Raw genomic sequence first — 72089 nt, 5'->3', positions numbered from 1 at the left:
AAGAATATGGTGATGGTATTAAAAGTTAAAAATTGGTGAACAATATATAGATTAATTGAAAGAAAATAAATAATCATGAAGGATGAAAATACTATCGATGTGTCACTTTACATGACACATTAATTTCATTAATTTCTCAACATGAATTTAAATAGTTTTTTTTTTCTCATCTTCTCTCCCTCTAATTCTTAATTTAATATACTATTAAACTCTTTTTTACTCTGTATAATTTATTAATTAGAATATCATTAACAACAAATACTCCCTTAGTGTATTAAAATTAAAAAACATTGATACAAATTTGTGTTTTATGTGCTACAACTATTTTGTTTAGCACTCCAGTCAATGCATTCAAATATTTATGTTGTTGTACAACCAAACATTTTTTAAAATTTTTTTTCATATATTAATATTGTATAAAACTAGTTTTACCATATTTTATATATAATTTTTTTATTGCATATATAAATCACAAGTTTACATATGTGTAAAATTTATGTAATAACAAATTTATATATATGTAAAAAAAATTAAGATACGTGTAAAAATTAATTTTCATAATTGTAATCGTGCGTGTGTGTGTGTGTATATATAAAGTGATAAAACTATACTCAAATAACATTAACATTCATAAAGTTTTATAAAAAACGTTTGTTATTAAGAGTTCTTTCAAATTCTTAAATAATTTAAGAATTCTGTAATGATATTCATCTTTTATATATATATCTTTGTCGTCCATAAAAATTTAACCAATGGAATGACTTAGCAAATGAATACGTTTTGTGCCCAATGTGCAATCTATGGCCTGAGTCGAGTAATCACATATTTGGTAATTGTCCTTTTGATCCTTGGGATATGGAGCAAAATTATTACTTGGTTGGGTATCGCATTGTCGTTGGCTTGGCTCGACTCAGCTCATTTCGTGTCATCTAAAAAAGATCTAGTGGGATCGATCATTTTTATTACTTGGTGGATTACTTGGAGGATGAGAAATAACACTGTCTTCCAATCAAATGAAATCAACGATCGACTTTTCAATGATATTGTTCATCTTTTTTTATTTATGTTTTATACTCGCTCTAGTAAATGTTGTGTTACTTGAATAGAGTGGATGATGAATCCTCTAATGTATTTGTAAATGTGTTGATGTAATTGTCCCGTCTAGCTTATTGCTGGTCGTGGATTGTTCTAATATAAATATTGGCGTCTTTCCAAAAAAAAATTGAAAAATGAACACGGTATCCATATCTTTAGCATGCACTCTAGTTCATGTATGCTTTCAATTTGGTTGCCTACTTTCTTTTTTTGTTAACACATACATATGTGGTTGATTATTATACGTTTAGGAATATGTGTGACCAAATTTAGTTGAAAAATAAAAATAACATTAAATGCTATTTTGTATGATTTTTTAATTTTTTTTCACTTTGCATAAATCTCATATTTAAATATTAATTGTTTCATTGTATTTTTACCTTATGGTCACTTGTCCATAACAATATGTGGTTTATCTGATTTCGTTAGTTAACAAAGAATCGACAGGGTCTCTTGAGTTTCCCGTTGTTGGGTTTTCATAACTACGATTTCAAAAAAAAAGTTCACCAAAATTGTAGACAAATTAAAAACATTTTGCCACTCATCATGTTGTATAGATAAAAGAGAATACGTACTTATAACATGTAGAATAAATAAAATTTGGCCTTCCCAAAAGAAAACATACTTAAAACATGTAGAATATGCTAATTAGTTAGACTATCTTAATATAAAAGAAACCAATTAAAAGAGTGAGGTATCGAGACTTTTCAAATTCAGAGAATGCGGTAGCTTAAATACAAGACTTTTGACGTTCTAAAAAAAATAGAGGCCATGTTATATGAATATGCGTACTCTTAATTTATTCATAGTTGATATTACAAAAGAGAAGATGATAAAGAAAATAAAAATTCAAGGAGACTCAGAGAAAAAAACAGTTTAAAATAATATCGTTATAATAAATTGCTAGACGAACTACGGAACTAGGACTACAAACATCTAGAACCACATAACATACTCTGTATTCTATTTATAAGTTATAACTGGCCTACAAAATCTAAACATCGTATAACTAATTTTGCTGATTATTTAAAAAACAAATAACAATAACTGAGTTTGACAATGGCATGTTTACATGTTTGCAGTCGTGGCAGTCATAGACTGGTCAACGACAATGGAACACAGCTGTTAAATTCATCTCTTCGAATCTTTTCTTCTAATTTAAGAAATTTCAAGAATCCATAAAGAAAAAGTTTTTGTTTTGCCTTTTTTCCCCCATTTAATGTATATATGAATATATTTGTAGCCAGCAATTTAGACAAATGTTTACGTTACATTTAGTATTCGTAGTGCTTCTTGGTTGTTGATCTAAAGGGACTAAAGACACCTTTAGTTCACACAATTTTATATGCTTTACTCACCTTTTAAATTATTAACTTCACTTTCTTTTTATACAGTATATATAGTAGGAGTGACAAAAAGTAATAATAATAATAATAATAATAATAATAATAATAATAATAATAATAATACCTGAACCCAATGATAATCCCGAAATTTAAAAGCCATCACTCAATTTCATATCCACTCGAACATTAGTTTTAAAAACTTTTGTAAGTTTTGATGGGTATAAAATTGTTGATACCTATCGGATTACCGTAACTTGTTTATTCAAATATATATTAATATATAATACCATTTTAATAGTTTATAAATATTCCATGTAATTTGTAATAAAAACTCATTGCAAACATGTCACAAATTTTGTTTTGTGTAAATGCTTAGATGATTTTGCATACCTACACTCCATAAAATAGGATGAACAAACAATCATAAGTTAAAATGCACTATTTATCGGATCATGCATTACACCTTTTAAACAATATCTATTTTTTTTCTTTAGAAATATTGCAATCAATAATTCTATTGGCTTGAAAGGAGCAGATTAGATAGTATTTGCTAGAGTTACATCTCTTTGAGGACATGGTCCACGGCAAGACTTCATGAAGACGTAGGATTAAGGTTAAAAACTTTTAGAGAATGCCACTTTTGTATCTTAGCTTTAGCGTATGGACATAGACTCTTCTACATTTTAGGGGATTTTGTTTGTGCTTGTTCTTTTGTTGGTATGTCCATTTGGATTCTATGCGTTCATGGTATTTGACTACGCCACTTTAGCACTATATGTTTTATTATTGGTACATGTGTATTTGTATGTTGCATGCTTTGGAGCTGATGGTCTATTTGAAAGCAGCATCTCTATCCTTATAGATAGAGGTAAGATATGCCTAAATCACAACTTTCCCAAACCCTACTAATAGCCATTGCTATTGATGAGATTCACTGAGCACGTTTGTTGTTTGTTGTTATTGTAGTTTTATACTCTTAATAAGGAGAATTAAAATCTTAATTTTGCGTAATAATCTTTTTTGAATATAATAAATCGTGTAAAAGTTATTAGAGTTTATAGCATTAATATTGAAAGTATATTTTTATAAAGAAAATACAAAAAGACAGATTTTACTAGATTACCCATGCCTTTCATTAGAAGCTTATATTTTTAAACTTTTATTATATCATCACTCTAATTAACCATTAAAATATATATGATGATGATAACCATCGTATTTTACAAATTAAGGAGTCGCTTGAACTAAGTATATATCAAACATATATACTCCCTAAAATGCATACGATCTATCATAAATTTTATAATGAAAGTTCTATATTGAAAATATTTTAATTGAACATTTAGTTATGTAATTTGATTTTATTCAAATCAAGGCTTTTAATATTTAAAATATATTTTATTTGTCTGTGTGACTTTAATACTTACTAACTTTCATCATCGAATTAACATATGTAATGTTTCTGTCCCACTTGAAGCACCAAACTGCCTCCTTCCATATTAAAATGAATAAACGTTTTATATCATAATAGTCCTTTTTTTAAAGTTGCCCATAACAAGGCTTTAATCATATTAATTATCAATTTTATGGTGGTATTTGATATGTATATTTCTTTTGCCTGGTGGGGTCAATCATAATCAACATATACCACTCTAAATGTTGGTACATACAATGTGGCACTAAATACCACAGGATTCTTAAATACATTATTCCATTTGTTTCATATGTACTTTTTTTGTTTGCAGTTTTGTATTTATCCTTACATAGATATCTACTATTCTTTTCTCTAAGTATTATTACAAAGACTGATAAATGATATACTTACATGTGTGTTTGCAGAACTCGATTTCTTGTTTGTGTTTATGGTTTAGAACTATGATTTTGGTTTGGAAGCGACTTACCTTGAGTCCTTTAGACCGCCTGGTTAAAAGACAATCTTTGCAACAAGTTTAAGAAATATACTATGTCCACATCATATTTGAAGCTAAAAATTAAACTAGTAATTTCATATAATCATATGAATTATATGGAACAAATGCAATAATATCCAAGTTTTAAATCTACTTCAATAAAATCGTTCAACCGTTTTTGTTTTAACTATAAAAATCATTACAATTTTAAAATAAAATCGTTTCATTTTTTTATCAATTCCATTTATGATTGTTTAAACTTGATAACCACTAGAAAATGGATAAAGTGGCTAGAATATATGGTCAATAAACTTTGTTATTAATAAATGAAATATTTTCATTATAAAATTGATCTAAATTGATAATAAGCTTTAAAACCACATATAAGTAATAATAAGAGAAATATGCATTTTGTCTCCCTGGTTTATGGAACGATTCTACATGTTTGACACAGAAAATGATTTTGTGAACTTTGGACCATCGTGATATTTGGGCGGGTCTTTCTGACTCCTTGCCGTCAGTTGACCGTGAGTTGACTGACCAAAAATCTGTGAAATTACCTTTTTACCCTTGAGTCTATAATTAAACCTAAAACTAAATATCCCTGTTTCGTGTAGTGGGTGGGGTTCGAACCCCGGACCCCCGGTTTAACAACAAACCAGTTGGACTGAGCTACCATTTAATAAAACTACACAATATCTAATATATATTAAGCACATGAAAATAGTAGTTTCTTGTATATACAGAATGTGTTGTATATGTGTATATATACCGTGTATATTGTATGTATGTATGTATGTTGTATATATACTCTGTATATATATTGTATGTATGTTGTATATATTGTGTATATATATGTATATATACTGTGTATATTGTGTGTATGATGTATATATATATATGTATATATATATTGTATGAATGTTGTATATATTGTGTGTATGTATGTATTCTGTATATATATATATACTCTGTATATATATATATATTGTATGTATGATGTATATATTGTGTATATATATGTATATATACTGTCGTTTAACAAACTTTTAGTTAAAAAACGACGAAACGGTTCGTTTTTTAACAAACTTTTGGTCTAAAAACAACGGAACGGCTCGTTTTTTAACAAACATTTTGTTAAAAAACGACGAAATGAGTCGTTTTTTTAACAAACTTTTTGTTAAAAAACGACGAAACGGGTCGTTTTTTAACAAAATTTTTGTAAAAAAACGACGAAACGGGTCGTTTTTTAACAAACTTGATGTTAAAAACGACGAAACGGGTCGTTTTTTTAACAAACTTTTTGTTAAAAACGACGAAACGGGTCGTTTTTTAACAAACTTTTTGTTTAAAAACGACGAAACGGCTCGTTTTTTAACAAACTTTTAGTTAAAAAACGACGAAACGGCTCGTTTTTTAACAAACTTTTGGTCTAAAAACGACGGAACGGCTCGACGAAATGAGTCGTTTTTTTAACAAACTTTTTGTTAAAAAACGACGAAACAGGTTGTTTTTTAACAAAATTTTTGTAAAAAAACGACAAAACGGGTCGTTTTTTAACAAACTTTTTGTTAAAAACGACGAAACGGATCGTTTTTTAACAAACTTTTTGTTAAAAACGACGAAACGGGTCGTTTTTTAACAAACTTTTGGTTTAAAAACGACGAAACGGCTCGTTTTTTAACAAACTTTTTGTTAAAAAACGACGAAACGGCTCGTTTTTTAACAAACTTTTGGTTTAAAAACGACGAAACGGCTCGTTTTTTAACAAACTTTGGTTAAAACGACAAAACGGGTCGTTTTTTAACAAATTTTTTGTTTAAAAACGACGAAACGGCTCGTAATTTAACAAACTTTTGGTTTAAAAACGACGAAACGGCTCGTTTTTAACAACCACCCGAACCCAACCACCCGAACCCAACCCGAACACAATTAACACAAATTTTTTTTATATATATATATAACACGAACACAAAATACATATATCAAAACACCCGAATTATAAACTTCGGGATTTCACATACATAACATACCTAATAGTAAAATTAATTATTCACCCGAATTATAAGCTTCGGGATTTTATAAGGGTAGCATCGGGAGACGCGACCCAAAATTCCACGTACGATGGATGTTAATTTGGTTGTGGCCGGCTAAGTCGACCACAAACCAACCCGTGATCTCTCGGATACGGAACTCAATCCGGAGATTGAGTTCGATTGGGACTCCAAATAGAGCCCTATTGAAGTTGACGTTCAATATTAGAACCATCTTGTAGCGTGAGCTGGAACGGTGGTGAGCCGGAAACACAGTGGAGGAGCGACGGGTCTTGAGGATGGCTTGGATGAAGATGTGAAGTGTTGTGTCGAGGAAGATGGAAGATGGCGACGGTGGTGGTGATATATATATATGAAGGAGTGTTGAGGAAGAAGAAGAAGTTGATGTGGGTAAGGAAGAAAGGAAAAGAAGGGGAAGGTGGGTAGGGTAGTAGTCTTACGGTGAAAGGAGGGGAAGAAAAAATACCCGGTGGTCGGACTGCCATTTTTAGCGTCAACCTGGTTTTCCAAGCTTTCAAAAAAAATTAAAAACAGAATGGCACATTTTTATTGCCAAGTTTTCATTTGTAAAAGGACCAAAACACCCTCCATCTTAACAGCCTTTAACGAAAATATTTAACTTTTGGGTACAGATTGACCCGCCCAAATATCACAATGGTCCAAAGTTCACAAAATCATTTTCAGTGTCAAACCTGTAGAATCGTTCCATAAACCAGGGAGACAAATTGCAGATTTCTCTAATAATAATGATGATGATAAAATGGGTGGCTCGTAATCTCCACAAGGTCTTTGTTTGGTCATGACTCATCATGAAACGGGACATTCCCTCAACTCGGAAGAATCAATCTTTTATTATCTTATTAAACATTTAATAAAGTTTTAAATTGAAGTTACTAGTTAATTAGTGGCAATCAAATCATGATTAAAGAACCTCTATAGATTCAAGGGACGTTTCGATCTTTAAACTAATCAATAAATGGGTGGTGAATAACGTGAATTTTCCCTATAATGGATACCATTCTTTTCATTTGATGAGAACGTTCATTTGTTTATATGTTTGTTTGCCTCCAACTCACCGACGAATAGGATCTTTTCCCCTTTGTCTCGTGCTTTGTATTTGTTGGGCTGTTTGGTAGCCTCTTAACAGTCATTAAAAGGCTACCTCTTAATGACTCATAACCTCTTAATGGTTAAAAGGTAGCCTTAAATCTGAATGGTTAGGAGCTACCTCTTAATGGTTACCTCTTAATCATTCAGACTTAAGACCGGTTAAGAGGCTATGAGCCATTAAAAGGTAGTCTCTTAATGACTGTTAAGAGGCTACCAAACAGCCATACATCTATAATAATACAAAAGCATAAAATTATCAATTTTTATTGTCACATGCATACATACTAATACTATAGACTATATAGTGCTAGCTAGGCACGATCATCTGGAGACATTAATCCCTTGGTGGATTCATTTGACCCACAAGATTAACAATGAAACACGTATATGACTTTTTGAAGGAACCGAGTCTACAACGGCATGGTGTTGCTATAATATGCTGATCTAGTGTCAAGACTTAAGTAGTCTGGAGAAGAGTGTTCTTTTTAGGTTTCGTATAATCTAATTCACCTGGACAACTTTCTAAGTTGTGTGTATCTCACTTTCAAATTAAAGTATTTTATATGTACACAATCATAATCTGATAATGAAAAGTATCAAATTCTACCAAGCAAGGTGTTTTTTTTAAAGATTTCAACTTTCATGATCCTAATGTCTTAAAATAGAATTAACTCGAATGGATAGAGTTCTTGTTGATCTCAATTAGCACTGCTGATTGGTAAAAAGTTACTCATGCTAATTAATCATGACAAAGAGCAGTTTCCAAACAATTTTTGATCAGCTATGCAATCCAGTGTATTGTCTAATGGCACATGAACTTTGCATAGAAAAATTTTCTGGACGTACGTCACTCACTAACCGGGAGCAAGAGCTTCATTTTGGAATCTGCCCCTTCAATCCCGCCTTGGGGTCTTGTTCCTTGTAACCCGGGTATAATAGTTTCGAATAAACATATACTATACAACTCCTAACTTGTATTGATGTATTCACTTTCATCTTAAATATATCAAATTATACTAAGATTATATTTGATGACACACTAAAATCACCTATATTTCCCCATCATTTTATTGCAACCCTTGGTTCACTTGAACTAATCACAATCACATGAACAAATTGTTTCGGTCAAAAATTAACAAAGTAATTTTGTGATCAAATTCGTATGTGAGATAGAGCGCTTGATCAAGAATAGAGTGAACACAATGATTTGATTTCGAGGGGAAAAAACCCTTAATCGTGAGGATCTCCGGCACAAAAAAACCCTGGACGGTGAAAACTATCACTGTCTATTTTTTAATAACAAAAAAGGTGATTACAAGTGGTGGAGCTGATAATCGATCGTATACTAAGTGTTACAATGAGTGTTGATAGCTAAGTAAGTGAAGTGTGTGTGCTTAATCGATCATATCAGCTCGTTTAAATAGTCAAAAGAGTACAACTGAAATTCCGAGAAATCTGGAATAAACCCTAGACTAAGTCTCCCATGATCCGTTGCTGCCCACGTTTGAGTTGACGAAGCCTCAATAATATCAGTTGCAAACCCACGTTCTTATTAGCATATTAAACACGTGATCTTATCTGCAAAACAAACAAAAATAATAAAGGACAACTGGATTAGTCAAATATAATCCTCAGAATATTTGTATCGGCAGGATAGGTCGAAATCCTTGAATCAAGTTCAATCCTGAGGATAAAAAATATGCTCCCAACAATTGCCCCCAATTTTTACAGTTAGCGCGTGACAGGCTGCAAAATTTAAATTTCAAAAATGAAAATATCTTCTGCGACATGAAAGGGCGGCACGCGAATTGAGGAAAACCTATAACCGTCCTTCTAGGTTATTATTAACCCATACCCAAGTTTCTAAATCACAATACTCTCTTCTTCGCTTGATATCCAGGTTAGTTTCTCTCTCCCTCATCTTCTAAATTTTCTGAAGCTTCTTGTTTAATTCGAACAATAATGAGAAAGAACCCCTCGATCGCTCAGCCCTTACTCTTTCGCAACTTCTGAGGATTTCATCGATCAGTGTTACATCCTTACTACTGACGAGGATCAGTGTCTCTTCAACGATCTCGATATTAGATTTCTCAAAAATTCCGGCTTGTTACCCGCTAAGGCCGTCATCAGACCATACGACCCCAAAGCCAAAGCTGACTTTTCGTCCAAAACCTGGGTTTGTTTTTTCTATTACCCTTTTCAATCGGCCTTTCGTATCCATTTTCCCCGCTAATTAAGGAGTTTTTGATATCACTAGCTTATCCTACTCCAAATTTATGCAATAGTGTGGAGAGTCTTATCTACAATATACCGCTTGAATAGAACCCATGAACTGTCCCTAGGTATTCCTGAGATAGCCATGGCCAACAACCTTCGTATACACGGGTCTCACCGTTATTGCCTCCAATCCAAAACCAGCCGCCTCTACATGGTCCTCAAAGTGTCTGCTAACGACTACGATTGGAAGAAGAAATTCTTCTTTGTACGCCGTGACTCGATCCCCGACGGAGTGAACTTGCCTGTTGAATGGGTTCACAAGGGTAGGAAATCCTTAGGATAGAATTTCTTTTTACAATAGTTTGTGTTAATATATCTTCTCTTTTGCAGTTGTTTTTGAGGATTTGGTAAGGTATAGGAAAGATACGAATTGAAGGCTTAAGGCTTTGTTAAAAATTTCGGCATAAGAAAGGGAATTTCGGTTTGAAGGAGAAATAGGAGAAACCAGCACAACTGCCGCGAGGTCTTCTGAAAGTATGTCTTCTGGTAAGTATCTTGGGTATTTCATAGAATCCTTAGGATTTCGCTTTCTCGAGAAAACTTGATAAATTATTGCACAGATATGCCGAAACCAAAATCATCCTTCAGCTTGATCGAACTGGACAACTTCATTGAGGACAGGACTGTGGTAAATGTTACGCCCTACTATTATTATATTTAATAATAACAAAATACAGCGGAAAACGGTCCCAAACAAAAGCTTTAAACACAACCATAATGAAAACATCCATTACTTTGTTTGAGGTGACAACATAAGTTTGTCATTTCTTTTATTTAAAACCCCATTTTATATTCAATGAATTCTGACATTTTTAAACATCTATTCATACTCTCAAAACATTAACATAATTTACCACCTTATGTTGACCCAAAATAATTTCCAAGACCTTGAACACGAACTTCTCTACCGCGTAAAGATTTGACAAGACTCAATGAAAGATTTATATGAATCATGTTGATTCTTCACGTTTGTTGCTCAAAAGCTTCTAAAGATATTAATATGATATTCACGTAAAACAGGAGCATTCCAAGACTCTCTCCCCAAAGCCGAGGATTCCAACTACTCGCCAAAAGAGTGTTGCCCAGAAGAAAAGAAAGGCCACCACCTCATGTTATGAAAGATTTATATGAAAGATTTATATGAATCATGTTGATTCTTCACGTAAAACAGGAGCATTCCAAGACTCTCTCCCCAAAGCCGAGGATTCCAACTACTCGCCAAAAGAGTGTTGCCCAGAAGAAAAGAAAGGCCACCACCTCAGCCGAGACTGAACCCTTTGCTGACATGAGCAATGCTGAAGCCGGAGAGAAATTACAAGCTCTAGCCAGTCTTCTTGGAACAGTAAGTATCCTTATTTGTCCTGAGAATAATAATCTGCAGAAAACTTATGTTAACCTGAGGATAACAGAGAACCGAAAATTACCACCAAAGACTCCAAGATGCTGAATTGGCTCTGAGAGAGGCTGAGGGCAAGATTGTCGATCTTCAACATACAGCAGACATAGGGATCAAGCTTCACAAAAAGAAGGAGAAAGAAATTGTGGATCTTAAAGCTTCATTTGAGTTGGAGAAAGACGAGTTTATTGAAGAGGCCAAGAAGTTTGCGGCTACAAGTATCCTGGAGTCAATGCTCAAGATGTCAGAGGAGGTGCAAGTAAAGGGCTATGTGATGGATTCCTGGAATTCCGCAGCTTGGAGAAAGAAGCTGAAGATGTTGAGGGGTGAGAAGGTTGAAGAAGTTGAGGTTGCAGGTACTTCTGAGGTGATGAAGAAGACAGGTGCTAGTGAGGTGATGAAGGAGACGAGGGCTAGTGAGGTGGCGGAAGCAGAAAAGAAGGAGGATGATCAGGGTGATGGTGGCAAGGTTTGAACCAGGTTTCCAGGTTATTTTGATGTGTTTCCGGTGGTGGTTTGTTTGAACAATTTCTGTTTTGGTTATGTATGAACAATATAATATGCCTAGGATAATGGTTTGGGTGGAGGGATCCTGGTTCAAGACGAAGCCCAAACTATGTTTTATTTCATGTTTTAAACAATCATATGGTTCATGTGGATGAGCTCTTGTTTTGAGTGAAACCTGAATCATCTTATCCTGCACTTAAATATTAGTATAACAACTTTTTATGACTTATGTTGGTATTTTATCCCCGTTTCTATATTTAAATCTTTAGAGAAAAAATTGAGTTTATTAAGAATGAAATTCGTTAATAACAGTTTAGGTTTAATTTAATAAACCAACACCAAATCATAAAATCCATCTTATAAGTAAGACAAATAGTATAGAATATTCACAAATAGGAAGTCATACCAGAATCATATAGCAACTAACTTTGATAATGTCAAGACCATTTAATCCTCATAATAAGATCTTTAACATTATCCTGAAAATAAATTCAGAAATTCTGGCGACTAGGCCCAAATAAACTGGCGACAAGGCCCTTAGGAGAGGTGAAAACCCCTTAAACCTTAGGAATAAACTGGCGACCAGGCCCTTAGAAAAGGTGAAAACCCCTTATACCTTAGTAATAAACTAGCGATCAGGCCCTTAGAAGAGGTGAAAACCCCTTAAACCTTAGGAAAGGTACGTCTACCATTAACTCGAGATTCAAACCAATAGCTGAGGATAGCAAGGTAACAAGTCACTATATTTCATGTGCTGGCCCCGCCTCTCGAACTGTGGCTGAATAAACATGCGCTACAGGCGATCTTAAGAAGAGGTGAAAACCCCTTAAACCTTAGAAGGCATCGAATAATACCTCAACTGACGGCAAGGCCCGAAGAAACTGGCGACAAGGCCCTTAGAAGAGGTAAAAACCCCTTAAGCCTTAGGAATAAACTGGCGACAAGGCCCTTATTAACTTCATTCCATGTGGGAATACCACATATCTTCAGGCTACAAAACAGTCAAATCTAGGTGAGGGGTGGCTAACACCCCTCCGATGCTTAAGTCAGTATCATGATAAAAGAATAATAATATTGAAAATGAATAAAAATATAAATTCGAATACATACCTTAGTTATTTAACATCACTGTCAAATTTCTCAGGATAGCAATTATCCTCGGGATAGAAGTCTTACATAAAATATTTTTGAGGTGGATAGCGTTCCAAGCCCTTGGTAATAAGTCACCATCCAAAGTAGAGAATCTGTATGCCCCCTTTCCTGCTTCTGACTCAATCAAGTAAGGACCTTCCCACTTTGGTGCGAGCTTTCCATCCGCAGGATTTGTAGTATTATGAGAAGCTTTTCGGAGAACCAAATCCCCTTCTTGAAATCTACGAACTCTGATATTCTTATTGTAGGACTTTGCTATCTTTTGCTGATAAGAGGCCATTCTGATCTTTGCTAAATCCCTGAGTTCTTCTACTGCATCTAGTTTTTCAAGTAGACTTTGAGTATTATCTTCAGGATTCTGATGACTACTCTAGCTGTAGGGATAACTACTTCAGCTCCAAATACCAATGAGAAAGGAGTCTGACCCGTAGCATTCTTTGAAGTGGTCCTATCTGCCCAAAGAACAAAAGGTAGTTCCTCGGCCCACTTTCCTTTCTTAGACCCCAACTTTTTCTTCAGGTTATTGATAGTGATTTTGTTGCTTGACTTGGCCTGACCATTAGCCTGAGGATGGATAGGTGTAGAGGTGATCATCTTGATTCCCCAACTGGCATAGAAGTTAGTTGTTCTCTTGCCAATTAATTGTGAGCCATTGTCACACACTATCTCTGGTGGGACTCCAAATCTTGTCAGGATATTGCGCTTGATGAATGAGATAACCTCTTTCTCTTTGACTTGAACAAAAGCCTCCGCTTCAATCCACTTTAAGAAATAATCTGTCATAGCAAGCATAAAGTCTTTTCCTCCTGGAGCTCTGGGTAGCTTTCCGACAATATCCATTCCCCACTTCATGAAAGGCCAAGGGGATATAACAGGATACAAGGGTTCTGCTGGCTGGTGCAAATTGTTGCTATGTCTTTGGCATGCATCACATTTCTGAGAATAATTCATAGCATCCTTCTTCATCGTTGGCCAAAAGTATCTTGTCCTCAGGATTTTGGAGAATAGTGCTCTGCCCCCAGTGTGATTCCCACAATCTCTTTCAAGAATATCCTGAAGAACTTCTTAAGCTTCTGCCTTCTCCAAGCACCTAAGATATGGTCCTGCAAGAGATTACCTATATAGTATATCATTCATTATAGTATATGGGATTACCTTTGTGCGAAAAGCTCTCGGGTTTTCATCATCGGGGATAATTCCATCCTGAATATATCTCCTGGTCGGGATAATCCAAGAATTTTCATTATCCTCAGGATTCTTGACTCCCATATTTTCGTCATTGTCTGATATTTTCTTGACACCTTGCTCTCCTATTGTTGGGTTCAGGATATGTATGATAGGAATCTTGACACCTTCCGGCATCCTGAAGGATGAAGCTAAATACGCTAGGGCATCTGCTTCAACATTCTCTTCTCTAGGTACCTATGAAATATCAAATATTTCGAAACACTTTGTTAGTTTTTTTACTAGCTCTAAATATTTCATCAATTTTTCTCCTCTAACAGTATATGAACCATTAAAATGATTATTAATAATAATGAATCAACATGTACTTGAATAAATCTGATTTTCATTTTGATTGCTAGTTGTAATCCTGCTATCAAAGCTTCATATTCTGCCTCATTATTTGTGGCTTGAAATCCGCAGGACATGGATTGAGGTATAATGTTCCCCTGTGGCGATTTCAGCAGGATCCCGAGACCTGTTCCTCTAATGTTTGAAGCACCATTAGTGTATAGAGTCCACTTATCTTTGGTTTCTTCAAGTTGTTGGACTTCCAAGTCTGCCTCTTCTTTAAGTTCCCTGGTGAAATCAGCCACAAAGTCTGCTAATGTCTGGGATTTGATGGCAGTCTTAGGTTCATATGCTATATCATATGCACTCAGCTTTACAGCCCATTTTTCCATCCTACCTGACATTTCTGGTTTTTTCAAAACAGACTTGATAGGGTAATTAGTTTTAACACAAATAGGGTGAGTTTCAAAATAGTGTCTAAGTTTAGTAGATGCCATAATAAGTGCTAAAATTAATTTCTCAAAATAAGAATACCTGGTTTCAGCATCCAAAAGACTTTTACTTACATAATAGATGGGATGTTGTTGACCTTCGTGATCCTTGGCTAAAACTGCACTTACAGCATTATTTGATACAGCTAGATATAGAGATATAGGTTCACCTTCGTCGGGTTTTATCAGTAGAGGAGCAGAAGAAAGATAAGCTTTTAAGGATATTAAAGCTTCCTCATGCTTACTGGTCCATTCGAACTTCTTGTTTTTCCTCAGGATATCATAAAATTCTTTGCACTTTTCTGAGGATTTGGATATGGATCTGTTGAGTGCCGCTATCCTTCCAGTTAGCCTTTGAACATCCTTGACTGATGCTGGGGATTTCAGATTCAGGATAGCTTGTATCTGCTCTGGACTCACATCTATCCCCCTTTTGGTGACCATGTATTCCAAGAATTTGCTAGTCTTCACTTCGAAATGGCACTTTGAAGGATTCAGCTTCATGTTATATTTGTCGAGGATATCAAATGCGGTCTTGAGATCCTGGAGGTGGTCCTCAGCTTTCTTGGACTTCACCACAATATCATCATTATAAACTTCCATCGTGTCCCCCAGTTGCTCTTTGAACATCATGTTATCTAACCTTTGATGGGTTGCACCTGCATTTCTAAGTCCAAAGAGCATAACAATATAACAACAAATACCTGTGGGAGTCATGAAGGCTGTGTCTTCTTGATCTGAGGGCTCCATTTGGATTTGTTGAAATCCTGAGGATGCATCCATAAATGTCAGCATTTCATGGCCAGCTGTAGCGTCTACCATTGAATCTATGTGTGGTAGAGGGAATGGATCCTTAGGGCAGGCCTTATTCAAGTCTGTGAAATCTACACAAACTCTCCATTTGCCATTCTTTTTCTATACAACCACCACATTTGCTAACCATCGGGGATATTGAACTTCACTAATCATATTTGCCTTCAAGAGTCTTTCAACTTCTTCTTGGATGATTATGTTTCTTTCTTGTGCAAATTTTCTTCTCTTTTGATGGATTGGCCTGAAAGAATTATCAATTCCAAGTTTATGTGTTATAATATCTTTGAAAATACCTGTCATATCTTCATGCTTCCATGCAAATGTTGACATTCTTGACTTGAGGAAATTGAGCAACTTTGACTCGATATCCTTAGGAATACTCATTCCTATCAGCACTTTGACTTCAAGATCCTCGGGATAAGGAAATACTTATTTAATTTCTTGTTCCCTGGACTCCATTACGTCTCGTGCCGGCTTCTGTAATTGCTATGCCTGCTGGGATTTGGCAGTACACTTCATAGAATAGGTGTAGCAATTCTTTGCATCTTGTTGATCACTGATGATTTTGATAACTCCCCACGGACTTGGGAGTTTCACACATTGGTGATAGGTGAAGGGGACTGCTTCCATGTCGTGTATCCAGGGCCTGCCTAATATAATATTGCAACAAAACAAACAGTCAATAACACAAAATTTTTGCATTTTATTTACCCCTTCAACATATACTGGGAGTTTAATATCCCCAATAGTGTTCTTAGTTTCTCCACAGAATCCAACCAACACTGAGGAACTTGGGATAATCTCATCCTCAGGAATATTCATTTTTTTCATCACATCTAGGTTAATAATATTGACAGAGCTTCCACCATCTATAAGGATCCTGCGCACATAATGGTTAGTTACATATAATTATATTACCAAACTATCATGGTGAGGGTCCTGAATATTGACTCTATCACTTTCATCAAAGAATATGGTCTTTGCTTGAGTGAGAATGGATGTCTTTGTTGGTCTGTCAACCACTTCTAACTTTCTTTAATCAGCATTTCTTTTTGCAGCATAATAAGAGGTTCCACATATGTCAGATCCTCCGGATATAAACAGGATTGTTTTTGCATCCGTTGGTGGAGGAGTTTCCTTTTCAGGAACTTTTTCAGGATTTTGCTCTTTTCCCTTCTTTCGGCCAAGTAGCTCTTTCAAGTGGCCCTTGCTGAGAAGATAGCTAATCTCCCTTCTGAGCGCAATGTAATCATCAGTCAAGTGCCCGAAATCCTCATGGAAGGCACACCATTTTGACTTGTCTTTCCAGGTTCCTTGTTTCTCCATTTTCTTTGGCCACCTGGCTTTTTCACCTAAGTCCTGCATGGCACACATTAATCCAACAATATCAATAGAAAAACAATAATCAGAGATCTTAGGGCCTTGTCGCCAGTTTATTTAAGCCTTGTCGCCAGTTTATTTAGGCCTTGTCGCCAGTTTATTTGGGCCTTGTCTCCAGAATTTATTTTCAGGATAATGTTAACATTGCAGGTCTATCAGTATATCCCTAGAATCGAAGGAACATCCTGAAAAACGATCTTATTACAAGGATGAAATGGTCTAGACATTATCAGAGTTAGTTGCTATATGATTCTGGTATGATTTCCTATTTGCGAATATTCTATATTTCATATTACTTTTCTTATTTATAAGATGAATTTTATGACTTATTTATAAGATGTGAACCTGATCGATGAAATCTTCGGAGGTTGCGAAAGAGTAAGGGTTGAGTGATCGAGGGGTTCTTTTTCTCATTGTTATTCGAATTAGACGAGGAGTTTCAGAAAATTAAAAGATAAAGAGAGAGGGACTGACCTGCTTGCGAAGCGATGAAGAGATTATTGTGATTTTGAGATTTGGAGATTTGGGAATGGGTTAATTATAACCTAAAAGGACGGTTATAGGGTTTCCTCAATTCGCGTGCCCGTCCTTTCAAGTCGCAGATATGTTGCTAAGTTTAAAATTTAAAATTCTTACAGCTGTCATGCAATAACTGTAAAAAATTGAGGGCAATTGTTGGGAGCAGATTTTTATCCTCGGGATTGATCATGACTTAAGGATTTCAACCTATCCTGCCGATGCAAGTATTCTGAGGATTACGTTTTGCTAATCCAGTTGTCTTTTATTTATTTGTTTGTTTTGCAGATAAGGCCTCGTGTTTAATGTGCTAATAAGACACGTGGGTTTGCAACGGCTATTTATGAGGCTTCGTCAACTCGAACGTGGGCAGAGTATTCGATCGATTATCAGGTCCACCACTTGTAATCACTATTTTTGTTATTAATAAATAGACGGTGATAGTTTTCACCGTCCGGGGGTTTTTTGTGCCGGAGCTCCTCAAGATCAAGGGCTTTTTCCCTCGAAATCAAATCGTTGTGTTCACCATATATTTGATCAAGCACTCTACCTCACATACGAATTTGATCACAAAATTACTTTATTAATTTTTGACCGAAACAGTATGATGCAATTATTATGTTAGACTTGATCTTTCATTACTGTTGTGATCATCCTACACATATTATTATTGTCGTAAGTATTAATATTGTACATAGACCAGGTCGGATGGTATTTGGTACACATCGCCTTGATCTGTCTCTTTTTGGTCAACATAGATCATGATCCATGAGAGTTCCGGACTATTTTGTATATCACCCTAGTCTAGTATGATGTTCCGAAACAATGTTGTTGCAGGTTTTTTTACAAAATGTAGATCGCACCAAGTGATTTTGTTTTGAGAAAACATGTCTCGATCGGGAGAGTGTACATTGAACCTAATACACGGCTCATGAGGTTTACATCTTGTCTTGTATGGAGGATAACTGATAAGACGGTTCGACACTAGCAATTTTCAGTGTTTAGGAAAACACAGTATAGATGCATAAGAAAAATCTTTGATCTAACTTATGGTAAATTATTTCATAACAAATTGTGTATTATTCTAGTGTTTCTCTTTAATTTACTCAACTGAACTTTCGAAGTACTAGCAAATTATTTCATTTTGAAAGTTTTCAACACAATTTAAAGAGAGAGACACTACAAATTATAAAACCTACATTAATGAAGTATAAACTATAACCATCACTTCAGGTGCAGATGAAATAATATATATTTTATAGTTGTTAATCAGTATTTTGAGATTGATTAGGAAACAGACTTATAACTAATATATATTTATTATTATTATCTAAGACCACAACAGATATAATTCAGATTGTTTGTACATGCATGACATGAGACTACTCTTCACGAGACATAAATTGTAGATGACAAATTGATCAAATGTTGGTGGGTCCAATTGTTGCGATTAGAGTTAAAGCATTAGTTTTGTTGGTACACACGATACGTGGTGCCAAAATACAAAATTTACCGGAGGTCCACAACTCCAATGTACTACAACAGCTGTTTAGGCGAGCTTTATTATTATTATTATTATTATTATTATTGTTATTATTTTGTTTTTAACAAGACTATTTAAGGAATCGGGGTAATGGAATGAGCGAGAAAATGGAATGGACGAGGTAACGTAATGACTCATTACAATTCCATTGACATGTTTGGTTACCACGTTGGAATGACATGAATTGTTGGTTTTTATTTTTTGGTAAGCTAGAAAAAACCAGAATAAAATAAAAATGGTAGTGAGTGGCGTGGGATGGTGGTGGTGGGCGGCGAGCAGTAATGGTGGTGGTGGGTGGTGGCGGTGGTGGGAGACGATGGCGATGGGGCGGGAGCGATTGTTGGTGGTGGAGGTGGTAGGGATATTAGGCGGCGGTGGCAGTGGTAATTAAGTGGCGGGTGGTGGTGGTGATAGCCGGGAGCGATGGTTGGTGGTGGAGGTGGTGGGCGGCGAACGGTAATGATGGTGGTGGGTGGTGGCGGTGGTAAGCAGCAGGTGGCAGGCGGTGGTGGTGATGGCCGGGAGCGATGGTGGCAGTGGTGGTGATGACCGGTGACGGAGGTGGTAGTGGGCGGCGGAGGAGGAGGTGGTGGTGGTGGTGATGATGACCGGCGATGGAGGTGGTAGTGGGCGGCGGAGGAGGAGGTGGTGGTGGTGGTGATGGTGGTGAGAGGGCAATGGGTACTAATGGTGCGAGGTTGGTGGAGGTGATATACTGTGAAAGATGGATGAAATGAAAAAAAACAAGGGGGTTGGTGGAATGAATTTGGGATGTTTTAGAGGGAATAAAATGGACATGGTAATGAGTGATTTCATTCTATTGACCAACAAAACACATTTTTTTCATTCCATCATAATGGTTCATTCCATTCCACTTCTCATTCATACATACCAAACGTTACCTAACCCTTCGCACTATATTATAATAAAATATATTTGGATTTGTCAATGTACCTTTTAGTTTTCAAGTTTCATATCGGTTGACCCTTTTATAACTTATTCAAATAATGGGGTATGTTTGGAACTTTGGATAGTTCTATTTAGCATGTTTGGCTAAACGTGTTGACTAGTCAAATCGTTTACAAAAAATAAGTAAACTGTATTTTATAAGGTTAACCCATCAGTCCGTTTACAAATTATTTCACTCATTTTGATGATTGGTTTATGTGTCTTTTTAGTTATACAAAAGTGTCCATAATAGGTTGATATCCTTAACACGAATAAATATATAGTTTGTTTTTGGGTTCGTCAACTGAACCCACACACTCAAAACTTGTCAATCCGGTACGATTTGTCACCCCAAGATGCCACTAAAAATGCTAACAACCGTTATAGTTCTCAACCACGATCCACAGATGAGCTAGGGATCCTTGTTGGTAACATTTTGTTTTATACTTGTATGGGCTCCGGTTCTTTTAAATGAACATGTGCATGTTATGTGTTTAATTTATGTTTTGATATTTTTGCGTGTAAGCATTAGAGTGCATTTCATTTTTATTTTTCTTTTTGATTTTACACCACCTTGAGACCAGACTCCACGTTTCCTTTGCAATTCTTTTTTGCTTCGAGTAGGAACAGGGAGGAAAAACTTAAAACTGAGAATTATACTTTGTTTAATTTGACTATATTAGCACTATGATTATATATAAAAAAAACGATGATTTTAAAAGTTCTAATGTATGATGCGACCGGGAGTGCATCCAGATATGATACAATGATGTGTCTAAATAATTTATTTCGTGTGTTCATGTATGTAATGAGCTTTGATTACGCATTATATTACATGGTGTATTAAACTCTACAGATATGTTGCCAGGAGCAAATCGTTCATAAACTAACACATGTACATGTGTCGTCCCCTATGTCTTACGCTTTTCTATATAAAAACTTTTAGATGAAACCAAACTCTATAAATATAACACGTCCCACATAATATATTTGGTTAAAGACATTGTCTTTAGAAATAACGACATTAATCTTCCGCATAATGTAACAATGAAATCTCCTGACCACCAAACTCTAGATGTTATTGCAAAATAATAAAAAATGGTTAGTGCTTTTAATAAATATATATCTTGGAAGTAAAACACTAAGTATATATGAACACACAATTAGTTCCATCATATTTATGAAAGACTAGTCATTGAATATAATAATATTGTAACAGGATCAAATACATTTTATTCTTAACATGAAAATTGTGAGAACTAATTTGTTGTTATGATTAGGTTTATTTTTATAGGTGTTTGCTGCTATTGTTTGTTCGTGTTTGCTAATTTTCGATTATAAGACGTTATAAGTATTTGCTTATTTATATTTTGTTGTTATTATTAGATGTTTTCTTTTGCTGTTATAAGTACTTACTGGTATATGCTTTTATTATTTTGTTCTTGATTTTGATTCTTTTGTTGTTGTTTTTAGGTTCTTTTTTTTTGTTATTATAAGTTATTGTTTATGTAGATTGGTATTGTAGTTGGTATTGTTTCTTACGTTCGCATTTTTAAGTAAATTGACATTATTTCCTACGTACTCATGTTAAGATCAAAATGTACATAAACCTTCCCCTAATAATACTTATAACATGTAGGGTAAAGATACTGTACGCTAATGCCTTAACGTACGAGAGGTACGCGAGACGTTCAAAGGAAAAAAAACAAAGGCAAAAACTTAAAACGATCAGAAAACGCTCACAAAAACTTAAACGCTCAGCCAAAAACCTAAAACGCTCAAAAAACGGTCTTCGTGAAAAAAAGAAAAAAATTGATCGATTAACGATCCAAAACTGTTTTTTTCGGTTAACCAATGATTAATTGGATATGTATTGACGATTCCGAGATGTTGGGATGTTATTTCATGGATCGATTCGTGAAAAACGGGATTCACGTACGTTAATGTACGTTAAGGATTAGTGTATTGGATCTTTTCACATAACATGTAAGCTTGTTTTTTAATTTTTGGATATCGTTTTGAATTGTGTACGAGATTATTTTCAATAATCAAATAAGATAGAAAGCGTTCTTTGAAAATGAGATTTTTTTCTTGTGACCACTAGTGTAAGTTACGTGCGTTCAATCAGACTAGATGAATTCTTCTTATAGGGATTATATCATCACAACGTTTTAGTTGGTTAATAAGGATTGACGGTTATAACTAATTAGCATGTATTAAATATATTAGTGAGAAGACTCAATGCCACAGCTCAGAATTACCAAAGACCATAGTTAACAGTGATGACTAATGACATTAGAACCTCACTAATAATCATTTATCACGTACTCACATACATTTTGCCACTAATACAAGTAATAAGGTTGGAAATTTTGGTTTGAATAGTTGAAGAAGGAAAATCAATCTTCTTGTTCAAGATTTTTGAGGATACAACATTCGGTATTCTACATTTCCAATATGGGGATAATCTCATAAAATAATAACCAACTTTCAAAAGTGTTTCAATTAGGTCACTCATGCATATTTTTCTCAAATCGAGTCACTAAATCTTCAAATCGAGTCTCATCGATTTTCTTTTTTTTTTCTCAAATCGTTTTATCAAGAAAAAAACTCGTCTTTTTCAACATATAAACAAAAAAAGCTACTTAATTTGTCCACTTGTGATGGTCGACGTTTCCAGATAGACACGCTTATTTGCATTAAAAATCAATCACGACCTCGAAAGTGATTGTTATTGTTATTAAGTGATATCAATCTAACCTTAGCTTGTTTGGTCCTGGCTGGCTAGGCCACTAGGAAAGGTATAAGCTCCAAAATGTATCTAGCCACGCATTTAAAGACCTGGCATGGTATGGGCATTAGTCTATGTCTACATCTAGCCCAACTGGTCCATGGGGTCATGGTTATATCATTTTCTTTTGGATTAAAGTTTTAACAAATCACATGTAAGTTGTTCCGGCTGTATGCTTTTTCTGAGGTTCTAATTGATATATGAAGTGATTCGAGAATGGTAATTAAAACTACCACTTACTGCTTCGAAGTGAGTAAACTTTATCCTTTTAGTAATTTCGCCCCATCCTTTAATTGAACATTGCATTTTAGGTTTGTAACAAATCAGTATTCCAAGATACAAAGAACTACATGTAGTAGAACTTAATCATGAGTTTCCAAAGATCATATATGTTCGATACCAACATAATTGTCTAGAAATCTAGTTAAAGGAAAACAAAGTATGTGTGACTTAGTGATCTTTGTTCTTCTTATAAGTTGTTATAATATATAGGTGTCTTTGTGACCAATAGTCCAATCAAATGGTCACAAAAACCGTAGTCATCTTTTTAAATGGTAACAAACGTTCGTTTGTAACTGCCTATCGAAACCTTTGCACCGTATCCCCTTTTGAAAATCGCAACCCTAATAGGTGCGAATAATATGAATCAATGTGTTTCATAAACCACCCAAACTACTGCGAAGAAATTCGATGTTTGTTGATCTATTTATATTTTGCCTAAAGTTCAACCGAAAAATAGAAACATAACTGAAGCAAACAATATTTTTACCCATTAAAATGCGCATATTGGAAAATTACAGTTTTAGAAAAATAAGGGTAAAATAATCATTAATTAAATGAAATTGTTTTTACTAAATTGATTGGTATTATGGTATATATGACATTTCATGTTTGTAATGACATATGAAATTGTCCCTTCTATGATGAAAATTTTCACTTTTATGATCTCCATTCAAACGTATTCATGTTGTAGTGACTATGTACCCTCTGGTTTCATGGATGTTTTCAAAAGTTGCCTTTGTGTTAGGCTTTGAAAGAGTTTGTCATAATTCATAAAATTATAATTCTAAAAAGGCTCTTTAGTGGTTATATTACTGTAAAAGTAGTTAAACATGATTAACATACATATAAGTTAAAAACAGTTACTAAAATCATTAAGAACATGGACAAGCAGTGACTAGTCTAGATGCTAATAATACATGTTTGAATATTGAGACGTGTTGATTGTTGGCATTTGGCAATTAAGATTGATGGTAGGGGCTCGGATTGCTATATTGGGCCAAATGAACTAGTTATTGTTTTTGATGGGCCAGGGGTGGAGAGGTCATCATGTTTATGGGTAAATCGTAAATACCCACTTGCCCATCTTTTTCATATCTAATCTAACTATCTATATAATTGTCTATCATGAAATCCTACATGTCACTCTCAGGTTGTTCCCCCCCCCCCCCCCCCTTCTCTAGAGCCACCAGATTATTTGATTTCTAAATGGAGGTTTCTCATGCATTTGACCCATATTTGTGGTTATGGGTCTCACCAAACCCGGATGTCTTTAAATGGGTTATAACATCTCATTTATTCATGAAACTCTTTCATAATCAAACAATAATATTTGCAGGTCATGGGTTTCACCAAACCCGGATAACCCTTAAACGGGTTATAACATCTCATTTATTTGTGAAATAACACCTTAATCATAAAATAATAATTTCCACGGGTTATTAGTCTTACCAAACCCTAATACCCCTCAAATGGGTTATAAGATCCCATTTATTGGTAAACACTTTCATCATTAAACCCTAATTTAATTTCTCCTTTACATGTTCTCTGTTGCTGGGTTATCATCTCTATCGTCGGTTAACTTTCGATACTACTCACCATCGCCAACTACATCAACGCCCCCTTTTTCATTAGATAAATATTTGTGTTCATGTTTGCTCATTTAAAAAAATCAACATGCTCGTGTTAGTTTATGTTTATTCGTTAAAAAATACAAAAACCCTACACATCTCAATTGAAAAACCCAAACGCTAAAAAATATAATAACAAACTAATATATATGTATTAAATTAAAACAAAACTACGTTAAATAATAAAATAAATCATCATAAAGTAGCAGAACGATTAAAAACAAAAACTTGAATAAACCTTTGTAACACGGGAGGATCAAACTAGTATATAATATATGTATGAAAATTGAAGCTCAAGCAACAGATTTTGAACAACATGCCTCTGCCACTACAATTTGTAGCATCAAGATGTCACAACACTAGTGACCCGCTTGGAGATCATGTTCGGAGTTAATTGTTCCTTTTACTGGACAACCTTAGTAACCCGTGTCCGAAGTTTGTTCTGAGTTAGGATGTTATGAGAACTTAATGATCGTGTAAGAATATCATGAATGGAGGTCTCAAGTTTAAACTGGTGCAATGAAGAAGAATTATTGATATAAAATGTAATAGGAGTAAGGATTTGAATTTATATACTTATATGGTTTATGTAAAAAGATTGAAACTGAAACCATATTCAAATCTAATCAAGTGAACAAAATTAAAGTCAACTTCAAAACCTACATAAGAAATTATCATTAGAAACAAAAATTAATCTCTTTTCAAAAAAAAAAAAAAAACTTTTGTTAAAACACTGACAAGGTGCTAGAACCACCACATGCAACCACCAACAACCAACTACAACGATTATTAGCCCAAGCCGATCGAACAAAAAGCACCGAAACAAGACTACAAAGCGCTTATTACAGCCGAAACTATACCAACCTTCCCAACTTTTTGGACCGATTTTTAATCCAAAGGTAAGCAAGCAATTTTATTTCTTCCACCAAACTTCGGAGCTGCATTTGAAAGCCCTAGTGGGTAGAGGTGCACAAACCGGTTTTTTTAAAAAAACCGGTTCGGTTATTAACCGGACCGGTTTTTTTTGGCCCGGAAAAAAACCGGTTCGGTTAATAACCGGTTTTTTTCTGTCAAAACCCTAACCGGTCTAACCGGTTAGGACCGGTTTAGAAACCGGTTAGAACCGGTTAATAAACCGGTTTTTTTATTAACCGGTTTTTTTTTTTTTTTTTTTTAAATTTCGCGGTTTCAAACACGAATATTTGTTTTTTATATTTTGTACTTAATGAAGACCATTATTTTTTCACAGTATAAACAAACCGGTAACTACAAGGCAAACCGGTAACTACAAGGCAAAACGGACTGACCGAAGCCATTCTTTGCTTTCGTTGTTAGGGTTCTTTGCTTGGAAGATGAGTATGAGTGTGTGTTGGTGAATGTGTTTTCAACAAACCAAAGATTAAAAACACATAACTTTCATTTATAGTTTTTACATTAAAAATACAAACATTAAATCGTTATCGCATATTCGTAACTCAAAAATACAAACATTAAATCATTAACACTGAAGAAATCTCTGCCAAGAACTGTTGTTCATGATTTAACTCAAAAATACAAACATTAAATCGTGAACTAGCAGATGCTCCTGTTGTTCCCAATCGCAGTTTGTTCATGATTTGCCTCCATGTTTGCTGTTTCTTTAACTAAATTAGAAAAATCCAAATCAACAAGTAAATAAGAGCACATATTAGGAAAAAGAATGCTTAGACACGATTACATGAACAACTTGCTGTTTCTTACTCATGATTTGCCTCCATGTTTGCTGTTTCTTTAACTAATTTTCTTCGCTACCCGATCCCGAGCTATTTCTTAGGTAATCGTCGTACGCGGCTTCTTCATCGGTCATTGGTTGAGTGTGTCCTTCATTGACCTCGTCTTCATACAAGCCCGCTTCATAATCCATTTCCCCCTCGAGTGAGCGTTGATGTTGTGCCCTATCTAAAGAGTCCAAGTAATCCTTGTAGCAAATCGACATCTCTATAGCTGGTGCAGTGAGTCGAGTCCTCCTAATCGATATAACCCTGCCAGAAACAGAAAAAGCAGACTCCGAAGCTACCGTGGAAGCTTGGACCGTTAGTAAATCTTTGGCCATGGCGGCGAGGATCGGAAACTCATCCTCCTTACCTCTCCACCAAGCCAGCAAATCAAGACATCTAAATTCATCCGGAGTCATGTGTTTCACAAAGTTGGTACCACCATACCTTCCAAGTTCACTGCTTGGGGTGTTTACCCTTTGACGTTTACCGGCGTCTTCCCAAATCATGTAGTACATCCCCATTTCAAGGTCGGTTAGGGATTGGGATTGAGCAACAGCTCTTAACGAGTCATGAATTTGGGAAGACGACCCGTATTTTGTAAGGTAGACATCATACATGTTTGACAAGGTGGCGTTGAAAGCATTCTTTAAAGTTTGGCTATAATAGGGGTTTTGATCGTCGTTTAACCCAAGCTCATCACAAATTTTTTCTATTAAAGCTTCAATACCACCAACATTGATGCAAGGGTTTAACGCAGCAGCACATGTCAAAACAGCGGGTAGTTGTTGAAAATATTTTCTAAATTTTTCTTTCATTTTTACACCCATATCAAAATAAGGTGCACCCCTACAATCAAGTTCACTCAACTTTGTGCACATGACAGCAATTTTTGGTAAAGCAATGGGGCTTGTTGGATAGTAAACCCCGGATAAACTAGTTGCGCAAGATTTAAAAATTTGAAGGACCTTCGTAACGATCTCAATCAATAACCAGTTTCTAGGATCATATGGTGCACATTTACCCCTACTTGACAAAATTTGATGAAACGCAATTAATGATTCTTTTTGTTGGATGGCTTTCTCAAACATATTACAAGTCGAGTTCCATCTTGTTGGACAATCCCAATTTGGCCCCAACCATTGACAATTAGCTTCTACACAAAATTTTTTGTATCTTGAAAATATTTTATTGTTGCTAAAAACATCTCGTAACATTCTTTTAAAACTGTTTCTTTGCGTTTCGATCACGTTTAACCCATCTTGCACGGCCAAGTTGATAATATGTGCAATGCATCGGCTATGAAAAAACGCTCCATCACAAATAGGTTTATACTTTAATTTTAAATGGCCAACCGCGGCCGTATTGTTGGACGCGTTATCAAACAAAATTGAAAAGATTTTATCTTCAATTTTGTATTGTCGAATGACTTTATCCAAGATTTGAAAAATATTTCTACCCGTGTGCGGGTAATCAAACAATTGAAACGCAACGGTTCGTTTATCATTTGCCACGACTCGGGGTCAACCCAATGAGCCGTCACACAAATGTATGAGTCGGGCGAACCATGAGGTACCGACCAAACATCCGTTGTTAAGTTTACACCAGTTTGTAAGTTTGAAAAGTATGAAATTAGTTCGGATTTAGCGTTTTTCCATGCTTTAAGACAATCTCTTCTAAGGGTCGAACGACTTACGTGTTGGTAGCGTGGTTGAACATAGTTTTGCATCATCTCCGTGAATTGAGGGTTGTCGAAGTGGTTGAAAGGAAGTGTTTGTTGAATCACAAAGTTTGAAAACTGTTGACGTACCGCTTCAACGTCGTACGTAAACACCCCTCCTTGATTCGTCATCTCCGGCTGCGAACTACTTCCCACTTCGTCCTTCAAGGCCTTGCAAAAGCGCTGTTGTATATGCGCTTTTAAAGTGGAGTTTGCATCTTTGGCATAGAACTTCAAACAGTGCTTGCATCGAGCTTTTTGGCGACCGTTAGACAGTTCGCATAGGTCGAAATGTTGCCACACATCTTGGTTTCGTTTCGTGTGGATGATCCAAACGACCGTTATGTCTGTGTTCGAGGCACCCATGTTGACGGATGAAGCAGCACTTTGGGAGGCCATGATAATAAGAGCGTATAATCGAGTATGAAATAAACGAGTACGAGTATGAAATAAACGACTACGAAATAAGAGCGTATGGAGTGGTAATGTGGTATAATTGAGTGTGAGATAACAAAATAATCGCGTATGAAATAAACGTTTAGAGCTAGTAGAGTTGTATAATCGAGTGTGAGCTAACCTACCCAACCTAAACTATATATAGTTGTTTGTGGGGGTAAAATGTTAAAAAAAAGGCTAGAAATCAAGAAAAAACGGGCAAAAAAGGACCCAAACGGTCATATGGCCGTTTTATAACGGTCAAAAACCGGTTAACCTAAAAACCGGTTAACCGGTTTTTAGGTTAACCGGTTTTTGACCGTTAACCGGTTTTTAGGTTAACCGGTTTTTCAATAACCGGTTTTTAAATTTAACCGGTTTTTTTACTAACCGGTTCAATAACCGGTTTTTGTCCACGAATGAGTAACCGAAGTACTAACCGGCGGTTCAATAACCGGTCTAACCGGTTTTTTAATAACCGGTTTTTCTATTAACCGGTTTCCGGTTTAAACCGGTAAACCGGTTCCCCAACCGGTTTTTTTGGCCATCTCTACTAGTGGGACTAGAGCATTGCGTTTCGTCCAAATATACCAAATCGTAATCAAACAAATTGCGTGGAAAGCTTTGTGTTATCTTTCGAAAGCCTCAGGTACATGTGTAAGTTAACCAAGTCCCGGTCACTAAAAGCATAAATCGAGGGTACCTTGCACCATTGACAAATCAAACACCGCACCATTCGAGCTAACTCACACGAGATAAAAATATGGTCGACCAACTCATCCTCCCTTTCACAAACCGGACAAATAGATTGATCTTACCAGAATGTTTCTTCTCGTTGAAGCGTCAACGCCGACAGCCTATTAATCACTGCTCTCCATGCTACAAAAATTACTTCAAAACCCCACATAAATCACAACCAAATTAAAACATTAGATTTATACTTCAAAAAACTCAAATTATTTCAATAACTAGTTAAAAGAAAAAAAATTCCAATTTAATAATGCATTATGCATGTTAGAGATAAGTTTAGTATCAAAAGTATCGGTATCAAAACTACTGATATCGAAGACACCGTTACTAAAAGTACTCGGTACAATACATGTTCTGAAGAAAAATGTCTGTAAAATTCCGGTACCACACCGATAACGATACCGAATCCTTAAAATGTAGTTTTAAGTTTTAAGGTACTCGATCATTTGCTCATCCCATTAAAAACATATAGCCGCCATTTCGCCCACTTTTCCTGTGTTTCTGTAATTTTATTGTGATCGTTTTCTTCTAGAAGAAGTCTGCAATTTTAAGGTTTGGTTTTATCTTCATACCATCTTAACATTCTCACTCTGTATATGTATATGTATATGTATATGTATAGTTACATTCATTTTCGAATCATATTTGTTTGCCATGATTTTGAACGTTGACACCCAATTTTGCGTTGACCTAGTTAGCTTTTGGGGTTATCTTCTATTTGACTTTTATTTCTACAAATGATCACTTAAATAATACTAGCATAGCGTTTTAATTCATCATAATGACATTAGGAGTGGCCTTAATCCAGATGTCACACTGGTCATTTGATCGATATAATCAAACTCTTTATGATTATCGGTTTCCAGAATTAGTAATGTTAAATCTTTGCTTATGAACATCAAAGATTATATTCTTGGTTGTTAGGAGATATTATTATTATTATTATTTTTGAACGACCAACAAAGCTCGGGTTGAAAGGCCCGTGATTGCAGACTTGTGACCTTGCCCACCACCAATTCTAGGGGAACCCCACTGCCCGAAGGCCTACTGTGGTAAAACCCCTTAACATTTTGTCACAAACGAGACTCGAACCGGCAGCCTTCCCTAGAGGAAGTCACCGGGATACCGCCAGAGCAATGCTCTTTAGTATTAGGAGATATTATATTATATGATTAGAGTTCTATGTAATTATTTTAATTGTATTCTTTTACTTTTGTAATTATTCTTATTGTACTCCTATAAATAAATTACGGAGATGTTATAATAATGATAATTACAAAGAAAAACTAATCAAATGGTATATCTTAATTATAATAAAGATAATTACAATAAACGTGAACATATATAGAAAATAATTACAGTATAATCAAAGATCTTAAAAACATATATGAATGATGTGTAATTCTATATACTTGCAGACTAAATACATGGATTCTGAAATGGTGATACACAACGGCGGATGCCACTGTGGACGTGTGAGGTGGCGTGTCCACTCACCAGCCAGTGTGACAGCCTGGCAGTGCAACTGCTCAGACTGTGCAATGAGAGGAAACACTCACTTCATCGTACCTTCACAACGATTCGAGCTTTTACAAGACTCCAAAGAGTTCCTGACCACCTACACTTTCGGCACTCACACCGCAAAACACACATTTTGCAAAGTGTGTGGCATTACATCCTTTTATACACCGAAATCGAACCCAGATGGAATCGCGGTTACATACAAGTGTGTTGACCCTGGAACGTTGACCCATGTGGAGATTAAGCATTTTGATGGTTTGAATTGGGAGAAATCACATAAATCAACCGGCATTTCTTCGTGTTCCAAGGACTCAAGGAGTAAAATAGTCATAAACTAATATATTGTTACATGTTGTTAAGTTCAATTGATAGGTAACATGTTCTGTAACTTTGTTAGCTTGCTAATACACTGCTTTCTAATGGATTTTGGATTTGGAAGGTTTTAAGATTTCTTTTTAAGGGGAGATCTGATCATTTGAAACGGGTAGGGTTGGGCAGTTTTCTATGCGTTTTGGGTTCTTTTGGGTATGTCTAAACTCAAGAACGGGTCAAATGGACACAATCAAAAAGTCTTGACATGGAAGAGCTGGTCAGAATGGGCAAGGCTAGTTACTAATGTCCATTATTTTGGTATGAAACGCCAACCGTATTTAAGTCAGAGATTGCAACCCAAGAGGTCAAAGAGAACACCAAATGAAGTGACGGCTCATTCTGACCTGCACCCATTTCTTTGGTTTGAAACCACCATTCTTTGTCTCTCTCTTTGTATATGCATCATACTTCTAACTAGTGATAGAAAGACAATTGTGTGCTTGTATAATTATCTCTCACCATATCTGTCTGGATATATACGTCGCACAAGTCTTAGTAACTGTAATACAAAACACAATTATCAAATTATATCAGTCTCTCACTATCGCATAGACAGTAACACAAAACTAATCGTATAATTGCTTCTCGCTATACTCATCATAAAGCATTTATACAGAGTTTAAAATGACATTGCACTAGACACGCGCAATTGTTTATATGCCTGTTTGTGGAATAAGAAGATTAGTTGGAATAGGTATGATCACTGCACATGTTAAAAATATTTGTCTATAAATTAGATTGTTGTTGAGAAGCATCAAGATCACAAATAAAAGTTTGTGTTACATTGTACAAGTTTAGTGAATTACATGAACATAAAGCACATAATCAAATCATTCAAACATTTAATTATGTACATACAAAGCCACTCTATTTCTTTTTTAACTTATGGTTTTATTGTAGCCAAAACACTTCATCTATTTGCTTAACTCCTTTTCAAGCTCATCAAATTCCCAGTCGCCTATCTCTTCCTCCGTGTACTCCCGGTTAACTTTACCGAACTCAGACTCCAGCTTTGCTAGTCCAGCTTCAGGGTCCAGACCCTGACCCTGATCACCTTTTGCAGTAGGTGACTTTACCTGCTGCTCACCAGTCCGGGTCTGAGTCTTTGTCTGGGTTTGAGGTTTGTCAGCAGGCTTGGTGCTTGTTTCAGCATCAGCTGATGCTGTCTCCTCCACTTCTTCAGGATTCTCCATTTCAAGATTCGGCCTTTCAATTGAATCAAACTTTGCTCTCAACTTTTCAATATTTTCAAAAAGTTCTTTGATTCTTGCATCTTCTTTCCTGTATCAAAACCAAACACAATTTTTTTTTAAATTTTTCACAAGAAATTATAACATCCACCAAAGAAACGATTCAACATACCTGGACGTTTTCCCGTGTTGAGAATAGAACTGTTCTTTCATGTTGTCCACCACACTAAAGGTTGTAATGATCTGCAATAAAAAAAATAAACATTGATTTTGCGTTTTTCATAATAATGTATCCGACACAGAACTTAAAACGAGCAACTGCTACCTTTGCTTCATAGTCCAGATATTCCTCCTCGAGGCTTCTTCTAGGATTTATCACTTTAGAAGCTTCTTTATCCTCATTGGATGGTGTATCCGACCTGTATTGAGAAGATAAACATTGTAATTCATATTATTAAACATTAAAAATGTGCTAGTGCATTATGTATATATTACCCTCCACTTAAGCTATTTAAGTTCTCCACGTATTTCTCGATACGATCAACCGAAGGCTTCAATCCCTCCTGTATACAAGATAAATTATATATGAATATTTAGCACCAAAAACAACGTATGGTTATGAAGTATTTTTAGAATATACAGTACCTCATAAGCAGAAAGCAGTTTAGCGACCAAGTTGACAAAATAACCCTCGTGTTTTTCCAATTCATCACTTAAGAAAGTTTGAAATTTCAGATTAACGGTATTTCACAAATTATTATAATTTGAGTAGATAATGTTTATAAAAACATACCTGACCTGCTTCTCCTTGGTCTCTGTATTAGCACGTTGAAGAACCCAAGTATCTTCCAGGAAATTGACCCAGGTATTCAACACATTCACTTCTTGCTTACATGAATTAATTGATTTCACTAGCTCATCATCCTACAAATTAGTAGAATAAGAAAATGCAGATATTATTATATTGAAGCACAAAATATATACCTTTGTTTTCAAGTGTGCAACAAGTTGATCATTAGCTTCATAAAACTGATCCCTTTCTTCCCTAACGTTCTGAAGCCGACCATTGGCAGCTGCCAGTGAGATGTTCACCTAAAACATCATCATCGTACTCAGTATATCCCACCAATAGCAAAGCTATGGTAGGGTCTGAGGAGGGTAAGATGTAGACAGCTATAAGGATAGAGAGGCTGCTTTCGGTGAGACCCCCGGCTCGATAGTAGTTTTGCATCAAGCCTTGGACATAAAACATAAGTCCAGATTATTATCTCCTTGACAAAATAATATATATATATATATATATATATATATATATATATATTCTTTATAAATGAAAACGGAAAGAAAAAATTAGAGGCACTGACCCTTTTTAATTCAGCTTCAAGGTCATTTCTCTGTTTTTCAAGACCTGCAACCTCAGCAGCCAATTCCTATAACAGAAACAGAGCCGAGCTATTACTACAATATTCAAATTTCAAGTAAAGGTATATAGTTTCATTATTACATTCTTTATATTAGATATGAAAATACCTTCTCTATTTCACTAACTTCACTTGCTTTAGAGACACGAAAGTTCAAAGCTTCTTCTTTCTGAACCCTGCCAAAAGTTGCAAAATGAAAGGATTGTCTAAAAACAAAGCATTTAGAAAAAATAATATATCCTCAAACCATATGAATGAATACCTGTTATCAGATATACGCTTCTCGGCTTTTGTGGAGGAGCTAACAAGAGACTCAGATAGCACTTTCAGCTTATCCACCTGTTTAAACCCAAAGACAACACTTCTACCCATCAATGGTTTTGAACACAAATTTTTTAACGAGAATATGAAACATATAGCATATAAATGTAACAGAATTTTCTGAGTAAGACCAAGTGAAAGTGACCCAATGTGTTTTTAAATGGCACCAGCACCAGTTAGGCTTTAACGTTCAATTGCACATTTATATAGATAATGTTAAGTACATTTATATAACCAAATGTGTATTTACAGAAGTATTAGTCAACAAGAGGTATGATATTCTAAAGACAAAAATTACCTTTTGAGCATGCATCTCATGAGTTTCTCCACCATAAAGCTTCTTCTTTTTCAGTAAAAGCCCTTCTAGTTTAGAACAAATTCGAATATGGGCCAGAGCCTTCTTCAGAGCCTACTGGTAGTACATAACATTTAGATTACAGAGTATAAATCATCCTAGTATACCCTAAACCTTATCATTTACATTGGCTAAACACTAGTGAAGTTTAAGTTATTAAAATCTGAAGACAGACTCACCTCTATTGTAGCAATGGTTGCTTCTTTAGAGGCTTTTTCATACCCGTCACCAATAATCTCCCCAGATGATTCCATTCCATCAAGCTTTTCCTTGAGCATAGAGGCTTCAGCATCTATTCTGAGAGTTATATGACTCACCACATGTTATTAAAATTTCAGAATACAATTATATCAAAAATACAAATTCGAAATCAGCTTGATCAGTTATACATGTTTTTAACACATTTAACTTTTTACCTTTTAAGCTCTGCATTGACTTTTAAACCGGTGATGGCACCTTGTGCAAACTGCAGTAACTCCTCACGCTTCACCTGGAAAGAACAAGAGAGGAGAGAAGGGTGGTGGGGGGCTTAAAACAGAGTAAAAGATTATAAAAGTATCAGATATTTCGGGAAAGTTTCATTAGTACCAAGACTTCATCTTGATAGCCTGAGAATGCTTTTGCCAAATCCTGGATGCTACTGACAATGGCGTTATGAACTTCTTTTCCTCCAGTAAGGCAGCAACTGCAAAACAAAAGAAGGATCTAGGTTAATTATTAAATTATTTACATGATGTAAAGATATGAACTCATACAAATTATGTTAAAAAAATACTTACCCAAAAAATTCCAGAAGCAGAGAAACCTCCTCCTCGCTTGGCGGTTCAAGAATCTATTGAGGAAAAGAAACATTGAAACTTAGCTAAATACAAAGATGATGCATGTTATTAGTATGAAATTTCTCAATAATCATGAGAAGCGTGTAATCTAAATCTTATTGATCTGCATCAGATATTCAAATGACCAACTACAATCTTGCCTTCAGTTCATGAGAAAGCTACACAGATAGATACTAACATGCATACACACAACAGATGCTGCGGTGTCGACTTGTGCATTTCAGATAAAACAATGAAACATTACAACTGTTCTTACCATAGATATTGTAATGACCTCCAAGGCTTGACTATAAAGAAAAACATCACGGAAATTCATTGGATCTCCAACCATATCCGCATCGTAGTACAGAACCTGTCACGCTTTCAATGTATAAGCACAAAAAATATGAAAGAGCTAGTATTCCAACAACATAACTAATTGGTGGTCCATCAATCAAATGATATACATTAAAAACTGAAAAGTATCACTATGATGGAAGAATGATACACTAAAAAAGACGGATTTACTCACTAAAGATGGCCTTTTCGGATTATCATTTAGCTCTTCAGAAGGATGGTGTGGTTCATGATTCTTGTCATCATCTTCAAGCAAACCCCCTGAAAGCTTCTCTGTTTCTTTGAGCGCAGCAAGCCATCTTCTCATCAAGAGTATCCTTTCCGGACCTCTGGCGGAAACAGACGCTTCTTCCAATCTTTTAACTGTCTGCTTAAAGCTTTTGAAGCTCTTAGCTCCCTGTCATTCGTAGCTTCATCAAAATCAAAAAATAAAACAGCAAGTAGATAGACGAAACGAATCATCAATAACCAATAGAATAACATGCTACAATACTAAATCATTTACATATTGATGATAACTGATTCCAGTTAAATCACATTCTTATTAGCATATAACACATTAAAAACAAATACAATTTTTCCTCTTATAGCAAAACTCAACTAACTTTATCAAGAGAACTACGAGGTAACATGAATAAATGCATAAAATAAAATTGCAATTACCACAATTAGAATCGAATCAAATTAAGTTAAATTTAACTTTTTTCAGAAATCAGATGATGAAATGAAGCCGTAAATCCAATCCAGCAAACAGACAATCCTAATTGACATTTCTTAAATTAAAAATAATAATGATAATAATAAAATGAGCAAATTTAGAAGTTAATCGATTGAATAAAATGCAACAATACTAAAACATTTACATATTGATATTGTTAACTAGTTCCAGGTTAATCACCTTCTTAAAACATCTAACAAAGTATTAGCAAACTTAACTAGCCCTAATTCCAATCCAGTAAGCTAGCAATCCTAATTATCATTTCTTAAAATTGCAAATAAAAATAAAAATAAAAATAATAATAATAAAAACAATGTTGCATGATTTAATACACAAATTAACTTGCAATTAACACAATTAGAACAAAAAACAACATTAGGTTCAATTTAACTTAATTCAGTTGTCAGATAATAAAGCCCTAATTCCAATCCAGTAAACTAGCAATCCTAAATAATATTTCTTAAATTGCAAATAATAATAATAATAATAATAATAATAATAATAACAATGTTGCATGATTTAATACATAAAATAAATTTTGCAATTAACAAAATTAGAATAAAAACAAATTAGGTTAAATAAATTTAACTTCATTCAGCAGCCAAATACTAATAAAGCCCTAATTCCAATCCAGCAATCAAACAATCCTATTTGACATTTCTTAAATAGCAAATAATAATAATAATAATAATAACAACAATAACAATAATAATAATAATACGAACAAAATGTTAAAATAAGAAATGAAGAACCTGCATTAGCTCGTTTTATTAATATAATTATTTGCAATTTAAGAAATGTGGAATATGAATGAAAGAAATTAGGTTAAATATAATAAGTTAATTCAATGGAGCCCTAATTCCAATCAAGTAAAAAAGCAATAACAGTAATAATAATAACAATAAGATATGGAAGTTAATGAGTGAGCAGATTACAAGTCGGTCCTGGAAGATTTTAGCGCCTTCAGCAACGGCTTGACCGGCATGCTGGACGACGGTATCTGCGTAGTTTTTGACGGTGGTGGGTTGTTTGTTTGGACTGGACGGTGGTTTGGTTTTGTTTTGTGTTTGGTAGTGTGAATGACTAGGGGATGTGATTTTTTTTTTACCCGGTCGTCAGGGAAATTTGTCATAAATAAATGAGGATTTTTCGCCATGGGGGTTGCTTGGAAGTAAATAAATTACTTCATGAGAAAATCACAAATGAAATCGTAAATTTAACCGGTAGTCAATTTAAAGGATTCGTTTGTTATTAAAATAAAATCAAATTGAAAATAAATAATCTCATCTTTTGTGTATTGCCGGATAATAATTTCAAAGATGAGACTATTATCGGCCAATACATAAAAGAGAAGATTATTTATTTCCTATTTGCCAAAAGAAAAAGATAACTAATGTGATGTTTGTTTTTTAAGACAAAAGATGTTTGTAATCTGATTTCATGTTTGCAACTGAAGACAAAAAATGGTGGGTGGTGGCGGACGGTGGGTCGTGGTGGTGATGGACGGTGGTGGCCATGTTGGGTGGTGATGGTGTTGAACATTGGGTGTTTGTAGAATGCTAAGATGTGTGAAAATGGTATATATTAGCTTATTTTTTAAAATTATAAAAGCAGTTTTAATAATTTTTTCTTATTCAAACTGTCTTCAGAGACTTATGTCTGTGCGCCCGCAGACATAAGTCTTTTACAGACGTTTGAAGCAAAAACAAACACAACCTAAAAAGACTAAAGTTTGATTTTATATACTACCAAGTCTTAAAAAATAGTTGGTGTCATTAAACTTAGATATTTTGATATATACTAACTTTGTTTATTATAAAATTTTCAGGTATGAGATGAAGGGGGAGAAGCCACCTACAAGGGATGAGAATGGAGCTAGAGGATTGGGAATAGGGCTGTTCACGAATCGGATCGAACCGAACGCGAGTATGCTCATACCTGGTTTGGTTTGAAAGCGAGCCGAACCGAGCGGATTGAATTTAAAGAAACGAGCGATATCTTTGTGCTTGCATTTGGTTTAGTTTTGAAACCGAGCGGCTTGGTTCGGTTTGGTTTTGCTTGATTTCGTACAAAGTTTCCAATTTTAAATTTATAAAACTTCAAAATATCATTAATTAAAGACTTTCAACTCTAAATTGTCTAAACTTTCACCTTTAAAATGTATAAAACTCAAAGTTAACAACAAAACATATATAAAACGAACGGCTATGATTTAAATTTGAATTTTGAATTCAATACAAAAGAGGGAAATTTTAAAAACTTTAAAAAAATAGTATACTTTTATAAATATACATAAACTATATATATAAAACTAATAAATAAAAAATAATTCGAGCAAAACAAACCGAACCAAACCGAGCGAGGATTTGCTCGTACCTGGATTGTTTTTAAACCAAACCGAGCTGAATCGAACGAGCATTTTTCGAGCAATTTTCGAACGAACGCCAAACGAGCGGCGAGCAGTTTGGACAACCCTAATTGGGATTTATACTTTTTTTTTCTATTTGTGTGTGGTGTGCGTTTTTAATTTTTTTGTATACTTTAAAAACATTATTCATAATAAATCAACTTTATAAATGCTTTTATATCATAAATTTACAAATTTTGAATTTTGAATGGCTATATTACCAATAACTATTGTATAACATAAATATTAAAAAAAACAATGTTAACTCTGCTCACAAATACACTATTCATCAATTGTATCACATCTACAACATATTGTACTTACCTTTAATGTGTTGATTTTTCCGCGTGTACTCCTAATTCTCTCCACATATCCTACCGCTTCTTTATCAACATTTTATCATTCCTCAGTTTGAAACACCATCGCTATTATCTCCTTCATTCCTCTTCGATTGCCATCGGCGACAGGGTTTCCTTTGCACTTGAAGGTTTGCTCTTATGGTAATGAAATCCCACCAACTCCACCATTCGCTTTTGATATCTCAAAAATGTCATATATTGATTTGGTCAAAATGTAGTTATTAGAATTGATGTTCGATTAACCTTGCCATGGGACTAATGAAGCTTCGTATCTAATGCAAGTTCTTCAAGTCTACCAGGTGACAAAATGTATAGAGATGTGTCGTCGAGATGAAGACAAACCATCCTTGGAACAACTACCTTATTTGAAATCTAATGTACCCCAAGAGTTACTTTAGACAACGATTCTAGATGGACATGCAACTTTTCAATTTAATTGCAAAAGGTATATTCAACCATTCTACATACCTTAGACAAATACATGATGCCTTTAGTATAATCAATCTCCTATACAAAAAAAAAAAAACACATGTCATATGTCAGCTTGTATATGACACAAAAGTTGATTGACGTGACAAATACGTACATATACATTGATGAAACTGATGTTACCGACTCAAAAAAGAAGTTTCAGACATGTGTTATTAAAATTTACTACTTTATTTTTAGACCATGCGTAGTGGCCTAGTTATGGTAGACGTTTTGGCCCATAACGTCGGGGAACACCACCCCCCCCCCCAAGCGTTATGGAGGTTTTTTTAGCGTTTTGTGTATAACGTCGGTGGAAGACACAAAAATAAAAAAATAATAATAAAATAACAAAGTTATGGCTTTATGGGAGTGTTATGACTGCACCATATTTTTGTAAAAAACCATAACTCTGACTGAGCGTCACGTGGCACATGATGCCTGGATGGTCGTATAGGCATATCTAAAAGCATTCTACAACTACCAGAGGCACACTCAACCAAGAAGGGCTTCCCCTGGAATGCATGTTAAGTTGTTAACCCAGTTTTATAACCCACCAACCCAATTAATACGATTACAACCTGATTGCTACCCGCCAACCCGTTTGACACATTTAGACAATGGGTTAAATAGGTCGTGGTTAGGGTTGATATATTTTACATGAGTAGAAATGTGAGTGGTGTTTTATTGAATACTTCCAACCCACCGACTTGAAACTAAGGTGCAAACGAGTCAAGTTGCTCGCAAGCTACTCTAGGTTGGATCGATATAAAGCTTGAAACTAGCGGAGCCTCAAATAAAGCTCGTTAGGTTGCCGAGCCTGAGCTTGAGCCTTGCATGAGAAGCTCGTTTAGGCATATTAAGCCGTAACGAGCCTTGTGTATTTTTAAGTTTTACTCATTTGGACCTCTATGTATTGGTTTCACACTACCTTCCCAAGCTTTGGCTCGCTTATGGTAGTGTTCGCGAGCTCAATCCATGCTTAGGCCCGTTTAATATTTTCTCAAAATACATAAAAATAACTAAAAATATGTATAAATTAATTAATAAAATAATAAGTGAGTTGAATTCAAGACGAGCTAGAGCTTGAAAAATGACCCAAGAGCCGTGCTCGAGCCTTAGAAAAGAACTCTATCTTAGTCGAGCTTGAGCTCTTGTAAGTCAAAATGAGCCAGCTCGAGCCGGCATGATCAGCTTTTTGTTGGACTTAGTTTCCGTCCTCGAGTCAATGAGGCGGGTTGGGCCAACTCATCGAGCCTATGATGAGTTCGTGTCTTGTTTATCAAGTTGAGCACGTGACTTGGTTTACATAGAATAAATTATTTGGTGGACAAGTCGAGCAAATGACTTGGACAACAAGGAATTTATTTATTAATTACTGTTTAAATATGTTTTTACTAATTAGTGTTTGAGTATGATAAAGAGTTTGTAGACTAGTCTAATTAGGTTTTCATGTTTAAACTAGTATATATACCCGAGCTTGTGGGTTATATCATTAAGAGAGTTTAAGGATTGTAATTTTCGAGCTAATGAGAATTACAAAGATCGAGCTTATGATCTAAAACTTCGTTATTGTGTTTATCGATCCTGGTGACCAAACTTCAATTGGTATCAAAGTGGTTACGCTCTTGGTGTTATCGATCAAAGTCGTGTTCGAGAAGGAGATCGGCGATTAAGAGTTCGTTCCAGTAGCGGCCGTACCACTACGTCGGAAAAGCGGCATGGGTATTGTAACGAAGACAACGAGTAGGTTGGTCGTGCGACCTCAACTCGGAAATAGCAGGTTTCTGAATCGGGGCTGAGTTTGGTTCCAAAGGCATCGGAGTACCAAGCAACGAGCTCTTTTTTGGTTACCCTGTGATTGGTGGAGCAATAAATAAGGAAAAGGTACAAGGTGAAAAGGAGTTAGTTTCTTCATTAGCTGTAAGGTTAAAAAAAATCAAAAGCCAAATTGCGGGTTGACTTTTGGTGTGAAGTTTTTCTTTGTGTGTGCTTCGAGATTCAAAAGACAAACATACGGATTTGTTTCTTGTTTGGTTACGCAAGTCGGTTTGACCATCACCGTTGACTACAATGTTATTTGGGGTTGGACACGCGGGTTCAATTCAGAGTTCGATTGTATACGGGTTGAACGAGTTATGTTCTGACCTAAGGGTTTGATTTGTTGGATCGAACTGAGTGCTCACTAAGAAGATCAAGAAGACTGGTGTTCGCTCGATTAGCTGACCAGTATCGCAACCAAAGGAGTGGATGTGCAAGTTCATACGACCGAGCGAATGGTCGGGGACAGGGTCACGGTGGTAGTCGAGTTCGGGAGAGCCTAAAGAACACAGTCATGGATCAACATGAGTTTCTGGAGATTAAGACTGAGATGATGAAGACTAATATGGTTGTGAAAACCGAGAAGGTCAAGATCATGGATCAAAACAACACGTCAAATGAGACACGTTCAAAGTCAAAGACCACCTATTTCAAGTCGGAAATTAGGGGGGTGATTGTTGGACTTAATTTCCGTCCTCGAGTCAATGAGGCGGGTTGGGCCAACTCATCGAGCCTATGATGAATTCGTGTCTTGTTTATCAAGTTGAGCACGTGACTTGGTTTACATAGAATAAATTACTTGGTGGACAAGTCGAGCAAATGACTTGGACGACAAGGAATTTATTTATTAATTACTGTTTAAATATGTTTTTACTAATTAGTGTTTGAGTATGATAAAGAGTTTGTAGACTAGTCTAATTAGGTTTTCATGTTTAAACTAGTATATATACCCGAGCTTGTGGGTATATCATTAAGAGAGTTTAAGGATTGTAATTTTCGAGCTAATGAGAATTACAAAGATCGAGCTTATGATCTAAAACTTCGTTATTGTGTTTATCGATACTGGTCACCAAACTTCACTTTTCCACCCCTACTTGAAATCGTCTACCCACCAACTTAGATACCCTAATCAGCCATGCCTTACGAGACTCGTGATGTTCCGCCTCAGCGGTCACAAGTGACAAGATAATAACAATTTTCATAAATCAAAAGACCATAAATGATGAGTTGCACACACCATTGATAAATTTTTAGTAGGGAAAGACATACATAATTTGATGATCAAGTCAAATATCAACCAACTCTAGCTACCTTATGTTAACAACTACCCTAATCACCACTCACTCATGAGTTGCAGACACCATTAATGAGGTCATCAAAACTGCTGTAGATTAGTAGATAGTGTACTTATCTCCAAATTCTTGTAGCGCGATAAGTATATATATATATATATATATATTAATATCCAGTTTGTTGTTAAGAAAGTTTCAATATGACAAGTGCTCAGAAACTTATTTGTTCCATATAACCAAATGCAACAAGCATCATTGCGGGCGTGGTGAAATCTGAACACACACAAGTGATCAAGAAAGTTATAGAAATATATAAATAAGCCAATCTTTTAACTTATGCATAATCTGTCATATTAGCTCATCGCAATGTCAGGTTTGCAAACATACTCAAATTCAAGATTATTTATATTAATTCTTTTTATTCAATCAAATAGAAACATGTGAGTTCTTCTGTAGCATATTCTGTACATTTTATAGTAAGCAACTTCCGTTATCTTTTGCAAGTAGGGGTGTGCACGGTTCGGTTATTAGCATTAACCCAACCTAACCGATCGGTTATCGGTTCGGTTCGGTTAATTTCGGTTAATAACCAATATCAAACTTGGGCTAAACTTTTGCTTAAAAATACATGAAATAAATGTTTAAATACATGAAATGAATGCATAACTACATTAAATGAAGGTATAAATATATGAAATTGAGATATTAGTACATGAAATGGAGATATAAATACATGAAAATAATAATATTAAACTATTAATACATATAATACATGAAATAGAGGAAAAAAATGCTTGTAAATATTAAAAAATGAAGAGTTCGGTTCGGTTAATTTCAGTTAATTCGATTTTCGGTTATATTGGTTCGATTTTATCGGTTTCGGTTATTGCTCACCCCTATTTGCAAGCAGCATACAAAATCAACAAAACGTAAAAAAGAATTGGTCGGTCAGACGACCGTGTAACCATGCTAGGACTCATAACATGAGCTAGCAACGATCATCTACTGAGCCATGGTCTAGACCATAAACTCTGTTAATCATGCTCTAGTTACACGGGTTTGGATCATCATCCGGACATAGGTTTCTGTCTTCTCAGAAATCAAGAATACAGAGGTACAAGCCTATAGAACAGATCCTGTTCAAGTAAGGTCGTGCTTTTGGGTCTCCTTATTCATTTTATAAACACGTGTTCGTTTGCACATTCCAGCCATGTGGGACGAGATTAAGGCCAGCCTTTTGGGTTTACTCAAGGGAATTTGCACTTCCCATGTTTTTTTTTGTTAAATACAGATTTTTTAAACCCCAGTTGTTGTTACGTACCAACATAAAACATAAGTTCTAATAACTCATTTGTTACCCACCATCCTATCAGTATTTCATGAAAAAACAATTGAATTTTGAAACCGATACTCATTGCTACTCTTACTACCTAAAGGTGATTCTGTTGTATGTTTGTATCTTAAAAGTCAAATATGGCCAAACTAGAGACGCAGATAATAAGATTTGACACTTTTTATATGGTCTCTTTAAAGTCGTCAAAACATAGACATTTTAGTCTCTTTGGATGCATACATTAAGCCGTGATGATTTGGTGCTTTCAGAGACTAACAAATCACAATGTAGAAAAAAGTTAAAATGGATTATTGATTCGTTGATATCTTAAATTTCATATGATAGGCATCCTAACAAACAAAGAAGTACCTTCAACATAACCATGTTGAGTTACTAACTTAGAGCAGCCACAATTAATAGTGGGGTTTGGGTCGTTTTTGGGGCATAAGTGGCATTAGACGTTTTTGGCTATTGCTCGCTTTTGGTACGTTTTTTGCTGTGAGAGTGGCAATCTGTGGGCAGGTATCTACATTATGTTTAATCCCCTCTAAATCTAATGAATTAACCAAAATGCATCTTCTCTCCTCTTTGTAAACTAATCACATAGGGAAAGAATCATAAAATATATGGATACAAATTGACATAAATGACCAAATCAAAGACATCTTACGATAACAACCACCCTAATCACCAGTCACTGGCACTTATGTGATCATTTTAAAGAGCATTTAGATCATTAGAAGTCCAGCTTCTTGTATCATGAATTTCTTGATAGCACAAGACGCAGATAGATAGAATCTGCATAGGATGTTCCTAATTAAAAAGATTCAAGTGTGACAACTTCTTAAAAACTTATTTGTTCATATAGCCAAACGCAACAAGCATCATTGATTCATTGTGTGCCAATCCTTCAGTTTATGAAGAGAGACCTGTTCAAGTAAGGTCATGCCTTTAAGGCCTCCTTGTTCATATTATAAAATACGCTTATAGAACAGATCCTGTTCAAGTAAGGTCATGGCTTTAAGCCTCCTTGTTCATATTATAAATACGCTTTAGTTTACAGTTTCTACCGACGTGGGACGAGACAGACCCGTAGCTGGTTAACTTCACCTACTACCCTTTTGGGTTTAGTCAACAGAATTTGCACTTCGCATCTTAAAAGAAAAGAGGATTTAATAAATCATTGTGCCAACATAAAGTATTAATAAAACTCGTTTGCTCCATCAGTGTAGTCTCTCTAGATGCATATAGTGACGTTGAGATGATCTGATTTTTACAAAGGCTCCACAATGTAGATTTTGTGACCTTGCTAGAATTGGTAAAAAAACAACACTTTTAGGCTGTTTAATGTTTATTCGTCGATATGATCTTAAGTAATTTATTTACTCAGTAAAATCAAATTTGACTAAGGGATAGAAATTTGACTTTTAAGTCAACATACAGAATACATTCACCCATTTAATGTGTCATCAAATTAAGCTAACGTAGGGATGAGCTTGGGACAGGGTACGTACCCGATTAAACTCATACCAAAAATCAATAAGAACACATACCAATACTCGTACCAAATGTTTCGGTATGGTAGGGGTACGGTACGGTACGGTACGGGTGTTTGGGACAGCATGCTCATACCTAAGCTAACGTATCTAATTATCTATTATAATTTATTAAGTAACAACAATTCTCCATATGAAAGTTAGGATGTTACAATTTTGGATTTTCAAAGAAAAATGACAATTTAAAGTTCAAACTAAAGTGATGCAGGAGCATCCGGTCCATTAAGTCGGCCCGGCCCAATGTTTGTTTTATTTATAGTAGCGTTGTTAGGTCTTTTGTTTAGTTAGTTTTAATAAAGAATTTGTAAGCTTTAAGCTTCTCAACCGAATCATTCGGTTCGAATCGTTTGAATGAAATCAATGTGTTCTTGAGTCATTTGATTGTTGGTCGAAACTGCATCATAAAGTCTATCCAAAATTGTGATTTTGGTGATTTGGTTGTCCAGATTGTTCAAAATGCAGCCTAAACACTTTTACAAGCGTTTCGAAACCAAAATCTGTTTTGCATTGTTATACTAACTTGTTTTCGCAAACCTTGATGGCAAACATTTTATATCGGCTAACATAATGATGATTGTGAAAAACTGAAATGTTTTTAAAGGGCAAAGAAATGACATGAAATAATAAAAATCAGAAGAGAACCGGTTATAAGAGCATTCTTATCCCATCCACCATCTTTAACCTCATAATTTAACAAAAATTCACTACTTTTTAAAATATGCCTCTCATTTTAAAAAACACCACACATCTTAACCTCTATATTTATCTCTACATTCTTTTTTTATTATTTTTTCTCTTTCTATTCATTTACAATTTTAACTAAAGACTATTTTGTCTTATTATACTTTTCGTCTAAAATAATTCTAATAACCTTCGTAGGTCCCAATTAACTTCATCCAAAATAGCACTTCATTGAACAACGCTTCAACTAAGTTCCATTTAGGGATGAGCTTGGTACTGTACCGGTACCAAAAATATCGATTCCGAAAATCGCGAATTCTTGGTACCGGTATCGAAATATTCGGTTCGGTACTGGTACGGTACCGGGATAATACCGGTACCGAAGGTAAAAATTCGTGAAATACCGGTTCCGGTACCGTAACGATCCCGAAAGTCGAAACTTTAGTACTGATTCAGTAGTAGTACCGAATTTGCTCATCCCTAGTTCCATTTATTATGTTGACTTTGACCCGTTTGCAAATTCGCAGCAAACTTGACCTCCAATAAACCAAACAGTTCGCAGCAAATTCCCAATTAACTTCATCCAAAATAGATTAAAGTCTACTTGATCGATCCAAACATGCCATACACCATTTGTAGCCAACTGATGCGAAAATATTGCACTGTAACGCGAAAAGAAGCTTCACTAAACTGCACTTGTAATTATGAACTACTCGTATTAGCCTTCTAAAAATCTATAACCTGCTGCCAATACTGAAGGTAAATAAAATACCAAAATTACCCTTAGGGTTACTATGTTGGCTTAAAAATCAAAATTACAAAATACCAAGAATGATGTTATCTTTTGTATATCAGATACTTGTGTCATCATCATGCCACCAAAAAGAAAAATTGGAAATAGCATACCAACTTATCTGAAACAACAATAAGCAAACCATAACAATCTCCATCCAATTTTAAAACATAACTTCAAAATATATTCACATGGCTTTTGTCCAATAAATTCTTGTCCACATGCTTGTACACAATACAAACAAATCACAGCTGTAATCCAAAGACCAATGCACTAGCAGGTAATGCAATACAAAAGAAACAATTACATGAACATATAGAACAACAAGAGCTGCAGAATGATATTGATGTCCCCTTAACTTGTCACACAGTTTAACAAAATTGCAGCTTATAGCACATTAATTTGAAGCAACCACACAACACACACATTAAATTGCAACCTAAAGCACATTGATTTCAAACAAAACAACATTTCAACAACCTTTAATTAAAAACAAAATAAGTCCAGCATCCACAAGGCCAGAAGGCTTTGAATTCATGAAACCCAAAAAATATAAAGTATAAGGTTAGACAATGCCAAAAAAAAATCTGTTCTTATGCAATAAGACTTCCATGTAACACCAAAAAGGGGAATACGATTTCTTGTAGCACTAATATATATGCACTATTGTTCGGCCTTTAAAGTTGATTATCTCAATCACGATTGCTTCTCATTATGATTTCTCTTTGAAGTTCCTCAAAATATAGTCGTTGGAGTTCTGTCATAACACTCACGTCCAACATCATATTCCGTTGATCGGATTCATTCTTTGCAAGCTTCGCTTTCTCAGCTTCAATTCTCAATTTTTCTGCCTTCAATCTCATCATTTCTTCTTCAGCAAGTCTATCATACGCCATCTTCTCAGCCTGAAGGCGATAAAACTCTTTCTCTTGAGCATGTGACTCCTCTAAAAGTGTATACTTCATCTTTCTGAGTTGTTTGATTTCCTCGGTTTGCTCACCTTCAACTTTTCGTGATCGTTTTGCAGCTTTCCTACCCAGTGGTCGATCCAATTCGATAACTTCATTTTCAATTGCATTTCCAGCCTCGGATGGGGTTGTGGTTGGGGTCTGGGATGGGACCGTCATCCTCTTTTTCTTTGACTCGCCCTTCGCGTCTCGTAAAATCCACTTAGGTTGGTCCTTTAATAGGTTCCAACAATGCTCAAACGCGAAGTTGCATTCTTCTTGTTTATGGTACAAAAACTTCGCCTTATCAAACTTGCATTTAAACAAATAAAATACATGTTAGAAAAACAAAATAAGTATTTTTATGTTGGTTCGGACTCACTTTGCTTTATTGACACTTAACTTACCCATTAAAAGCAAACTTAATTTAATTTCATGACCCAACTTTGACCCCGACCCGTCAAGATTAACCCAACATTATAAAATACTCACAAAACAAATTAGAGTGTGGAATTTTACCTTATCATGATCGGTTATGCCACTTATATTTAATCGTTCAACTTGATCTAGGCACGAACAAAAAGTATTAGTGGCCTTTTGAATGCTAGACCATCGATTTGATAAAGACTTGATTGACCTTTCGTTTGTGGTTTCTTTATGTTGCTCGAAGTACAAATAGATATTTTCCCACAATTGAGAGTATTTCTGATCTGTTCCTTAAATGGAATCAAGGCTATGATTAAGCCATGCAGCAACGACTAGCTCGTCTTCTTTAGCGGTGAAGTTCACACCCCTTTTTGATTTCTTAACACTGTTTGCATTTGCGGGGAAAGGTGGAGAGTCGTCAAGGCTCACAATAGAATTCCCACAAAGAAGATCGGTGTAGGATACACCTTGATCTTGTGCATCCATACTCAAAACTACAATAGAGTACAAAGATTATTATATTAGGATTGGTAAAGAAATATAACAGTTTATTGAATGTGTTCTCTTATCTATTAATAGTCACAATAGTTTCATTAGCTGGCCAACGATTATAACACATACTGATTACATAAATGAACACAATTTAATTACCCTAATTATTTCATGTTCTACAAAACTTCATCCTATGTGGATAATGAATTTAGTTTCGGGTCGGTCTTGGGTTTACTCGGGTCGGTCTGGTTAGTCTCTTATGTGCACCCCCACCCATAGTCAAACTCTAAATATACACGGAACCCCATTGTCACTATCACTAGATGTGAGGAAGGGTCCCATCACACCCCAAAAAGAATATCCCATCATATTTGTTATTAGCTTTCAACTAGATTCACATATTATGAACCGCAACCAAACTATAAATCACATAATGAATTCAGTTTTCGGTTCAGTCTTAGAATAAACTCGGTTTGATCTTTAACAAATTCAGTTTCGGTTAAAGACTGAACCGAAACCTAGTTTATAATTACGTCTATAATAGTATTATCGACAACATACACAAACATGAGCAAAACAAAGTCTGATTATGACCAAGCATAAACCAAATCAGGGCAAAACATAATCGAATTATGAAGCCTTGCAGGTCTAAGCAGATTACATAATTTAAAGCAACACATATACGTTGCCGAAACATGACTCAACACATATACCTTGCAGGGCTAGAGACGGCTTCGACTAAAGCAACATTTTAACAACACTTAATTAAAACCAAAATAATACCATCAACATATATGATACCAACATGACTCAAATTAACAATAAATTTCAATACCCTATCAAAGAATTTTTAAACCCAGCATCAAAGCCTTTCAAATAAACATGCCATGTAAAGTGTTAAACAAGACGCAACTACAACACACAAGTTAAGTTAAAATGTATTAATTTTTCATGTTTAGTTAGCCAATATTATTTGAGTGTTTTAACCCTCTAAGTTAAAGGTTTTGCATCTCCCTTTTATCTTAATTCTGCAATATAATTTGTAAAACTACTAAACCCTAAGCCCTAAATTAGGTTCCAAAAACATGGCAATAGAACATCTACAAACCCTAATTAACTTCTATTTATCCTGCCAACGTATTTGTAAGAACACCTCCAAATCATACAATAAACATACTGAAACTGAGAGATATATACGAGAAGTACCTGTTTCAACTTTTGTCTTTGATTTTGATTTTGATTTTGCCTTTGATTTGCTTTAGAGGTAATGGAGAAGGCCAATAAACCCTACTTGAGAGTTTTATAAAAGAGGCAGGAAGATGAGCGGGAGAAGAGATGAGGTGAGATGAGATGGGCGGGTGAATGGCGATGTTGTTAAGATAGGGGCGCTACAGTGGCTTTTCAAATATAAAAAGTTACTGTACCAGGTCTTTAATATATAGAGTTAGGGTATAGAAATAGGGGATTGGATGGAGTCTATTTTTACAAGATTTTTTTAAATTTTAAAGTTAAGGAGTGTTTTGATGAAAGGAATGAGAATGCTCTAATAGAGACATACTTGGGCATGTGATCATAAATTTACTAGAATTAGGTTCAATTGTAAAGGTGTCAATGGGAGTGGGTTGGGTTGGGTTGGATTTGGGTGATGGGTCAGGATGGATTTTTTAAAATAGAGGGTTAGAATAGATATGGGTCAAGATGGGTAAAACTAACTCATCTTGACCCAAGTGAATGTTGACATACAAAGGGTTTTAAAAACCCCTAAAAAAATATTCAAAAAAACTATTAATAAAATAATAACTCAAAATATAAATAAAAAACACAAAATGTAAAATAACTAAAATGTTTCCCCCATCATCCTCGTTCATTAAAAAAAAAAAAAAAACCGTTTTGTAACGGTTCAGGTTTTTTCGGGGTTTTTTTTCGGTTCGTTTTTTTTTTCATTTCGATCGGTTTCGGTATCTGCTCGGTTTCAATGATTTTGGTTTCGATTTCTCGATTTTTTCGGTTTCAATGTTGTTTTATTTTAGTCAGTTTTTTCGGTTTCATTTCGTGTTTTTGTTTCGTTTCGATTCATTTGTTTTATTTTGGTCGGCTACGTTTCAGTTTTTTTGTTTCGTTTTGGTAAGCTTTTTGATTGCATTTTGTTTTTTTGTTTTGTTTCGTTTTGGTCAGTTTTTCGGTTTCATATCGGTTTTTTTTATCATTTTGGTCGGTTTTCTATTTCGTTTCAGTTTTTTTGTTTCGTTTGGTCGGTTAGGTGTTTTTAATTCGTTTTGGTCCGGTTTTTAAATTGCATTTAGTTTTTTTATGTTTCCTTCTGGTCAGTTTTTCAGTTTCAATTCGATTTTTTGTTTCGTTTCGGTCGTTTCTATTTCGGTTCAGTTCAGTTTCGGTTTTTTTGTTTCGCTTTGATCGGTTCAGTGTTTTTGTTTTGTTTTGGTCAGCTTTTCAGTTGCATTTCGTTTTTTTTTTGTTTCGTTTGGTCGTTTTTCTATTTCAGTTCAGTTTCGTTTCGGTTTTTTTTGTTTTGTTTCGGTCGATTCGGTGTTTTTGTTTTGTATTAATTTCAGTTTTTCAGTTGCATTTCACTTTTTTTTTGTTTCGTTTTGGTCAGCGTTTCAGTTTCATATCTTTCATATCGGTTTTTTTGTTTCGTTTTGGTTGTTTTTTTATTTCAATTTAGTTTCGTTTCGGTTTTTTTGTTTCGTTTTGGTCGGTTCGGTGTTTTTGTTTCGTTTTGGTCGTTTTTCTATTTTGATTCAATTTTGTTTCGTTTTGGTCAACTTTTCGGTTTCATATCGTTTTTTTTTTGTTTCGTTTTGGTCGTTTTTCTATTTCGATTCAGTTTTGTTTCGGTTTGGTCGATTCGGTGTTTTTGTTTAGTTTTGGTTAGTTTTTCGGTTGCATTTCGCTTTTTTGTTTCGTTTTGGTCAGTTTTTCGATTTCATTCCCGATTTTTTTTGTTTCGTTTTGGTCGTTTTTTTATTTCGGTTCAGTTTCGTTTTTGTTTCGTTTTAGTCGGTTCGGGTTTTTTTTTCCGTTTTGATCGTTTTTTTGGGTTTCGGATGAGTTTTGTTTCGCGCGTGATAGTTTGAGTATTTTGAAATAGATAAATTTTGGATAACTTGGATATTTTGTTTTGACCCATTTTAACCTATAAATGAAACTCACTTGTATATTTCCAACCCATCTTGACCCACTTGAAGAATTTTTATGATCCATCTTAACCCATTTTACTTTTAAAGTTTATCCATCTTGACCCAAAACAATCCATTTGGGTTGGGTTTGCCACCCTTATGCAATTGGATCTAGAGGCATATTTAAGTGTGAGTTTATAGCCAATGTCTATATTTAAAGTTTTGATCTAGAGGCATACATATCCTTTTTCTTATACATATTGCCATTTGTGTCTGTGTTAACTTGTAATTTAAGCACAAACAAAAATGATTTGAGTGGTTGCCATATTTTTAGCTAAGATGTATACATGCATTTGTGTATTTCTAAAACTAGATTTACTTGTTTAATATCCAATTACCCATAACTGATTATGTGGAATACGGTATGTGATTTATGAATTTGTTTCCACTAGAGGCGATAACACAAGCGATGCAGCTGCGCCAATATCCAGGTTGGCGAAATTTAGATAATCCATGGTTGTGAGACATAGGGTGTGAATCTATACAATTAACCTGTATGTAAATTCATATGTTGGAAACCCATGATAAATCATGGAGTAAGTCCGTATTCAATCAGATCCGAAGTATATGAATTATGTGATTTAGCGAAAATTCATGGTAGCTTATGTTCAATCATTGCATAAAATTTGTTACCAAAAAAGTGAGTTGGTGAGTTTTGCGATTAAATATATATGTTATGTGCAATGTTAAGATAATACAACACATAAAGAAGTTTTGTAATGTTTTTAAAAAATGGTTTCGTGACATCACCTTAGTCACGACACGCACACAAGAACGTAGGCCTACGAAGAAGTGTGCTTTTTTACCTATCATTTTGCAACCATACGATGATAACATATATTTGAGCACTGTAGATCTATTGTGGATGAAATGCAATATGTGCAGAAGCATTGCAGGCCTACAATGAAGTGTTATTCTACCTACCTAATGACAACCATATGCTGAAAAGATATTTTATATTAGAATTATAGAGTATAGACTAATCGTGAGAGAAATGCAACATGTACATAAACAACACATCCCTACAATGAAGTGTGCTTCTTACCTACCGAGTAGCAACCATACGATGAAAATATATTTTGTTCGATAGTGAGGAATACTGGTGAGCGAAATAGAATACGAAATCTGTTAAAATAAGCAGCACAATCCCGCAAGAAAAATAAAAGGTTACCTAAATGTCATATTAAGTACACTCCCTTAGTCCCTTATGAAAAAATTGAAGTGCCAAGCACCAAACTTGAATTACGTTTTTGGTAATACAGATTCACTAGGTGAGGATAAAATAGGAAGAAAGAGATTTAAAGTTACGGTATTTTGAATATTATTAAGAGAAATAAAAAATGCAATCAACAATGTTGAAAAAGTAGATCCAGAAGGTCTAGTAATTATCTCTACAAGGTATGATGCCAAGACGACTTTCTTTAACCCATCCTAGTTACTCGAAATCGATCAAATGTGACCAACCTCGTCCAGAATTGGATTTGGTCGGTTAACTCGAGCCGATTTTGACTTAAAAAAAATAAAACAAATTCTTATGTCTATAATATCAAAGAATGAATATCAATTTTTAATCAATGATCACTAGTTTTTATAATACTTTATATTTTAAAAATGTATCTTTTTAATTTATAGTGATATTCATGTATTTTGTTATAACATTAGCAATAAATTTATAAATTTTAACATATATATAATTTTTCAAAATTTAATTTCTTTATAATTACTAACCATATTCGAGTACTCTCAGTCTAGACCAAGTACTCTCAACTCCTCAGTCGACCAACTAGAGAACACCTAACCACTTCTATAACCATGGCAATTAATAAGGTAAAATTAAATTTTGTATATGGAATATGAAATGGCTCGGCAATAATATATTATTTATGTATATGAGCTATAAACAGAAAAAAGTAAGAAACTTGGTACACAAAACATAATTTCTCTCTTTGTTTCAGACTATAGGACGATATACAAGTTTAGCATTTTTGGATTTTTGTCAATATTTTCATTATTGTATTTATTCTTTAATTATTTATTTTTTAAGTACTTTATGATTTGTTATTTTGTTGTGACCCAACCCAATATGAGTGAGTCCAATGAAAATGTAGCAGGCCCAAGTGAATTGAGAAGAAGCAAACGTGGAAGAGCCTAGAGGTGCAAAAAAAAACCCGTAGTCGGACCCGAAAAAAATACTCGGAACCGGTTTTATTTATACTTGGGTATTCTATACCCGAAACCGGAACCGACCCTACCTGTAGGGTATGGATAGGGTATGCATTTTGAGCTCAATACCCGTACCCGGAATTATACCCGATTTATACCGGTAAATACCCGGACCCGGTCATACCCTATACCCGTAACCGGTTATACCCGATACCAATTTTCTAATACCCGAAAGAATACATGAGTTTTTATGGTATATTTTTATATTTACTTCACAACTTTGATGTTTAAGTATTTTGTAACATGCATATTATTAAGTAAATAATTTGTAATTACGTGGATTTATGGTTTTTGTAATATAGTTAAATTATCTTTATAAATTACAAAGCAAATTGAAATTTTAAACGAATAAAAAAATTATAAATTCAAAACCGGGTATTAATACTCGGTCGTACCCGGTTATACCCGAACCCGATCATACCCTAACCGGGTACATAGGGTTGAGTTTTTCTCCTCAATACCCTAACAGAACCCAACTCGATTTCTCTCAATACCCGATTTTCCAATACCCGATCATACCCGAAACCGGTTCTATACCCGAACCCGGGTATTAGAAAAAACCCGATTTGTGCACCTCTAGAAGAGCCATTCCCAGCAAATTGAAGGAGTTTGTGAGGTAATCCACGACAACATGAATAACCGATTAGAAAGTATCATGTAATAAGGAATTTGTTAGTCTGTTGTGTTTTCTCTCATTTCACCTTTATAATTCTTTTATAGATTGTAATTCTCTCGTCCTAGTCAATACAATTTGTGATGGATTCATGTTTCAACTATACGAATATCGTTTTACTACATTATTAATGAAACTGTGAAAGGTGATCGGTTATTCTCTAATACTTTAGACATGTAAACACAAGATATTTTGGAAATTCATTGGATATAATGTGTAAAGCCTCGTTACTGGTAGCCCTACTTTAGTGTTAGATTTACTCATAAACGCGGTTCTAAATATCAGAGTTAATAAAAACTTTCACGAAATAATATAAAGTCAACCATTCGTTACAACATCCATAACGTGTCTTTCAAAAACATAACATAAAACATAGCATTTCAAACATCACGACAATCTCCAGATGCCAGCCTCTTCGGATCCTGCCATGTGTCATCCTCAAGCCAACTGCCTCAGTCGATTAGCCTGCGTGCATACTAAAAGTCAGCTACGCTGAGTGAGTTATAGTTAATCATACAACATACAATACATTCACATAGTAGCATATGCACCCGGATGTACATACCTTCATATCTTCTTACACACTTACTTACATACGTACTTTCATTCTTTCTTTCGTACTTACTTACATACTTTCATTCATACATATACGTTTTAAAGAGTATTCCGCCCTATAACCTTCGCCGATATTATTAGGGCCGGTTCCCTACGTTCGCCGATATTATTAGGGTCGGTTCCCTACATTCGCCGATACGAAGGGTCGGTTCCCTTCATTCGCCGACATTATTAGGATCGGTTCCCTACATTCGCGCTACTATAACATACCTGTCATTTACATACTTTCCTTGACGATATGTGCAATCTCCGAAGAGCGTTCACGTACCATCAACATTTCATACATATATTGTTCATACATCATACATATCAATCATACCTTTAACTAACACTTGACGGCACATGCAATATCCGAAGATCGTTCATGCACCGTCAAACAATCGTCATACATAAATCATACAAGGCATACACTTACCACCTAAGGTAAGTGCATTGACTATCACATCGAGTATGCACACAGCCCCGAAAACATAACAAGGAAGTGGGGCTAGAAACTCACCTCAATGCAGTTGCATTCACCGTTTATGGTTATTCCCTTTTTGAGCTGTGCACGACTAACTATATAATAATTATACGTATCAATAAACTATCACTACACATATCGTCTTTCTAGTTTAATTATTACTCTCATCGAACGGGGGTCCGGGTGCAGCGCCCCTGGCAGCGGGGTTCTAGGGGCGGCAGCCCCTAGCGGGGTCTAAGGGACAGAGCCCCTGGCTGGGGTTAAGCTGCCAGGTCAGCTTGGAAAAAATTTATTTCATTAACTGTCTTAACACATTTTTCATTAGGATTTTGAACCATTAAATAATTTGCTACTTAAAGTCCAATGGCTTCTTTGTAATTAAATCATTATTTTCTAAGTCCAGGGACTGTTATTGTCATTCTGTTAAACTTCTAATTCGTTACTGGTTCATAACGAATTGGCTTATCTTAGCGAACTGGTTCCTGTAACGAATTGAACCCTTTAACGAACTGGACTCCTTAACGAATCAGTCCATATAGCGAACCGGTCCAAGTAGCGAATTGGACTTTCTAATTCGTTATTTCTTTTAACGAACTATCTATCACGAATCAAGGGTAATTCGTTACCCTTTCCCTTAACGAATCAGACACGAACTAGAGCTAGTTCGTTATGCCCCCCTTATACGAATCAACTAACGAATCACCTTTTAATTCGTTAGGTTTCCATAGCGAACTAGGGTTAGGTCAGGGAATGTCAGAACATTCCCTGACAACCTCGTACACGTTTTTCAGCGCCGCCTTTCCGGCGCTGCCATTGCCTGAATAGTGTAAAACTCACCGGAAAAACGTATTTTCACCGTTTTTCATCGTTTTTCGTCCCGTTCGACCCAGATCTGAGCTAGGGTGACCCCTAAGCTCATCTTAGGTTCGGTTTATACCCGATTCCACCCGAATCTCGTGACTTTAACGATGTAACGGTGTAGGCTCGTCGTTTTGTGATTATATACAACGTGTTTAAGCTCATTCAATATCGTACTATCATACCTTGGATCGGGATCGGTTCTTCTTCTATGTTTCGGCTAGAGAGAGAGAGACTAAAGAGAAAGAGAGCTTAAGTGTGTGTTTCGGTGGTGTATGGAATATGTGTAAAATGAGGGAATTTATGGTGATTATGGTTTATATATTTAGGGATCATGGGCTTAAGCCCATAGTCTTTCCTTCTTTCTTTCATACCCAAGTCCATAACCCATATCCATTCACCCAACACTAGATCAACTCATATTCTATTCATCTAAACCGATAACGACCTACTATGAAATAAACGAAATTTATTTTATTATTATAACCAAAAGTAGGATGTTACATAATGTTTGGATGATATGATAGTTGTGAAACGTTCGAAATAATTCGGTGGTTCTTTTGAGTTTTCCAATCGGAAAAAACAGTAATTTGACAAGAACTTTGTGTGCGTGATTGTGTGAATTTCAAGAACAACCGATTTCAAGAGAGATGACCAAATGACAAGGAAATTTGCATAATTAGGGTTATATATTGCATCAACATGCGTCTAATTTTGACACCGAATTTAACATGTAAAATTCTAAACACTTCAAATTCTAATTAATTTTTAATGAAATAATTAAATTACAAATTTAACAATATACTTATCATACATTATTAATACAAAGTCATCGTATATTTACAACAATTCAAATATAAACAATTATATAGTTACATGACATTATTTGTTGTTGTATTCATTTGATACTACACGGGTCTTATAAAAAAACAAAACTTATAAACAAAAAAAACATATAAAAATTATATGAATTAGAAATATAAACATAAACATAACATAATACACTTAGAGACTGTATATTCAAAAAGGTAGATCATTTTACTTTTTTTTAGTATTCAACAATAATTTCTTCAATCTACGGTTTTCTCGGTAAACATAAACATCAATTTGAATACCTAAGATATGGAAATATTATAAAGACAATAAAAAACATATTATAAAATTTTAAGCAATATGTATTGAATAAACATATGAAAATTAAGGTTTTTAGATATCATGTATATTTTATCTAAAATACAAAATAGATGAAAATTAAAGTTAAAAAAATTTATGTAAAAAGTATTGGTTGTATATGATATTAAATTTAACAAAATTAATTGCATGGTTCTAAATAATTTATCGTTTAATATAAGTAACATAAATTATCTAGTTTAGAAAATAATGAATTGATTCATTTACAGATATTAAAATAAAATTATAATAAATTATATGTTACTAACCAGGGTTAAGTTATTTTACAAAAGAAAACAAAAATGAGAAATATGAGAATAGTTTGTAGCCATAGAAAAAACACCTTAAAAGAAATAAAAAATTTAACAAAAAAATCATAACTCAAAATTTAATTAAAAAACGAAAAAAGTAAAAATACAAAAATATTTCCACCGTCTTTCTCGTTTTCACAAAAAAAAGAGAACACAATGGCGGGTGAAAAAGATCATTGCGTCTTTTGTTTATTATTGTATTTTGTGTTTATTTTCGTTATTAATTGTGTCTTTTCTTTCTTTATATAGTGTTATATTATTCAACATTGTATTATATTTTGGATCTATTGTGTCTTTTTTCAGTTATAATTATCTCTTTTGTTCATTTTTGTCGTTGTGTCTTTCATCTTGATATTGTGTCTTTTCGTCAATTTATTATATTTTATTTTATTTTTTCTTTGAACGACAATGATGCGGAAACATTTTAGTTTTTAAAATTTTTTTCGTTTTTTATTTATATTTTGAGTTATGATTTTTTTTGAATTTATTTTTAATGTGTTTTTTGTGTGGTCACAAATATTTCTCACACTTCTCATTTTTGTCTCCCTTTGTATTTTAACTTTACCTATTTTATTAATAGTAAGAAATTAAAAAGATAAAATATTTTAAGATTGACAAATAAATATAATCAATGAATTACCATATTTAAATAATTGAATTAATAATTAAACAATTTGTGAGGATTAATGCGGAAGCAACACATCAACAAAAGTGGTAGTATTTTGTTAAAAGTATAGATAAATACTAGGTTATATGCCCGTGTGATTCACAGGTTGAAAAAAATAAATTTTTAAACATATTAATAAATATGACCTTTGAAAATTTATAAATTAAATTAACATGTAATCAAATAACTCAAATGAACATGTTTGGACACGTGTGTTTTCTAATTTCCATTTGTTATTGTGTCAACACCATGTTCAATTTACAGCAGTGTTCATGATACAAAAGTCCAGCCTCTCCTAATTACATATAGTTCCTTAAGGAATGGTTCCATTAATATAGTTAAGACTAAGATCCATGCATTAAGCCATTAAAAACATAATATCGTTCCACAATGCTTATGACTTCAAAATAAATTTAAAAAAGAAATGTATTGTATAATTTCTTAGGCAAATTGTCTAATGACCATTCTGCCCCTGAGATCAAAATGAGCAAATTGAACTTCAAGGTAGAAAGGGTAAACCGATAGGATTCCACAAAAGCAACAACATCAACAATGAACAACCCATGATCTCAAGGTTAACCAAAAACATATCAAAGTTGACCCAAAAAAAAGTCACCTCTAACAAAAAAGGTCAAACATGACCAGAATAAAGAGTTGACCCAGAAAAAGTCAATCTTAATTAAGAAAACTTTGACTAAAAAACTTGAGTTATCATAGGAACCTTACTGTCTATAAATCTCAGAATTCTCATCATACCATTGGTTGCCCAAATCACTCTTAGAAATTCTACTGCTCATAAAAACGTAATTTAACTCTAGTTTTTTGGTTTCGTTATTTAAAATAGCTTTTGACTCAGTATTGAATAAAAAGCTGACCCTCATACCGGGTTAAATTTGACCCGACAATAAAAACATTGTTTACTCGTCAATGAAACAAAAATGTTGACCCGCTCGCAATTGGTCTATTGTTCTAAGTTTCGGTTGGGGCTAATATTTAACTAATTGTTGTAATTAGAATGGAGGAGCACATGTCAGTTTTGGGCTTAAACCGAACCAAAAACCAAAAAAATGGTTTTTGTGTTTTAAAACTGTTCCGATTCGGTACCAAGGCTATGTCCTTACTTAGCCAATAATTCCAAAAAACAATAACCAAATTCGTACAGTCATCGATATGCTTTTTGGCTAACCAAACTTTTGACTATGCTGTTAATATTAACCAGAAAGCACATCCATAGATAATAATCAAATCTAACCAGAATAAAGTCAAAGTAAATTAAAAAAACCAGAATGACCAGTAACAAATGAAAACAACGAAACCTACGTTTGATAGACACTAAAAATAACACATGAAAGTGCCAACGTTAACTTCTAGAAAGTTTAAAAAAGATATCACATATTGGCTATAATGCAATTATAAAAATAAGAGAAAAAAAACCTCACTATAATGTACATCGGCTTGCAACTCACTTTTGAGTCTTGAATACAATAAAACTCAATAAAAGACAAACATCAATGAATAAATATAAAAATCAATTGGGACTTACGCCATTGAAAGTTTAGTAGAACCCCTTCCAGCCTTAGCCTCCACAACCTCCGTGCTACCATCTTGAGTCCTTTTTGTTAGAGCAACGATATCTTCATCTGATATAGCCTTCATTTATAATCATTAACATCTGACCACCAACAACAGGCACATTAACATCTGCAACATATGAATTACTATATCAAATGACCGAATTCAAAAGATTATGCTATAAAAAAGTGTGCAGATGAGATGTACCGTTAGCATTCAAACTAACATAAAGACAATCCAAATAACCAGTATCATGTTGACTAATCAAGAAACACATATTAAATAATTAAAAGAAATTAAATACCAAATTCTCCTAAACGTGGGATGGTATAGAACTATGAAAAAGCAAATTCTTAGAATCTTTGAAATATTCAGTAGAAGAATATAAAATTAAAATATGCATTAGTTATCCATATAATTTGCTAATAATCTATTATACCCACCTGCACTATCAAACTTTGTTAATCGAAAAAGATAAAACAAATAATAACAACAAATTTTCTTTTCTGGGTTTATAGAAATATACCTGAAGGCATTGAAATCCGAAGAATGAGCCTTTTCAGAAGTTGATCAATTGATGACCAAACCCATAATTAATTTGATGGGTTAGCTTGAAAAACCCTAATTAATTTGAGATGGATAAAGAGGGGATTGAGCGGACACAGCCATGGGGAAAGGTTTTGAAAGAGCAAAACTTTTTAGGAATGCTTTGGCACTTGTAAAACGTTTTAGGTGGGGGGTAGCAGCTTCGATTGTCTCGAGAGGCGTTAACGGGACGACGTTAGCAGCCATGTTGGTTGTTTTCCAGTGATTCAGTAGTACAATAGCCAAGCGGCGCCTTGTGGTGACGATGGTGACAGGGTTATACATGTGAGAAAAAACATTTCCATGGAGACGAAAATCTTTGGTTTCATGTGGGTTTCTTCTTGATTAAAGCAGAGAGAGAGGGCTTATCAGCATGTGTTATTTTTTAGTATGAATCTTACAAGGACACTAGAGATAGTCTCTGAAAAAAACTTAAAAGAAAGTAGATCTAAGATGTAGATACACATTAAAGAATTTAGGTTCCAAATCACTTTGTATCTATTTTGTTGGTACATACTTCTAAGTTTCCTTTATAAGTTTGAAACTTAAATCATGATATTATCATATAATGAATACTGGGTCGTCTCTGAAAATTTAAATACCTCGGTCGAGTCAAAATAAAAAGGCCCGTATGCCTTAACGGAAATTTTTATTCGCTAATGTACATGGATAAAACTTTTATCGACCGATTTATTATAAGCAGAAATCATTCTAAGCATTTAATTAACTCATAAATCATTAATACTATGTTACGAGACGAACCGGCTTAATAGGTTCTTTGTATTTGTATTTATTTTAGTTTTTGTATTTGTTCAAGTATTAAGCATCACGTTTGTTATGCTTAAAAAAATAGCAAAAAGCCAAAAAGATGTCTGTTTATATGCAGTTACGTAATTAGTAGTTCGTTTGTGTTTAAAAAAAATGTTGAATTCAGTATGTATGTTAGTTTTGCTTATTTAGATGTTTGGTAATAAGCCGGGTCCGATCGTTTGAGCTACTAGAAAATTCCCTTTCCGTACCCTTACACCTAGCCCTGTTACAGCCATTTTTAAGTCCTCTTGATTTGCATTTGTGTCAATGCAGTTTTATGGATGGATACCTGTTTATGAGTGATACTGAGACCAGAGTGATACTAGCACATCTTTCGCTAGTCCAGATATTAAACCGAGAGGAGAGTTATTATATTATGAGGGGTATGAGCATGTGTGCCTTAACCGGAAACAAAGTACACATGTATGGGCGGCTCTATTGTTTTTATTATAACACTTAACTTTATTTGTGGGATGTTAATCTAGAAATTGTCAGTCTGGGAAACTGGGTATTACCTTAAACCTTACTAGTATTATTGGAGATAACCTACATACTAACGGTCGGGTATTTTGTATATATATTAGTGTATTAATTATGTAGTTTTATTGAATATATTGTTAGAACTTTGGTACTTCATACGTGCTTTTGTATTTCAGGTCATTGATAAAAAAAAGATGCTAAATTGGAGACTTGTACGAGCATGGAATGATATCTCGGGAAGACCGTAGCATGATTTGATGTCTTGGGAAGTGATACAAGGATTCGGGAAGAGTATGGATGAGAAATCATAAGCCGATGCTAAAACTGAACAAGATGGATTGACAAAACGCGACCAAGAAGTAAAACGGGCATATCCTTGGCTAGAAAATGAGTTATGGGAGCCATAATATATGAATTTTGTGTTTCTCGACGAGAGGAATCTGAATATGAGGTTTTCTTAGGTCGCGATACGCGACGGGATGATCATATGGCCCACGTATCGCGATGGACATAAAAACGGGAAAAAAGGGTTTTGACCTATATCTTCTATTTTGCGAACCCTAATCAATATTGACGACCAGCAGCAGCTATTACGCGATTTTGGGTGAATTCCAGGGCTACCAATCATCTCTTGATCAATCCTAATGGCCTTCCTCATCATAATTGAAGATCTATCGATTACGATGCTCGGCTAGTCTTCTTCGAATCATACCCGGGATGTATAGTTTGTAACTTTTACGGTTTTTCTCATGTGATTAAGAACTTTCTTGTATAATTATTGATGGTTGATATATGATTATTGATGTTTAGTATTTCTGTGTGTTCAGTCGGCTTAGGTTTACGTTGGTCATAACGATTTGTTACCAGTTGCTAGATAATTGATCATATAGTTGTTTGATTAGATTGAATACGATAAAACATATAATTGCTCTTAACTGAGTCACACTGGCAAGGACTGTTTGATAACCAGTGCCGTGTGTAAAGAAATTATTGATGTCTAAGGTTTTGTTTGATTGATCAGTTTGTAGTTAACCAGTAATAATTAATCTGTTAGGTTGCATGAGATTACTGTGGGTTGCTTACTTGAATTCCCGGGTGTGATTTGCTTTGTTAATTGCTTGAAACTCGTTTATTTGCTTACTTGCGTAGTTCCATAAATTCACTTTATTCGCTTGTGTGATCAGCACTAAAAACCAGTTACTTCATAATATTAAATATGTACACGAATCACATTGACCACATACTCCTAGTGGATACGATACCTTACTTATCCTATCTAGGTAGTTTAATTAGGTTTTTGATTGACTCAAACGACGGTCATCACATACCTATGATGGAGGTTGTTGTTTGCTTTAGTGTTTGCTTGAGGGCTAGCAAAAGATAAGTGTGGGGATATGATGGTTGGTTAATTTGTATATGTTTTAGTTCATTTATTCTTTAGTTTTAATCATTTATTTTAGGAACTTCGATACTTCGTACCTGTATTATTGGATTTCAGGTCACAGGCGTTAAAGTACTCAATTTGGACCTGTGGTGACACGGAATGAAGACCCGGGACGTCCAGCACACGAAACGAGACAAATTAATAAAGTTTGCTGGTGACAAGACCCATCGTGATACGCAATGGGCTTGCTTGAGGACCCATCGCGTATCGCGATGGGATTTAAAATAACTGTTGACTTTCTGGTCCATCGCGTATGTGAAGACCCCATCGCGTATCGCGATGGGGTGTGCGGACGGGAGTTAGGGTTTATATCATAAATTTTCATCATAAACAACCCTAACTCGTTTTTTATCAAGGAGGCGATTTCCAGCAGTTCCAAGAGGCGATTTCACCATTATAGTTCGTGTCAAGACCATATCTATGATCCATATCATCATTATTGACGATTCGATGATGTCGCGGCTCGGCTAATCTCCTAGAATTTCACCCGGGATGTATAGTTTGTAACTTTTACAGTTTTTCTCATGTGACTAAGAACACTTTTGTATAATTAGTGATGGTTGATATATGATTATTGATGTTTGGTATTTCTGTGTGTTCAATCGGTTTAGGTTTACGTTAGTCTGAACGATTTGTTACCAGTTGCTAGATAATTGATCATATGACTGTTTGATTAGATTGAATACGATAAAACTACGATTGCCCTTAACTGAGTCACACTGGCAAGGACTGTTTGATAACCAGGGCCGTGTGTAAAGTGATTGTTGATGTCTAAGGTTTTATCTGATTGATCAGTCTGTAGTTAATCATTAATAATTTATCTATTAGGTTGCATGAGATTATTGTAGGTTGCTTACTTGAATTCCCGGGTGTGATTTTCTCTTGTTAATTGATTGAAACTCGTTTACTTGCTTGTTTGCTTAATTCTCTAAATTCAACTTAATTGCTTGTGTGATCAGCACTAGAAACCAGTTACTTCATGATATTAAATATGTACACGATTTGCATTGACCACATACTCCTGGTGGATACGATACCTTACTTATCCTATCTATATAGTTTAACTAGGTTTTTGATTGACTCAAACGACGGTCATCAGAGGGTTAGCATCAATGAGAGTGGCGATGTGTCTAGTGATTTATAGACATGTCGGCCTTTATAAAAAATGTAAGCTATTTATGTGCATGTGCAAGGTAAAAGATCCCCACTAATTGCGATGAGGTTCTAGGTAGCAATTAGCATGTCACGTTACTACAAACTAGAAATGACGAGCACTATGACACCATGATGTTATTGGTGGCAAGGAATATGACACCTTTCCATTTGTAGTGGTGAAGAGAGAATGATGGTCAAATCAACTTACACATTCTGCAAAGGTTTAAAACATGACACATTCATGTGAGAGTAAGAATAGAGTTAAATTAAATAGTGTGGTTATATCACTTACAAACAAATATATGCCATTTGTAGTGGCAATTTGTGTTCAGAGATTTCGGCAAAAGTTCATATGAAAACGATGATGTTTTATTTTAATTTATATATGTTAAAATTAAGTAATAAACCTATAGTTATAAATACAATCATTTCGTATGGTGAAATTACACACAAATTTTCACATCGTTTAATCTCTTTTCATACCAACAAACACAATGTCTCAGAATTGTATTCAGTTATATTGGGGTAATGTATCATACGAAAACAGGGTCGGTGACTTTCGCCCCCACCCCCTATATAACAGTCCGCCACTGATGTCATCCATATACTTACATGTATGAACAACAATCGCCTCAATATGAGAGGATGGAACAAGTTGAGTAACGAGTCAAACAAAATACGGGTCCCAATAGCAAATCATTCAAGTTTTTGCGTTAAATGAAAAACAAAATATGGGTAGGCTAGCTTGTAGTTTGAAACTTCAAAATAATCCACAAACAAACTGCTTCAAAAATCTCGAATCCACTGAGTTCTTGAATAAAACATGAATCACAAATTAACTTAAACATATCCAAACAAAAATAAAATTACAAGGTAATTGAACTGTATGCAAAAAACCGAATGTGCATCATTTCTACACCATAAATGAGTGTTGTTACAACAATCGTTTACCTCAAATATCTTTCAGTGTCCATTGATGATATCCTGAATCATCTTTAACATGATGGAACTGAATTCACGCAATGGAAGGTGAAGTGCGTGTCTGCAGGGCTTCCTGTAAGCACTTAACCGCACCATCATAGTTTAAAAAACCCATGTACCAAAACTCGTGGCCATCAACCGATATTACCTGAATGTATTTCTCACCAGACTTAGCTCTACTAGCAGACGGGTTAACTGCTTTCAACTGATGTAACGGAATGATCACCTACAGTTCAAGGACCAGTTTGTTACAATCAGGAAAGTTTAGGTGCTTCTTTGACCAGTTAGATACAAAAAAAAAAGATATACCTTATAATAGCTCCACTCAGTTTTGTCATCGGTTTTATATGACAATGGGTTGTCACTACAATATGCAAGCTTAGCTGTAGATACATATATAACTCCCAAAACGGGGCCTGCTGAAGTTGAAAGGTAACATGCGTATGAGTTTACAAGAAGCTCTTCGGGAACGGTCTCAAATGTTTGTCTGAATATCTTTTCATAACCGCCTTCTGCTAGAACTTTAGTACTCTGTGCAATTCTTCCCAAAGCACCATCCGTGAGACTAGGCGCCGTTTTCACTGGTTTAAACATAAAAGAATATTTGATTTAAGTTTTCAATTCTTTTTCAGTAGTTTGAAATTTATTTTTGGTTCATTTTCAGTTTATGTTTGATTGAATTCATTAAAATATAAGAATCTCATACACAACTATCTTTGTTTGAGAAGTTTATACTATGCAGTTCTTAATTCCTATGGCTTTAAATGAAGGAAACGTTCAGCAAAACGTTTGTAAACCGTGCGACGAAAAGTTCGCTTATTTATGAAACAAATGAACATGAACATGATTTTATGTTTGTTTAGTTAAAATGTTAAATGAACAAATACTAACGTGCACTATATTGTTCAATCACTTTTGTGAACGTGCACTATATTGTTTGTTCATGTATGTTTGTTTATACACACGGTCACACACACACATGCATATATATACGCATATTAAAGAATTTTAGTTATATATGTATATACCTTAAGGAACAATTATATAAAAATAAATAATATGTACATTTTAACTTTGATATTTGGTGTGATAGACTACATTTATAGATGATTTCTCTCTTTTCATGTATGTTTGTTTATCTATTAAATTAAATAATACAAACATATTTTGTTAACAAACAAGCATGAACAAAAAAAACCCGCTCATTTAACTGTTTTTCAGCTTGTTTACTGCCCTAATAATCCCCAATCAAGTATGCAACCTGTTTCTACAGCTGCAGGGCCGCACAATAAGAACCTAGTTCATTTCCTATATATGATCTTAGATCCACAAGTGCTAAAATTAGTTCACCTTATAGATTAAAAAAGAGGGTGCATTACAATCCCAAATACCTTTTTAACTTTTCAATAAGTTGGGATTCCTTATTTTTTACCTCCTTATGACTTATCCATAAGTCATAAGTCACAACCTTGTAACTTATGGAACTTTTCCACTCACACATTAAGCAATCCCAAATACCGTTTTTACTTTTCATTAAGTTATAAGTCATAAGGAGGCAAAAATAAGGAATCCCAAACACCCCCTTATTCTTCTAAATCAACTAGCAATACATAGACTCGTATGTAAGTTTGATTTGACAAAGTGGCGAAACAGTAATGATAGTTGTACTGGTAACAATCTCAAATGCACTACAACAAAGGTCATGCTTAATTTGATCAACCACATTTAAGGGTAACTGACTGTTAGTTACAACTACTATTAACGATAAGTTCATTTCTCAATTTCTATGATTAAAACATCACCATCACAACCGAAACAAAACGATAAGTTAAGTCACTTACAATGGTGCCAGGTGTTTCCAGCAAGGTCTTCAGCTTTCTTTGTAGCTTCTCCAACCTTCTTTCTCCATCTACCAAATGCACCTTTGATATTCTCCATTGAATCTGTAAACAAACCACATCACGGTTCTCAATATCCAATTACAAATCTACACATCAAAACAAACAAACAATAACCTAAAAGCCCTAACTGTTGAAATTAAACGCCTGAGAATCATCAGTCGATCCTCGAGAATTAGACGATCCGTAATCATCACCATCGGTCTTCTCCAACGGCGGCAACGTCCTCTCCTCCACCAAATCCTGACTCCACCGGACCGACTTCTTCGATCGGTTAGCCGGCGAGTAAGCTCCCGGTGTCGTTGTTGTTGACGAAGAACGATCGTCACTTATCTCAACATTGCCTGTCTCAACGGCTGCCAGACCGGTTTTCGGATCCGGTTTATTGTGATCCGGTGCGTCCGAATTGTTCGTTAAGTTAACTTCTGTTAGAGTACCGTTCGCCGATTCCATTGGTTGAACAGGCTTTCGACTGAGTTGTAATTTGAGAGGAAGTGAGGGATTACGGTGGCGCGTGAAATATTGGGTTGCGGCGCGTGATGCGAATTGAATCGGGGTTTTCTATCGATTTTTGGGTCCGACATTTTCAATATATTTGGGTGAGGGGGATGAAACGGATTCCTACTTTGGGAAAAGAGATTCGATCTTCGACTATTGATTAATGACTAATTTACCCCTTGGTTTTATAACTTTTATTAATTCTAAGTTGACAAAATGGCAAAACACGTCCTTGAACGTTTTTTCAATGGTAGTCCTTTAGCAAACTTAATGTCAAGAAACATACTTGATGTTTCAAATCCTTATCACATTACGTCCTTTGGCACTAACCCCGTTAACTTTTTTCGTTAAATCTGGTAATATGCATTAAGGATGAGGCTAACTTTGTAAATTCATATATGTATTTAATAATTGAATAAAACAATTAACATGTTTACAAATAAATGCTCTCTCTCTCTCTCCTCCCTCTCACATCTGATCATCATCCTCATTAATCTATTCATCTCCATCTCTATCCATCATCATCTTTGTCTACACCCACCATCTACAACCACACACCATTCTGAAACACCACCGTCACCGCCTTAGTGAGTTATTGAAATCCTCAAAATTGCTTAGATCTGGTGGCGCCGTCGTTAACAACCTCTGCCACCAATGTCGCCGACAACCACCACTGTTCATCGCCACATGTTATCTCTTTCCACCAGAGTCAACACGACTGCCCATAGTGACCACCAACTCTACAATACCTGATTAAAATAAGCCGGAGCTTACCACTCCACCTGCAACCTCCGATTAAAACCTTATAAATTATTGTCAATTTCGCTTCAAAATTATACTCCATACAATAAGGCTTTTCTTCATAATGCAAAGTCGGGTAGATTTATGCTTTACTTACATTAAATTGGTGTCCGATTGATACTAGAGGAGCTTCAGTTGGATTTCGTTAAACTATTTTTTCCAGTGGGTTCAGCGGCCCAACGTTGGTGGTGGTAGTTTGGTGATCGTAGTGGTAGTTGCGGTTTCGGTGATTGTTAGGTTGTTGTGGTTGTTTAATGGTGGTGGTGGGTGGTGGTGATGAATTGCAGAAAAGTAAGGGAGTGAGAGAGAGGAAAGAGAATAAATAAATATCTTAGGTCGGAGAAGTCTGGGTATGGGGATAAGACGTGGGTGATGTTAACAGCGACGGTGGTGGTGGCGTGAGACTGTGAGAGTGATGGGGTGTGAATGATTTGTTGAAAGCATATACATGGTGGTGGTGGCCGCAGTTGGCGGTAGTGGTCGGAGTTGATGGGATGGTGGTGGCAGAGTGATGGTGGCTGGTGTTTGGTTATGGTTTTGATGGTGGGTTATGATTATTTGGGGAAGAAGATGATGGTTAAAAAGAAGAAAAAAACTTTTATTTATTTAAAGCCCAAAATTTTAAGTCAATTACACAAATAACCCCTGAGGGGGTAAAAAGACTAAATTGCCCTCACATGAGGTGCATATGACTGGATTTAACGAGAAAAACTATCCCTCGTTAGTGAAAAGGACGAACCGTGCAACGCTTTTTGAACATAAAGGATGTATTCTGACATTAAGTTTGCCAAAGGACGTCCATTGAAAAATCGTGCAAACATAAATGATGTCTTTTGGCATTTTGTCTTCTAAGTTCCTAAACCAAGTGTTAAATTAGTCATTATAGTGGCATTGTTTATAATAAGAAGATCGAATCTTGGTTTTATAACTTAAATAAGTTTATTCTAACTTTTTTCTTGAAGACGTTACAACAGCGTCTCTCCTAAAGTCATAACACTTGTGATACCCATTAACTAGACAGAATTACAAATTTTGTCCTTTAAAAAAAGCCAAAAACCGGTTCGTGTCCTTTTCTAAGTTTCCTTGCAGGCGGTGTACTTTAAACTTTTTTTTTCTACACGTTATGTCCTTTATGCTAACTGGGTTAGAAAAACTCAGTTAAATGCCCTCACGTGAGACGCATGTGAGGGCATTTTTGTCTTTTCACCACCTGCAACTCCTTCTTCCCCAACCTCCTCAACCCCCTACTCAACACCTTCCCAACATACTCACCCCTAACCGAATCAAACCTCCATCCACCACTCTTCATCATCTCATAAACCCTAACCGTCGCATCCGCCCTATCAGCCGCAAGCAACGCCTTAACTAACGTCACAACTCCCTTACTGTCAGCCGAAACGAAATCCGCCACTTCCAATTCCAATTCCAATTCCCACAAACCTGCAATTCACCAAACCCTAACCCTAACCACCATCCCAAATCCTCCTGCGCCGCCGGCCGCCGTCCAACCACCACCATCCACCGCAAAAACCACCACCGTCATCGGAAAACGAGTTCCGGCCGGCAGCCATCAAACACCGGCGCCCTTCGTCATCAACACTGACCTGCTAACCATCACCTTCTTCATCACACCACCACAACCCCCGCCGTTCATGACCTTCAACGGATACAGGCCATCGGCCATTTGCCGGAAAACCATATCAGCCGTCGGCAATATTCGCCGAAGCATCCATCCATCAACACTGCCACCACTCAGATCAGTGGTGGCAGGTCATCACCCTTAAACACTGGAGGTTAGCCCACCGGAAAACCGTTAACCGGAGCTCGTTTTTCCGGCGATGAGGTCGGATTTGACGAGACGGGATAAGGTTTTGGAGACGGGGGTTGGATCGGAACGGTGTGAGCGTTTGAGTGATTTGACGGCTTGGATTGCTTCGATGCTTAGGGTTCGGAAAGGGTGCTGTTGATTTTGGGGGGTTTGGAATTATGGGGGATGGATTGGAAAGGGTGAGAGAGACAGATGGTTTTTAACTGAAATGAAGAAGAAAGAGGAAGAAGGAGTTGCAGGTGGTGAAAAGACAAAAATGCCCTCACATGCGTCTCACGTGAGGGCATTTAAGTGAGTTTTTCTAACCCAGTTAGCGTAAAGGACATAACGTGTAGAAAAAAAAAGTTTAAAGTACACCGCCTGCAAGGAAACTTAGAAAAGGACACGAACCGGTTTTTGGCTTTTTTTAAAGGACAAAATTTGTAATTCTGTCCATTAACTAAGTCAGTATTCCTCTTATAGTGGCACTGTTTATATTTCAGAACGCGCACATGACCCAAGATTCGAACATAAGACCCATGGAAGGAAACTCTACGGAAAACCTCCTAATCGACCATTCTATCAAAGGAAAACCTCAAGTTTGTCTAAACAAATTCATAAAAAGTTAGGTTGAGCGTAGTGCAAGATGATGGCCCTAACTCCTAACGTCTTTAAATAGGCCGACTTTTGTGGCGTGATGTTGAGATGAAACTAGATTGAAAAAGTTGAAATATAAAGAAACATAAATATTATCCGAGATGTCAGCATATCGTTGACGTAACTGGAAATTAAAATTGATTAACGTTTATAAGAGAGT

General features: G+C 35.1%; 3 protein-coding genes, 1 non-coding gene and 1 pseudogene across 5 annotated transcripts in view; 1 reads left to right on the top strand and 4 right to left on the bottom strand.

Annotated features, from left to right (window-relative positions):
* The first annotated feature begins 29850 nt into the window (after window positions 1-29850).
* Window positions 29851-31368, top strand: LOC143535861 (uncharacterized; annotated as a pseudogene). Its single transcript, XR_013135783.1, has 2 exons — window positions 29851-29965; window positions 30832-31368. The product of XR_013135783.1 is annotated as an uncharacterized LOC143535861 (transcript).
* An 820-nt stretch (window positions 31369-32188) lies between these two features.
* LOC143535874 (uncharacterized) lies at window positions 32189-37500 on the bottom strand. The gene is made up of 18 exons (XM_077030008.1): window positions 37422-37500; window positions 35944-36165; window positions 35689-35784; window positions 35373-35425; window positions 35182-35278; window positions 35010-35083; window positions 34773-34890; window positions 34537-34647; window positions 34180-34256; window positions 34027-34093; window positions 33861-33926; window positions 33481-33588; window positions 33290-33420; window positions 33142-33208; window positions 32992-33059; window positions 32822-32915; window positions 32669-32739; window positions 32189-32587 (listed from the first exon to the last, which is right to left on the bottom strand). Exons 2-18 carry the CDS (start codon window positions 36073-36075, stop codon window positions 32221-32223), a joined length of 1797 nt encoding a protein of 598 aa, XP_076886123.1. The 5' UTR covers window positions 36076-36165; window positions 37422-37500; the 3' UTR covers window positions 32189-32220.
* A 6275-nt stretch (window positions 37501-43775) lies between these two features.
* On the bottom strand, window positions 43776-43987 carry LOC143535881 (small nucleolar RNA U3). Its single transcript, XR_013135785.1, has one exon. It is a non-coding gene; the product is annotated as a small nucleolar RNA U3 (small nucleolar RNA).
* A 22067-nt stretch (window positions 43988-66054) lies between these two features.
* LOC143535860 (GLABRA2 expression modulator-like) lies at window positions 66055-68817 on the bottom strand. The gene is made up of 4 exons (XM_077029997.1): window positions 68298-68817; window positions 68110-68211; window positions 66578-66849; window positions 66055-66494 (listed from the first exon to the last, which is right to left on the bottom strand). The coding sequence occupies exons 1-4, from the start codon at window positions 68617-68619 to the stop codon at window positions 66303-66305; spliced, it is 888 nt and encodes a 295-aa protein (XP_076886112.1). The 5' UTR covers window positions 68620-68817; the 3' UTR covers window positions 66055-66302.
* Window positions 68818-70633: 1816 nt separating this feature from the next.
* The window catches only part of LOC143535867 (protein THYLAKOID ASSEMBLY 8, chloroplastic-like), a 2355-nt gene continuing 899 nt past the window's right edge, over window positions 70634-72089 (bottom strand). Inside the window, exons 2-3 of the mRNA XM_077030004.1 lie at window positions 71284-71425; window positions 70634-70905 (exon numbers count right to left, since the gene is read on the bottom strand). Coding sequence (XP_076886119.1) covers window positions 70634-70905; window positions 71284-71425 — 414 coding nt within the window. The remainder of the gene's footprint in view (window positions 70906-71283; window positions 71426-72089) is intronic.

The sequence above is a fragment of the Bidens hawaiensis genome, unplaced genomic scaffold (genome assembly GCF_021521415.1).
Source record: "Bidens hawaiensis isolate Kalapana, Puna unplaced genomic scaffold, B.hawaiensis_p1.1 tig00010669_1, whole genome shotgun sequence".
NCBI lineage: Eukaryota > Viridiplantae > Streptophyta > Magnoliopsida > Asterales > Asteraceae > Bidens > Bidens hawaiensis.
Note: the sequence above shows the minus strand (reverse complement) of the source record. Positions and strands in the feature narration are given on the sequence as shown.

Coding starts and splice junctions, on each gene's coding strand:
- LOC143535874 (XM_077030008.1), bottom strand. CDS start 36,075: ATGAGAAGATGGCTTGCTGCGCTCAAAGAAACAGAGAAGCTTTCAGGG. Junction 33,927..34,026: donor AAGTTAGTGAAATAGAGAAG/GTATTTTCATAT, acceptor TTTCTGTTATAG/GAATTGGCTGCTGAGGTTGC. Junction 33,421..33,480: donor TTGCACACTTGAAAACAAAG/GTATATATTTTG, acceptor ACTAATTTGTAG/GATGATGAGCTAGTGAAATC.
- LOC143535860 (XM_077029997.1), bottom strand. CDS start 68,619: ATGGAATCGGCGAACGGTACTCTAACAGAAGTTAACTTAACGAACAAT. Junction 66,850..68,109: donor TGGAAACACCTGGCACCATT/GTAAGTGACTTA, acceptor TGTTTAAACCAG/TGAAAACGGCGCCTAGTCTC. Junction 66,495..66,577: donor CTGAGTGGAGCTATTATAAG/GTATATCTTTTT, acceptor CTTGAACTGTAG/GTGATCATTCCGTTACATCA.